The sequence below is a fragment of the Aegilops tauschii genome, chromosome 6 (assembly GCF_002575655.3).
Source record: "Aegilops tauschii subsp. strangulata cultivar AL8/78 chromosome 6, Aet v6.0, whole genome shotgun sequence".
Lineage (NCBI taxonomy): Eukaryota > Viridiplantae > Streptophyta > Magnoliopsida > Poales > Poaceae > Aegilops > Aegilops tauschii.
Window position 1 is genome coordinate 430,700,734 of NC_053040.3, and position 71,898 is coordinate 430,772,631.

General features: G+C 48.1%; 2 protein-coding genes, 1 long non-coding RNA gene and 1 pseudogene across 6 annotated transcripts; 2 read left to right on the top strand and 2 right to left on the bottom strand.

The window, feature by feature from the left end:
- Positions 1-13,935: 13,935 nt before the first annotated feature.
- Positions 13,936-18,013, top strand: LOC109732049 (uncharacterized). Of its 4 annotated transcripts, none has more exons than XM_020291237.4 (8): positions 13,936-14,206; positions 14,561-14,606; positions 14,817-14,904; positions 14,999-15,070; positions 15,470-15,503; positions 15,999-17,454; positions 17,549-17,624; positions 17,705-18,013. In XM_020291237.4, the coding sequence occupies exons 2-8, from the start codon at positions 14,588-14,590 to the stop codon at positions 17,748-17,750; spliced, it is 1,791 nt and encodes a 596-aa protein (XP_020146826.1). In that variant the 5' UTR covers positions 13,936-14,206; positions 14,561-14,587; the 3' UTR covers positions 17,751-18,013. The 4 variants fall into 4 exon arrangements, with proteins under 4 accessions (XP_020146826.1, XP_020146825.1, XP_020146827.1 ...); XM_020291236.4 differs by having other exon boundaries at positions 13,957-14,212; positions 14,784-14,904; XM_020291238.4 differs by having other exon boundaries at positions 13,957-14,212.
- A 1,484-nt stretch (positions 18,014-19,497) lies between these two features.
- LOC123494371 (uncharacterized) lies at positions 19,498-20,405 on the top strand. The gene is made up of 3 exons (XR_006665585.2): positions 19,498-19,760; positions 20,057-20,242; positions 20,314-20,405. It is a non-coding gene; the product is annotated as an uncharacterized lncRNA (long non-coding RNA).
- Positions 20,406-21,105: 700 nt separating this feature from the next.
- Positions 21,106-21,908, bottom strand: LOC109732051 (uncharacterized). Its single transcript, XM_040392828.3, has one exon. The coding sequence runs from the start codon at positions 21,653-21,655 to the stop codon at positions 21,341-21,343; it is 315 nt and encodes a 104-aa protein (XP_040248762.1). The 5' UTR covers positions 21,656-21,908; the 3' UTR covers positions 21,106-21,340.
- A 44,864-nt stretch (positions 21,909-66,772) lies between these two features.
- LOC141025413 (uncharacterized) overlaps positions 66,773-71,898 on the bottom strand; it is a 15,907-nt pseudogene continuing 10,781 nt past the window's right edge.

A 71,898-nucleotide genomic window follows, 5' to 3' on the forward strand; every position in this document is an offset into this window, starting at 1 on the left:
TGGAGGGGGGCACCGCACACGGCTAAGAGATCTCAAGGATCAATTGTTGTGTCTCTGGGGTGCCCCCCTGCCCCCGTATATAAAGGAGCAAGGGAGGAGGAGGCCGGCCCTAGGAGGGGGCGCACCAAGTGTGGAGTCCTACTAGGACTCCCTAGTCCTAGTAGGATTCCACCTCCCATAAGGAATAGGAAAAGAGGAAGGGAAAAAGAGAAGGAAGGAAGGGGGCGCCCCCCTTTCCCTAGTCCAATTCGGACCAGACCAAGGGGAGGGGTGCGGCCACCCTTGAGGCCCTTTTCCTTCTTTCCCGTATGGCCCAATAAGGCCCAATACGTATTCCCGTAACTCTCCGGTACTCCGAAAAATACCCGAATCACTCGGAACCTTTCCGAAGTCCGAATATAGTCGTCCAATATATTGATCTTTACGTCTCGACCATTTCGAGACTCCTCGTCATGTCCCCGATCTCATCCGGGACTCCGAACTCCTTCGGCACATCAACATCATAAACTCATAATAAAACTGTCATCGTAACTTTAAGCGTGCGGACCCTACGGGTTCGAGAACTATGTAGACATGACCGAGACACGTCTCCGGTAAATAACCAATAGCAGGACCTGGATGCCCATATTGGCTCCCACATATTCTACGAAGATCTTTATCGGTCAGACCGCATAACAACATACGTTGTTCCCTTTGTCACCGGTATGTTACTTGCCCGAGATTTGATCGTCGGTATCTCGATACCTAGTTCAATCTCGTTACCGGCAAGTCTCTTTACTCGTTCCGTAACACATCATCCCGCAACTAACTCATTAGTCACAATGCTTGCAAGGCTTATAGTGATGTGCATTACCGAGTGGGCCCAGAGATACCTCTCCGACAATTGGAGTGACAAATCCTAATCTCGAAATACGCCAACCCAACAAGTACCTTTGGAGACACCTGTAGACCACCTTTATAATCACCCATTTACGTTGTGACGTTTGGTAGCACACAAAGTGTTCCTCCGGTAAACGGGAGTTGCATAATCTCATAGTCATAGGAACATGTATAAGTCATGTAGAAAGCAGTAGCAACATACTAAACGATCGGGTGCTAAGCTAACGGAATGGGTCAAGTCAATCACGTCATTCTCCTAATGAGGTGATCCCGTTAATCAAATGACAACCCATGTCTATGGTTAGGAAACTTAACCATCTTTGATTAACGAGCTAGTCAAGTAGAGGCATACTAGTGACACTATGTTTGTCTATGTATTCACACATGTATTATGTTTCCGGTTAATACAATTCTAGCATGAATAATAAACATTTATCATGATATAAGGAAATAAATAATAACTTTATTATTGCCTCTAGGGCATATTTCCTTCAGTCTCCCACTTGCACTAGAGTCAATAATCTAGTTCACATCGCCATGTGATTTAACAGCAATAGTTCACATCACCATGTGATTAACACCCATAGTTCACATCGTCATGTGACCAACACCCAAAGGGTTTACTAGAGTCAGTAATCTAGTTCACATCGCTATGTGATTAACACCCAAAAAGTACTAAGGTGTGATCATGTTTTGCTTGTGAGATACTTTTAGTCAACGGGTCTGTCACATTCAGATCCGTAAGTATTTTGCAAATTTCTATGTCTACAATGCTCTGCACGGAGCTACTCTAGCTAATTGCTCCCACTTTCAATATGTATCTAGACCGAGACTTAGAGTCATCTAGATTTAGTGTCAAAACTTGCATCGACGTAACCCTTTACGACGAACCTTTTGTCACTTCCATAATCGAGAAACATATCCTTATTCCACTAAGGATAATTTTGACCGCTGTCCAGTGATCTACTCCTAGATCACTATTGTACTCCCTTTGCCAAAATCAGTGTAGGGTATACAATAGATCTGGTACACAGCATGGCATACTTTATAGAACCTATGGCCAAGGCATAGGGAATGACTTTCATTCTCGTTCTATCTTCTGCCGTGGTCGGGCTTTGAGTCTTACTCAATTTCATACCTTGTAACACAGGCAAGAACTCTTTCTTTGACTGTTGTATTTTGAACTACTTCAAAATCTTGTTAAGGTATGTACTCATTGAAAAAACTTATCAAGCGTCTTGATCTATCTCTATAGATCTTGATGCTCAATATGTAAGCAGCTTCACCGAGGTCTTTCTTTGAAAAACTCCTTTCAAACACTCCTTTATGCTTTGCAGAATAATTCTACATTATTTCCGATCAACAATATGTCATTCACATATACTTATCAGAAATGTTGTAGTGCTCCCACTCACTTTCTTGTAAATACAGGCTTCACCGCAAGTCTGTATAAAACTATATCCTTTGATCAACTTATCAAAGTGTATATTCCAACTCCGAGATGCTTGCACCAGTCCATTGATGGATCGCTGGAGCTTGCATATTTTGTTAGCACCTTTAGGATTGACAAAACCTTCTGGTTGCATCATATACAACTCTTCTTTAATAAATCCATTAAGGAATGCAGTTTTGTTTATCCCTTTGCCATATTTCATAAAATGCGGCAATTGCTAACATGATTCGGACAGACTTAAGCATAGATACGAGTGAGAAACTCTCATCGTAGTCAACATCTTGAACTTGTCGAAAACCTTTTGCGACAATTCTAGCTTTGTAGATAGTGACACTACTATCAGCGTCCGTCTTCCTCTTGAAGATCCATTTAATCTCAATGGCTCGCCGATCATTGGGCAAGTCAATCAAAGTCCATACTTTGTTCTCATATATGGATCTTATCTCAGATTTCATGGCCTCAAGCCATTTTGCGGAATCTAGGCTCACCATCGCTTCTTCATAGTTCGTAGGTTCGTCATGGTCTAGTAACATAACCTCCAGAACAGGATTACCGTACCACTCTGGTGCGGATCTTACTCTGGTTGACCTACGAGGTTCAGTAATAACTTGATCTAAAGTTCCATGATCATCATCTTTAACTTCCTCACTAATTGGTGTAGGAGTCACAGGAACAGATTTCTGTGATGAACTACTTTCCAATAAGGGAGCAGGTACAGTTACCTCATCAAGTTCTACTTTCCTCCCACTCACTTCTTTCGAGAGAAACTCCTTCTCTAGAAAGGATCCATTTTTAGCAACGAATGTCTTGCCTTCGGATCTGTGATAGAAGGTGTACCCAACTGTCTCCTTTGGGTATCCTATGAAGACACATTTCTCCGATTTGGGTTTGAGCTTTTTCACATAAGCATCGCAACCTCAAAATTTTAAGAAACGACAACTTTGGTTTCTTGCTAAACCTCAGTTCATAAGGCGTCGTCTCAATGGATTTTGATGGTGCCCTATTTAACGTGAATGCAGCTGTCTCTAATGCATAACCCCAAAACTATAGTGGTAAATCGGTAAGAAACATCATAGATTGCACTATATCCAATAAAGTACGGTTATGACGTTCGGACACACCATTACACCATGGTGTTCCAGGTGACGTGAGTAGTGAAACTATTTCACCTTGTTTTAACTGAAGGCCAAATTCGTAACTCAAATATTTTACCTCTGCGGTCATATCGTAAAAACTTTTATTTTCTTGTTACGATGATTCTCCACTTCACTCTGAAATTCTTTGAACTTTTCAAATGTTTCAGACTTTGTGTTTCATCAAGTAGATATACCCATATCTGCTCAAATCATCTATGAAGGTCAGAAAATAATGATACCTGCTACGAGCCTCAATATTCATCGGACCACATACATCTGTATGTATGATTTCCAACAAATCTGTTGCGCTCTCCATAGTTTCGGAGAACGGCGTTTTAGTCATCTTGCCCATGAGGCACGGATCGCAAGCATCAAGTGATTCATAATCAATTGATTCCAAAATCCCATCAGTATGGAGTTTCTTCATGCGCTTTACACCAATATGACCTAAACGGCAGTGCCACAAATAAGTTGCACTATCATTATTAACTTTGCATCTTTTGGCTTCAATATTATGAATATGTGTATCATTACGATCGAGATCCAACAAACCATTTTCGTTGGTGTGTATGACCATAAACGGTTTTTATTCATGTAAACAGAACAACAATTGTTCTCTAACTTAAATGAATAAATGTATTGCAATAAACATGATCAAATCATATTCATGCTCAACGCAAACACCAAATAACACTTATTTAGTTTCAACACTAATCCCGAAAGTACAGGGAGGCGATGATGATCATATCAATCTTGGAACTACTTCCAACACACATCGTCACCTCGCCTTTTACTAGTCTCTGTTTATTCTGCAACTCCCGTTTTCGAGTTACTACTCTTTAGCAACTGAACCAGTATCAATTACCGAGGGGTTGCTATAAACACTAGTAAAGTACACATCAATAATCTGTATATCAAATATACCTTTGTTCACTTTTACTAGTCTCTGTTTATTCCGCAACTCTCGTTTCAAGTTACTACTCTTAGCAACTGAACCAGTATCAATTACCGAGGGGTTGCTATAAACACTAGTAAAGTACACATCAATAATCTGTATATCAAATATACCTTTGTTCACTTTGCCATCCTTCTTATCCACCAAATAGTTGAGGTAGTTCCGCTTCTAGTGACCAGTCCCTTTGCAGTAGAAGCACTTAGTCTCAGGCTTAGGACCAGACTTAGGCTTCTTCACTTGAGCAACAACTTGCTTGCCGTTCTTCTTGAAGTTCCCCTTCTTCCCTTTGCCCTTTTCTTGAAACTAGTGGTCTCGTCAACCATCAACACTTGATGTTTTTCTTGATTTCTACCTTCGTCGATTTCAGCATCACGAAGAGCTCGGGAATTACTTTCGTCATCCCTTGCATACTATAGTTCATCACGAAGTTCTACTAACTTGGTGATGGTGACTAGAGAATTCTGTCAATCACTATTTTATCTGGAAGATTAACTCCCACTTGATTCAAGCGATTGTAGTACCCAGACAATCTGAGCACATGCTCACTAGTTGAGCGATTCTCCTCCATCTTTTAGCTATAGAACTTGTTGGAGACTTCATATCTCTCAACTCGGGTATTTGCTTGAAATATTAACTTCAACTCCTGGAACATCTCATATGGTCCATGACGTTCAAAACGTCTTTGAAGTCCCGATTCTAAGCCGTTAAGCATGGTGCACTAAACTATCAAGTAGTCATCATATTGAGCTAGCCAAACGTTCATAACATCTGCATCTGCTCCTGCAATAGGTCTGTCACCTAGCGGTGCATCAAGGACATAATTTTTCTGTGCAGCAATGAGGATAATCCTCAGATCACAGATCCAATCCGCATCTTTGCTACTAACATCTTTCAACATAATTTTCTCTAGGAACATATCAAAAAATAAAACAGGGAAGCAACAACGCGAGCTATTGATCTACAACATAATTTGCAAAATACTATCAGGACTAAGTTCATGATAAATTCAAGTTCAATTAATCATATTACTTAAGAACTCCCACTTAGATAGACATCCCTCTAATCCTCTAAGTGATCACGTGATCCATATCAACTAAACCATGTCCGATCATCACGTGAGATGGAGTAGTTTCAACGGTGAACATCACTATGTTGATCATATCTACTATATGATTCACGCTCGACCTTTCGGTCTCCGTGTTCCGAGGCCATATCTGTTATATGCTAGGCTCGTCAAGTTTAACCTGAGTATTCCGCGTGTGCAACTGTTTTGCACCCGTTGTATTTGAACGTAGAGCCTATCACACCCGATTAACACGTGGTGTCTCAGCACGAAGAACTTTTGCAACGGTGCATACTCAGGGAGAACACTTTTATCTTGAAATTTTAGTGAGAGATCATCTTATAATGCTACCGTCAATCAAAGCAAGATAAGATGCATAAAGGATTAACATCACATGCAATCAATATAAGTGATATGATATGGCCATCATCATCTTGTGCTTGTGATCTCCATCTCCGAAGCACCGTGCTTGTGATCTCCATCTCCGAAGCACCGTCATGATCACCATCGTCACCGGCTCGACACCTTGATCTCCATCGTAGTATCGTTGTCGTCTCGCCAACTTATTGCTTTTACGACTATCGCTACCGCTTAGTGATAAAGTAAAACTATTACATGGCGATTGCATCTCATACAATAAAGCGACAACCATATGGCTCCTGCCAGTTGCCGATAACTCGGTTACAAAACATGATCATCTCATACAACACATTATATCACATCATGTCTTGACCATATCACATCACAACATGCCCTGTAAAAACAAGTTAGACGTCCTCTACTTTGTTGTTGCATGTTTTACGTGGCTGCTACGGGCTTAGCAAGAACCGTTCTTACCTACGCATCAAAACCACAACGATAGTTTGTCAAGTTGGTGCTGTTTTAACCTTCGCAAGGACCGGGCGTAGCCACACTCAGTTCAACTAAAGTGAGAGAGACAGACACCCGCCAGTCACCTTTAAGCAACGAGTGCTCCGAACGGTGAAACCAGTCTCGCGTAAGCGTACGCGTAATGTCGGTCCGGGCCGCTTCATCTCACAATACCGCTGAACCAAAGTATGACATGCTGGTAAGCAGTATGACTTATATCGCCCACAACTCACTTGTGTTCTACTCGTGCATAGCATCAACGCATAAAACCAGGCTCGGATGCCACTGTTGGGGAACGTAGTAATTTCAAAAAAATTCCTACGCACACGCAAGATCATGGTGATGCATAGCAACGAGAGGGGAGAGTGTTGTCCACGTACCCTCGTAGACCGACAGCGGAAGCGTTATAACAACGCGGTTGATGTAGTCGTACGTCTTCACGATCCGACCGATCAAGTACCGAACGCATGGCACCTCCGAGTTCTACACACGTTCAGCTCGATGACGTCCCTCGAACTCCGATCCAGTCGAGTGTTGAGGGAGAGTTTCGTCAGCACGACGGCGTGGTGACGATGATGATGTTCCACCGGCGCAGGGCTTCGCCTAAGCTCCGCAACGGTATTATCGAGGTGTAATATGGTGGAGGGGAGCACCGCACACGGCTAAGAGATCTCAAGGATCAATTGTTGTGTCTCTGGGGTGCCCCCCTGCCCCCGTATATAAAGGAGCAAGGGAGGAGGAGGCCGGCCCTAGGAGGGGGCGCACCAAGTGTGGAGTCCTACTAGGACTCCCTAGTCCTAGTAGGATTCCACCTCCCATAAGGAATAGGAAAAGAGGAAGGGAAAAAGAGAAGGAAGGAAGGGGGCGCCCCCCCTTTCCCTAGTCCAATTCGGACCAGACCAAGGGGAGGGGTGCGGCCACCCTTGAGGCCCTTTTCCTTCTTTCCCGTATGGCCCAATAAGGCCCAATACGTATTCCCGTAACTCTCCGGTACTCCGAAAAATACCCGAATCACTCGGAACCTTTCCGAAGTCCGAATATAGTCGTCCAATATATTGATCTTTACGTCTCGACCATTTCGAGACTCCTCTTCATGTCCCCGATCTCATCCGGGACTCCGAACTCCTTCGGTACATCAACATACATAAACTCATAATAAAACTGTCATCGTAACTTTAAGCGTGCGGACCCTACGGGTTCGAGAACTATGTAGACATGACCGAGACACGTCTCCGGTCAATAACCAATAGCGGGACCTGGATGCCCATATTGGCTCCCACATATTCTACGAAGATCTTTATCTGTCAGACCGCATAACAACATACGTTGTTCCCTTTGTCACCGGTATGTTACTTGCCCGAGATTTGATCGTCGGTATCTCGATACCTAGTTCAATCTTGTTACCGGCAAGTCTCTTTACTCGTTCCGTAACACATCATCCCGCAACTAACTCATTAGTCACAATGCTTGCAAGGCTTATAGTGATGTGCATTACCGAGTGGGCCCAGAGATACCTCTCCGACAATTGGAGTGACAAATCCTAATCTCGAAATACGCCAACCCAACAAGTACCTTTGGAGACACCTGTAGAGCACCTTTATAATCACCCATTTACGTTGTGACGTTTGGTAGCACACAAAGTGTTCCTCCGGTAAACGGGAGTTGCATAATCTCATAGTCATAGGAACATGTATAAGTCATGTAGAAAGCAGTAGCAACATACTAAACGATCGGGTGCTAAGCTAACGGAATGGGTCAAGTCAATCACGTCATTCTCCTAATGAGGTGATCCCGTTAATCAAATGACAACCCATGTCTATGGTTAGGAAACTTAACCATCTTTGATTAACGAGCTAGTCAAGTAGAGGCATACTAGTGACACTATGTTTGTCTATGTATTCACACATGTATTATGTTTCCGGTTAATACAATTCTAGCATGAATAATAAACATTTATCATGATATAAGGAAATAAATAATAACTTTATTATTGCCTCTAGGGCATATTTCCTTCAATAGTCACCCCTTCCGAACCGGAAAGTAGCGTAGCGCGGGAAGATGTTCCTGTGGTGCCTACACCGACTGGGGAGGAAGTTAATGATGATGATCATGAAGCTTCGGATCAAGTTACTGCTGAACTTCGTAGGTCCACAAGGACACGTTCCGCACTAGAGTGGTACGGCAACCCTGTCCTGGAAATCATGTTGTTAGACAACGGTGAACCTTCGAACTATGAAGAAGCGATGGCGGGCCCGGATTCCGACAAATGGCTAGAAGCCATGAAATCCGAGATAGGATCCATGTATGAAAACGAAGTATGGACTTTGACTGACTTGCCCGTTGATCGGCGAGCCATAGAAAATAAATGGATCTTTAAGAAGAAGACAGACGCGGATGGTAACGTGACCATCTATAAGGCTCGACTTGTTGCTAAGGGTTATCGACAAGTTCAAGGGGTTGACTACGATGAGACTTTCTCACCCGTAGCGAAGCTGAAGTCCGTCCGAATCATGTTAGCAATTGCCGCATTCTATGATTATGAGATATGGCAAATGGACGTCAAAACGGCATTCCTTAATGGCTTTCTTAAGGAAGAATTGTATATGATGCAGCCGTAAGGTTTTGTCGATCCTAAGAATGCTAACAAGGTATGCAAGCTCCAGCGCTCCATCTATGGGCTGGTGCAAGCATCTCGGAGTTGGAACATTCGATTTGATGAGATGATCAAAGCGTTTGGGTTTACACAGACTTATGGAGAAGCCTGTGTTTACAAGAAAGTGAGTGGGAGCTCTGTAGCATTTCTCTTATTATATGTGGATGACATACTATTGATGGGAAATGATATAGAATTCTTGGAAAGTATAAAGGCCTATTTGAATAAGTGTTTTTCAGTGAAGGACCTTGGAGAAGCTGCTTATATATTAGGCATCAAGATCTATAGAGATAGATCAAGACGCCTCATTGGTCTTTCACAGAGTACGTACCTTGACAAGATGTTGAAGAAGTTCAATATGGATCAGTCCAAGAAGGGGTTCTTGCCTGTATTGCAAGGTGTGCAATTGAGCACGGCTCAATGCCCGACCACGGCAGAAGATAGAGAAAAGATGAGTGTCATCCCCTATGCCTCAGCCATAGGGTCTATTATGTATGCCATGCTGTGTGCCAGACCTGATGTAAACCTTGCCGTAAGTTTGGTAGGAAGGTACCAAAGTAATCCCGGCATGGAACACTGGACAGCGGTCAAGAATATCCTAAAGTACCTAAAGAGGACTAAGGATATGTTTCTCGTTTATGGAGGTGACGAAGAGCTCGTCGTAAAGGGTTATGTCGATGCTAGCTTCGACACAGATCTGGATGACTCGAAGTCACAAACCGGATACATGTATATTTTGAATGGAGGGGCAGTAAGCTGGTGCAGTTGCAAGCAAAGCGTCGTGGCAGGATCTACATGTGAAGCGGAATACATGGCAGCCTCAGAGGCAGCGCAAGAAGCAATCTGGATGAAGGAGTTCATTACCGACCTAGGGGTGATTCCCAATGCGTCGGGCCCGATGACTCTCTTCTGTGACAACACTGGAGCTATTGCCCTTGCCAAGGAGCCCAGGTTTCACAGGAAGACCAGGCATATCAAGCGTCGCTTCAACTCCATTCGTGAAAGTGTTCAAAATGGAGACATAGATATTTGTAAAGTACATACGGACCTGAATGTAGCAGATCCGTTGACTAAACCTCTCCCTAGAGCAAAACATGATCAACACCAGAACTCTATGGGTGTTCGATTCATCACAATGTAACTAGATTATTGACTCTAGTGCAAGTGGGAGACTGTTGGAAATATGCCCTAGAGGCAATAATAAATGGTTATTATTATATTTCCTTGTTCATGATAATTGTCTATTGTTCATGCTATAATTGTGTTATCCGGAAATCGTAATACATGTGTGAATACACAGACCACAACGTGTCCCTAGTAAGCCTCTAGTTGACTAGCTCGTTGATCAACAGATAGTCATGGTTTCCTGACTATGGACATTGGATGTCATTGATAACGGGATCACATCATTAGGAGAATGATGTGATGGACAAGACCCAATCCTAAGCATAGCACAAAAGATCGTGTAGTTCGTTTGCTAGAGCTTTTCCAATGTCAAGTATCATTTCCTTAGACCATGAGATCGTGCAACTCCCGGATACCGTAGGAGTGCTTTGGGTGTGCCAAACGTCACAACGTAACTGGGTGACTATAAAGGTACACTACGGGTATCTCCGAAAGTGTCTGTTGAGTTGGCACGGATCGAGACTGGGATTTGTCACTCCGTATGACGGAGAGGTATCTCTGGGCCCACTCGGTATTGCATCATCATAATGAGCTCAATGTGACTAAGGAGTTAGCCACGGGATCATGCATTACGGTACGAGTAAAGTGACTTGCCGGTAACGAGATTGAACAAGGTATTGGGATACCGACGATCGAATCTCGGGCAAGTAACGTACCGATTGACAAAGGGAATTGTATACGGGATTGATTGAATCCTCGACATCGTGGTTCATCCGATGAGATCATCGTGGAACATGTGGGAGCCAACATGGGTATCCAGATCCCGCTGTTGGTTATTGACCGGAGAGGCGTCTCGGTCATGTCTGCATGTCTCCCGAACCCGTAGGGTCTACACACTTAAGGTTCGGTGACGCTAGGGTTGTAGAGATATTAGTATGCGGAAACCCAAAAGTTGTTCGGAGTCCCGGATGAGATCCCGGACGTCACGAGGAGTTCCGGAATGGTTCGGAGGTGAAGAATTATATATAGGAAGTCCAGTTTCGGCCACCGGGAAAGTTTTGGGGGTTATCGGTATTGTACCGGGACCACCGGAAGGGTCCCGGGGGTCCATCGGGTGGGGCCACCTGTCCCGGAGGGCCCCATGGGCTGAAGTGGGAGGGGAAGCAGCCCCTAGTGGGCTGGGGCGCCCCCTTGGGCCTCCCCCTGCGCCTAGGGTTGGAAACCCTAGGGGTGGGGGGCGCCCCACTTGGCTTGGGGGGCAAGCCACCCCTCTTGGCCGCCGCCCCCCCTCAGATGGGATCTCCAGGGGGCCGGCGCCCCCCAGGGCCCCTATAAATAGTGGGGGGGGGGGAGGGAGGGCAGCACTACAACAGCCCTTGGCGCCTCCCTCTCCCCCTGCAACACCTCTCCCTCCCGCTTGCGCTTGGCGAAGCCCTGCCGGGATCCCCGTTACTTCCACCACCACGCCGTCGTGCTGCTGGATCTCCATCAGCCTCTCCTCCCCCCTTGCTGGATCAAGAAGGAGGAGACGTCGCTGCTCCGTACGTGTGTTGAACGCGGAGGTGCCGTCCGTTCGGCACTCAGTCATCGGTGATTTGGATCACGGCGAGTACGACTCCATCAACCCCGTTCACTTGAACGCTTCCGCTCGCGATCTACAAGGTATGTAGATGCACTCCTTTCCCCTCGTTGCTAGTATACTCCATAGATGGATCTTGGTGATGCGTAGAAAATTTTAAAATTCTGCTACGATCCCCAACACGGCGTTGCTGCTCGAGGGGAGCGGTGGTATGTCGGGGCGGCAGCCTCGGAAGGCGGTGCCGGTTGATTGCGCTGGGCGCGACGGAGCGGTGGATGTCGGGGCGGCGACCCCAAGAGAATCACTGTGGCGACCAGACTTCTGAGGCAACGATGATGAACTAGTGCATTCATATGCATATTCAGTACTTTATTTACTAGTGCATTCATATGCATATTCAGTACTTTATTAACTATTTGCAATGTGTTAAAAAAAACTACTACCCTTTGTAATGTTGCCCTCGCGTTGGTCAAATTCTAAATCCACCACTGCTCCTACGACATGTCTTCCCCATGTTCGGCAACCCGCTCCTCGTACTGCCGGGAGCCCCGAAGGTATATGCTTCACCGAGAGGGGAAGAATATCCTTCGTCTTCTCTTTGTTCGGCAGCGCCGCTCGTCGGAGTGGCACTGGAGGGATATGCTTTAGTTGGACGAGAAGGGTGGCCTCCGCTTCCATGAAGCACGAGCCCAAGATGGTTTTTGGGGCGCGCGGGGGGGGGGGGGGGATGACGACGGTGGCCTACGAGCGTGCCAGCGACGCGTCAACGATGGTCTACTTGGGACCCAAGTGGTGACGGCCTCCCATGTTCTACATTTCCTCGATGTTGGCGGCGGTCGCAGACGTTCTGCCCGCCGCCTCGTCGATCTCTACGAAGCTGGCTTTTTTCTCCGCTTGTAGGGTGCAGTTCCGCGTACGTTGAAGGCGGATGGCGCAGTCGCAAGCGTGGAGGAGCTGGCCTCGTCAACGGTAGCAACTCGCCCCTCCTCCGTGAGCTGGCTTGGAGCGACGAGTTGTTGCGGTACGCGCCGATTTGGAGCCTCACCCATGGTACTGACGACCTAGAGTGGCGAGGGAGGTGGAGCAGAGAATTGTCGGGCTCGTATCCGTCGGGCTCGGCAGGCCACCCAGCCGAGTTTTATGTCGGAGAACTCCTCTTCCTGTTCGTCGGATGCTATGGAGAGTTTGGAGAAAATGGTGCAAGGAGGAGACGGAGAGCGGAGGTGTGATGCGATTCTTCACCCGATGCCTGGCCTCATTTAAATAGCGGGCGGGCGCGAGGAGCGAACCGACGTTGTGTTTAATGCCGGTTGGCTAGCAAACGGACGTGTGGGCGAAGTAGTTTTCTCGGTACACGCGCGGGGGTAATGGAGGTATGCGGCGACGTGTAGCGGGTGGCGCTCTCTCGCCGACGCGCCGCTTCAATGCCAGCCTATCAGTGAGAGGTCGCGTCCGCTCTGGATCGACGTCTACATCGGCATTGTGGGCAGCTGGCGTTGGATGGGAAAGCAGGCAGGCGAGAGAGGAGGGTTTTGGGTGGGCCACGACGGTCAAAACGGGCATGACAACGGTGGATATCGTACGTTTCAATTAGAGTAAAAAACAGAAAGATCGTGAAGGCCCTCGCCGACACCGCGTCGTCCCAGGCGCCCCGCCGTCGACGCCGCGGGAGCCTCCTCCGCCACCGACGTTCCACACGGAGCCGCTGCAGCATCCATCGTAGCCCGTCGTCGCCGCCGCAGCCATCGCCTTCCAACGAATGTGCTTCTTCTTCTTGCGTTCCCAATCTCGAGGTGGATTGCAGCGGCGGTGCGGTGAAGGGGAGAGAGGCACCGGAGAGGAGGGAGGTCAGTCCACGCATCAACGGTCTTCCTCCCCACGCCGGACACGCCCGCGCCCACGCATCAAGTTTTGTTGCTGCTGATCCCACACCACGGTGCACACAAGGTGTTTGAAGTAATGTCCACCACGATTGCTTTTTGATTAACTAGTTCAGTTACTACAGACTGCATTCCTTAAAAACACAAAGAAATCTGTTTTTGTATTGAGTCGTTAACCTTTTTTGTATTGAAAAAAACTGATTATTATAAACTTAAAATCGCCTTGTTTTGCCAAATCAAGGGACCTACATGGCTACAGCTACGACTGCTCATGGTGATCTGAGGTCCTAAGCCGTCCGATGCGGAGTACGAACGCATCAGATCACTCCGTCAGCAGTCTTTGTAAAACAAAACGCAGAACATCGTCGGGCTCGTCTTTCTACTTGACGCCGCCGCCGCCGCTGCCGCTCCTCCGTCCTCCGCTACCGCCACTCTGCCATCTGCTTCCCTGCCGCTGCCGCCTCAAAATCCCTTCTCTTCCCCTCCCTATGCGGTCTCTGCCGCCGGCGGCTCTCTGCCTCGCTTCCCCGCCACCGCGGCCGACCTCGACCTAGGGCAACGGCGACGGAACACTTCGGCGGCTGCGGAGTTCGTCCTCTCTCGGCGTGACTAGGTGCAGGTTTGGCGCTCCAACATTACTGTACTTGATTTCTTGTTGATGAACTCTGTTAATCCATATGCAATTGTTATCTCTCTCCCTCCCAAAAAAGAAAAACTCTATATACAATTGCTGGAGTCGAAAGTAATTTGGTGACTAGGGTGGTACGTGCGCACAGCTCGCGCATGGCATCTGACCATCTGTCCACCTGGGTCAAAGTCGATTTGTGTTACAAGACCAAGGACAGCTTAGCAGGCCGCAGTCTCTCATTTTCCCCTCCTGATGTCTGAAATCATCTATTTTCGTTCGTAGTAACATCCTAAATTCCTTACCGAAAGCTTATGCCATGATTCTTACTGTGTTTTCCAGGCCGCATACAGAAGGTCAAGGACCCAGATGTTTTCTTCGCAGGAAGGTGATTTCATCTCATCTTCATTCTTCTGAAGCCACAACAGTACTACTCCACTTGCTATAGTGCCTACTGTGCAATACCTGAAACTTATTTCATACACCAATTTGTCACCCTTGGCTCACATAAACCTAGGGTATTGCAGTCTGATGTGGCTGAAAATACTCTTGTTATGTTATACAGCTGAAACTATTGTTCTGTGTGGTTTTTACCCAGAGGACGCGGCCGACTTCTCTTTCAAGGATGGTAACAGGCTGTGCTCTCTTTTTCTGCGGCAGCAAGGTCTCATCAAGAAAAAGCGAAGGTCTGTGCAGTGCTTGCTCTCCTCTTCTATATGTATGCCCCCACCGCCTCTTAACCGTACCTTACATATTTTTCTCATCTATCTATGCATGAAGATGGCTGGCCTCGCTGAATCCCGAATTAGGTGTCCCCTTCAAACTTAAGCGACCAAAGTTTCTGAAAGTCGTGTAAGTATTCTACTGTCTGTGCCAGTTATTTCCTTCTCTAAACCAGATGCAGTGCGGTATTACAACTGATATAGCTGCACGTTTCTCATTTGAAAACAATATCCACTGATTTAGTGAGTTACCTCCATGGCTCCATGTTTCAAGAGTTTGTGCCAAAAGCTTTGATAGAGCAAAACTCATTCTTCATGTATGCGCAAAAATGACCCATAGTCTGGCCCATGTTTCTCATCTGAAAACAACATCCACTGATTTAGCGAGTTACCTCAGCTCCATGTGGTCTTGGGTTGTAAAATATGGCAAACCTACCAGATTTCCATTTATCGTGTCTTCTCTACTTATAAGATTACTTTACCCATATCAATATTTTAGTAACACCCCACAAAAATTTCTGTTCTACAGCTACTTGGCTGAATCGGATGTCAGGACTGATGAAGTAAGTTATTCATACTCTAACAGAACCTACAGCTTACGGTTTTCAGTTTCAGTTTTTACTCCCCTTATTAATGTTGCTTGCGTAGCTACTTATTTATCCGTTAGGTTTATATAACAATGAATGACAGATAATTATATTTCTAGTACAATAATAAGAGAACATTTAGCAGTTTTAATATGTTGTGTGATCAAATATGTTGCTTCATATGAACTTACATCAAGATAACTACACTTGTGGAAGGATATACAACATGGTTCATTGGAAGGAGCGGATTGATTATAGTCTGAGATGAGATAACATCTAGGAAAAAGGGTCTAACTCATTGTTATTGCTTGATCGATAGTCCATACTTGCTAGCTCTATCAATTTCATAGTAATCACTTCTTTTTGGTGAATAATTTTATTTTGATCACTTGATTTGATCCTTGAGAGTAACATCCATGTAGCATAAACATGACAGTAACTGGGCATCTTATCGAGAAATGTCTATTCCAGGTGTCCAGCGAGAAAGTAAGATGCAACATCGAAGAAAGTTTTGGTTTGCAAAGCAAGTGTTACATTCATCATGTAGTTCTGGATGGTCTTGAGCTTTTTAAGTTGCAAAAACAGAAGGATGGCTCTCTCTGTCCAGAAAGCTTGAAGACCATGCACTGTACAATCAGCAAATTAAGCAATGGAGCACTTGAGTCAGTGGCTAATATTGTCGCCCACAATGGGATTAGTTTCAGGAAGATTAGGCCTACAATGATGAAAATCGTGAAGGACCACCTTCCAAAATACTTGGCTGAATTGGACAGTGAAAGTGGTATGCGATTGTCTGAAATTTTAACAAATCCATGCAGCTACCGTTCTAATTCTGTCCGTCTTAGAACACCTGTTTCACCAATGCTTCTGTCATCTATTGACCAAGCTTTAGCTGGGCTGGATGAAATTCCCCAGCAAGCTGCTATTGCAATCAATAGAAAGCTCTCAGGAAAATCATGCCCCCCAGAATTTCTGCATGTAGCTCGAACTTCCAGCAGAAGCCATCTTATTAATTTGATAAGGAAAAGATGTGGAAATATGATAGCAAAGCTGCAGGAAGGCAATGATCTACCAGAGAACTTTGCAAAAGCATTGTCAGTGATGAACCTATATCGGAAACTCACACTAAAGAGCATGGATATTTCACAGTCAGAGTTCTTTCCCTTTCCACGTGCGACTATATCATCGCAGCAAGATATCCTGAATGCTCTATGGTCACTTCCAAACGTCGATACTGATGATATGAAGTTGCTGCGTCGCATTATGGGCCAAGGTTCTCAAGTGAAGATGGCATCATTCAAAGCAGCTGTGAGGAGGTACTTGACAGAATGCTTGTTTGAGTGTGATGATGGTAATTTACCAGATTTGGCAGTACGTGCCATTGGTTTCTTAGCTCAAATGTCTCCTAAATGTCAACAAGCTATTCTCACAGATGAGAGAAAGGAAGTGGAAGTAGATGCTGTCTTGGATTTAAGCAGTTGCCTCAGATCTTTGGTACGTGGTGCCACTGAAGAAAACTCGAGCGATGACGAAGTTAGCTTAGAGAGTGACAGGTGCAGTGAAGATAATGATTTTGTACTCACCACGAGCAACTACTTTGATATTCGTTCTGAGCAGCACATGGATGAGGGCTGCTGTTCAAATTTCATGATCAATAGCACTGAAGATTCTGAGTACACTGCTGGTGCTGGACATTATGGAGACAGTGGTGCTGCTGGCAGTACGATGGATCCTAGTTCGGAGAAGGACAATGTGGAGATGACTAGATGCTCTGCAGAAGATCTCTCTGCATTATGTGATGACACTGCAAGTATTGCACATGAGCTTATTGGGCACATTCTTAAAAACATGTTGACTGAAGACGAGGGGATTGATGAACTTACCGGATGTTATCTTGGAGGCAGTTCTAATTCTCAAGATCCTCAAGGTACATTGTGAACCACCAGTAGAACTTTTCTATTTATTATTTCTCTTTTCAGTTTTCAATCCCTATGTTGGGTAATGATTTTTATTTGCCATAGATCCTGAAGCGGAGAACCAAAAAGGCGACATTGTGATGAATGCTGTCCAGAGTCTCTTACCTAATCTGCCGAAAAGGTCTGTCTACACTTTTCATTATCTCCCTCACCCCCTCCATTGTGCACGTAAACGGTCTAATAGTATGTTAATGTGTGCAGCTCCATCGACAAAGTTAGGAGCATACTAGATGGTGCTGAGCAGTGAGGATGGTCAATAGACATTTTTAGGTGTCGAACCTTGCATGGTGCTGTGAATTGGGATATTGAATGTGATGGACAATTTTACCTTATGAAGAGGGATGGGCATGTTTTGTTTTGCTGGGGGAAATGTGCATGCAGTGGACATTTTTTTGCCATATCACTGGAAAGCTAGCACATGTGCTTACATGGATCCTGTAATTAGCGATTTTTTGTGCACTCTGACATGGTTAAGACTGGTGATTTTTGAAATATACTAGCCTGTTGCAAGACTGGTGGTGTTTTTCATTTTGCACTGCTCTATTTCAAGTTTCAACTACTCCGAAAACTAGCACATATTCAAATCACATTATAGTCTGATCCACCATCAATTGTTGTCATTCTCCTTTCTGCTTTCATGAACTATACTTTCAAAAATTGTTTCCAGGATTACTGTGCAAAACATTTATTTAATTGGCATTTTAGTTCAAGAGAATTGTATTAGGATGAATAAAATGCACTGTGGGTAGAACGACTAGTTAGGTGGGTGCAATCAAGTATGGAAATTTACAATCATTCGTTTTGGTCATAAAAAATGTTTATTGGGCTCAATGTGGGGCAGTTAGGCTCCAGTTGTGCTAATGGTGCTTGGTCAGCCCCCGAGGGGCATCGGCTCCCAGTACCATGGACTTTTGCAGGGCTAATATTTCATTTGGTAGTATTTCTTTTGTATGGTATTGTTGTCAGGCATCCTGCCAAACATGTCAACATGTCCAGGTAACAAATATGAAGTTCAGGATGCTGTGTTGCTCGGTCTTAACCGTTACTCTGCAGACATGATGACTCAACCTATCATGGCTGTTGCTCTTCTGAAGCTCTCTTCACGGTTTCCATCTATCAGAGTAAGATGTCTTTCAACTTGACCTCATATTGTAGTTGCATAACTTTCTGCGAAGTACTAGCTCAAAGCTGCAACTGTTTTTAACAGTGAGCTAGTTGAATTTGTTCTTCCGGTTCTCCTGTATCCATAATGTTCCCTGTAAGTTCTGAATGCGCTGTGCGAAACCACTTTTACGAATTCTAAAATTTGTGCAATTCTATCATCTCTTGTTACAAATGAACTTTGGACTCGCAGGATCATTTAAATATGGAAATTTTCCTAACTTACTGAAGAAATATGTAATGATGTATTGATGTCTACACTCTGGTAATCATATAGTGATGTACCGATACCATTGTGTATGATTTGCTCTTCTTTTCGGCATCTCTGTTCAACTTAACTTCTCCACAAACTTATCACATCTTTTAGATCCTTGCAATGGTGCCTACTTGTAACCTCAAGATACATTAGCATATCATTTAAAGATTTAGTTCATGCCTGGTAAGGCTGGCTTTCTGGGCTTTGTGGCTTTGGGCCGTTCGATAGCATCGCGGATGGCTAGGATTGCATGTAAAAATTCTGAGGTGGCGGCTGTAATATTCTCAAGGGTGAGTTTTTCTGGTCATTTACCCGCAGTGCCATCCCACGTCCATGCATGTCGGCATTGATTCACCGATTCAGCCTCGCGCGCTCACCCTACGGCTCATCACCATCCTGAGGTCTATCAGTTCTATTGGCATGTGTAGGTTTGCGTCAGTATTATATAAGATTCATTGAACATTCTGTTTGCAAGAAACCTTTTTGTCCTCGTCTACTCACCTAGTTCCCAGCTGATATATGCTCGTGTCATGAGTGTTTGAAATTACTAATGCAGTGGTTGTCCACCTATTTATGTGGCGCTGTTTAATCTGATCCTCCAACATTCATCTTACCTGTGCTATTCTCCATGTGCAGCTTACTGCTTTGAATAATGAATTGCAAGCTATGCAGAGGGACAAGGAGATACTGAAGGCCAGTACCCGGTAGAAACACAGCAGAGGAGGAGGCAAGATGTTATTGAAGCACTCTTGTCCTTGCAGCCATGTCTTCCACCCACAACTTATCATCTTCTCAGTGAACTTCAGTTTCTGCTGAGGTCTATCAGTTCTATTGGCATGTGTAGGTTTGCGTCAGTATTATATACTCCCTCCGTTCCAAAATAAATGACCCAACTTTGTACTAACTTTAGTACAAAATTGGGTCATCTATTTTGGAACGGAGGGAGTAAGATTCATTGAACATTCTGTTTGCAAGAAACCTTTTTGTCCTCGTCTACTCACCTAGTTCCCAGCTGATATATGCTCGTGTCGTGAGTGTTTGAAATTACTATTGCAGTGGTTGTCCACCTATTTATGTGGTGCTGTTTAATCTGATCCTCCAACATTCATCTTACCTGTGCTATTCTCCATGTGCAGCTTACTGCTCTGAATAATGAATTGCAAGCTATGCAGAGGGACAAGGAGATACTGAAGGCCAGTACCCAGTAGAAACACAGCAGAGGAGGAGGCAAGATGTTATTGAAGCTCTCTTGTCCTTGCAGCCATGTCTTCCACCCACAACTTATCATCTTCTCAGTGAACTTCAGTTTCTGCTGCACTGATGTACGTAGTACTAATGGCCTGAAGTTTCTTGCATTTCTCATTCAAGGTTTAAGTCGCTATTCTTATTCAAGGAGAACAGAACTCTCGACGAAGCAAACAAAAGGCTGGTGAGTTTACTGGAGGAAGAGCAAAAACATCGGTCAAAGGGAAGCACTCCACAAAGGTAAAAAGGACGAGGTGCTTCCAAAATATTGCAATTCTACGGTTTCCTGCAAAAACATCCTTTTGTGTGTATGCCCATCCTAAGAAAATTGTTGTAACGTTGAGATTGCCGCAATACGTATCCTGTGATTATTCTGCTTCTTACCCTGATGATTTAAAGTCTTCATGCATTAAACTGACCTCCTATCCTCAAAATACCAAGTGTTCTTTTCCTTTCTTTTTATATGTTGAGACAAAATCGCACCAGGCCAATCTGCACTCCTAGCTAGCTTTTATGCAGATCTCTTGTGAATGAGTATATCTAAATAATTTTGCCATTTTGATACTTGAATTACTGCCTGTTACTAGTGATCTAAAAGATCTTATATTAGTTTACAGAGGGAGTACTTTCTAATCGTGGTCAGCTCACTAGTAGTATAATTTTATCGAGTTTGTTTGTTTGGTGTTAAAATTATCTAGCATTATGTTTATGAAGTGTACAAGAATTATCGAAATAACATGAACTCACGGAATTTCTTGAAAAAAAAAACATAAACTCACGCACATGGCGTTTGAATAATATTGGTACAGGATGAGTCAGTTTTAGAAGCCGAGCAGATTACATCTTCCGTATCCTTTGACTAATCGATCATATTCCACTAAACATTTTTCTCTTGTTGCAGCTGTTTATCCTTTCTTCATGGAAACTGATAACGCAACCATTTTTCTGAATCGTATGTATGCTTGAATTCATCCAAACACACATTATTGTACACACAAGGAACCAAGGATTACATACAAGAACACAAATACATGCATGTAAAACTACTTGAGCTTACACAGTAACCACAATTGTTTTTATCTCCCCACAGCTTTCTGGGGTCAGTGGAAGAAGGGCCCTTGTTCCTGCCATGAAGCAAACAGGAATGGCAGTACCTTCCAGATGAGATGAGATAATCAACGCCCGCGGCAGCCGAAGATGGCCTTGCAGCCGCGGCCGGTGTAGGGCTGCCCCCGGCCGGGGCAGGAGCCGTAGCACGCCGCCTTGTTCGCCTCCAGCCCTCCGTAGCCGATGGAAGTTGGGCTGTAAGCAAGCACCCTCCTCTGTGGGTACGCCGCCTCCTCCTCACGCTCCGTGAAGCCCACTTCGTCTTCCTCGACGGTACGCACCGGCATCGCCGCATGGGTGCCGGCGCCGGCGAGGACGCCGCCGCTCATGACCAGCGCCGCGGCGATGTAGGCCAAGAGGAGGAGCTGCGTCTGCGGCTTCATCGTCCCTGCTTCGAGTGGCGCTTGCAGTGTGGCCTCTGCTTCAGGTTCAAGTGGTGCTGGCGCACTGTGGCCGGCCTGTGGGGCGTGCCTACCTCTCAATAATTTGTTCTGCTGTTGCGTCTATTCCAGAGGGGAGGAGACGGAGGTGGTTGAGGGCACTCCAACAGCAACGCCATGCCTAACATTGCATGCACGTGATGCTAGGCGACACCATAGCGTCCATGTCCGGTCTCCAGTGTGTTTGTGATTGGGTTTTGTGGAGGCGAACGATGCTGGCTGCTTCACAACCACCCGGTTCATTTCAAACTTAATTTCAGCAGAAAATGTGGTTGACAGACACGTAAGACTGTTTAGATAGTTTTCATGCCTTGTTACTTCTGTCATGGCTGAGCCAAGTTATCCTAGTTATAACAATCATGCATAATAAAATTTAGAAAAAACTTAATTAGTTTCAATGAATAATCTGTTTATAAACCCACAATTCATCGGATCCCAACAAACACACCGCAGAAGATTACATCAGATAGAATTTCAAGAAGATTGAGGAGAACATGGTATTGAAGATCAAAGAGAGAAAAGAACTCATCTAGCTACTAGCTATGGACCCATAGGTCTGTGGTAAACTATTCACGCATCATCGGAAGGCAGCAAGGACGATGTAGAAGCTCTCCGTGATCGGTTCCCCCTCCGGTAGAGTACCGGAAAAGGCCTCCAGATGGGATCACGGAAGAACAGAAACTTGTGGTGGCGGAAAAATGTTTCAGGTGGCTCTCTGTTGATTTGGGGATATTTGTGAATTTATAGTCTTGGAATTAGGTCAAACGGAGTTAGGTGGGGCCCATGAGCTCAAGGGCGCGCCTTGTGAGCTTGTGACTCTTTCGTAGCTCTTCTGGCCTCCTCCCGAAGCATCTAGGGTCCCTTCCAGGCCAGAAAAAATCACCGTAAAGTTTCATCGTGTTTAGACTTCATTTGTTACTGATTTTCCGAAAAGCAAAAAACAAGCAAAAAACAGGAAGACACTGGGCACTGGGTTAATAGGGTTGTCTCAAAGAATGATATAAAATAGCATATAAATGCATATACGCATCCAAGATTGATAATATAATAGCATGAAATAATTAAAAATTATAGATACTTTGAAGACGTATCGGTGGACAACCTATATGACAAGCAATACAAGTAACAAGTGCAAGCAAGATTAAATAAGAGATATAAACTTGCACAAAGTAAAGGACCGAAATAACCGCAAGTGGAGACGAGGATGTGTTTACGAATTTCCTCCTTTGTGGGAGGTACGTCTCCGTTTGGAGGGGTGTGTAGGCTCGATGCTCCCCAAGCGTCCCAAGGACTCACCCTATTCTCCTCACGCCCTCGCACAATGCAAGGTGCCGTGAATCCACTAGCGGTGCCCTTGGAAGGCAGCAACCGGAACCTTTACAAACAAGGTTGGGGCTCTTTCCATAACTTAATTGGAGGATCCAGTACCACCATAGAGCTTCACCATGGAATGTGGCTCCGAGGTGACCTCTTTCTTCTAAGGTGCCCAAACACCCAAGAGTAATAAGTTCGACAAGTGAAAGTATGGGGTAATCAAATTTCCTTAGGTGGAAGTTGAAAGCACATTTGCTACCTTGGTGGTTTTGGTAATTAATGTGAACATACATATTGTTTGACTAATACTTTTACCTAGTATATTTCAGATAAGTTCAACAGCGGCATGGCAAGGACATGACCCTAGTAGAAAAAGGCCCATTTGTCCCGGTTCCAGAGGCCCATTTGTCCCGGTTCTGGAACCGGGACTAAAGGGTCGGGACTAAAGCCCATGACCTTTAGTCCCGGTTCGCTTACGAACCAGGACAGGTGGGGCTCCACGTGGCCGCTCCGGCGAGCCCAGGCAGGAGGGCCTTTGGTCCTGGTTGGTAACACCAACCGGGACCAAAAAGCATCCACGCGTCAGCAACTCAGGAGCTGGGGTTTTTGTTTTTTTTTGAAAGAGGGGGGGGGGGGTTTGGAGGGTTAATATTTAGGGGTTTCATATATTGTGTTAGCTAGCTAATAGAGAGAAGTGACCTCTCTTATCTCCGTGCTTGGTCGACGCTACGTACTATACGTATAGAGAGAACTCGCAACACGCTAGCTAGTAAGCAAATGAAGGAAACCATCAAGAACACAAGATCGTCATGAACATATACAGAGAGAAGTGATCGACCTCCTCCTTCGAGAGATTGGTCGAACAACAAGTTTTCGTATATCTATCCGACGCTACTAGCTACATATATACAATATAAGACCTCTTACAATCCCTAACATCTGAAGTCAAGTGCCACATGGTATTCTCCCTTCTCATTGATGACGTGGTCAAGAAAGAATCCCGCCAATTCCTCTTGAATTGCTTTTATGCGATCATGTGGTAGGAGTTCATCCCGCATCTGCTAGATCTAAATTGAAGAAGAGGGTCAATACATGTGTATGAATGAAACTCAACACAAATGATGATAATAAAATAAAATTGTGAATATTTTTGCTTACGCACTTCATATTGTTTTTCAGAGTAGCCCCGCTTATTAGAGGCCGTCGCGTTGTAGATGAACTCGCAAACGTAGTATCCATAGAAATCATTCCCGGCTTCCTGTCCCAAGCACTTTACGAGAAATAGAGGTCAATCAAACTGATAAGAAAGCATGCTAAATGGTATTGATGAAACTACCTAGAATCAATGGGAGATGCACGAAACTAGGTAGTAGTACTTACTTCGGGTGTTTAAATCGCAGCTCGGTCGGCAGTCCCGGAAAAATTGTGGTGAACTCTTTTCAAACCCTGCGAGACAAAGAAAATAATTACTTGATATCAGGAAATGAACAAAGTTGCCGATATGGTGCGATAATGATCGATTGAACTTACTTCTCGAGCATTCAAGTCATGTCCGCATACTCCTCGGGATCTTTTCGTCTGGAGTCTAAGACGGTTACTTCTCCCCGCTCAAGCTTAATCTCTAGGAGAATAAAGTGGAACCTGCGCACACATGCATAACTCATCAGTTACATTACTATAACCTCGAGTAATAAGGGAAACCGAATGTGCACAAGACAGTAACACTCACTTGAAGGTGTAAGGAAAGAGTATTTTATCTTTGCTTTGATTTTTGAGCAACGATTGTAGCAAGTTGTCCTCGGTTTTTGAGACATTGTGTTTAACCGTAAATTCATGTATGACATTTGGGTTAATGAACCCAATGTCATAGATTTGTGCTTTTCTCCATTCGACGATCTTCAATCTACATAATATTGTGAGGATAATTATATATACATGCAATGAAAGAGCTGAGCTATATATAGAGACTTAATTACAGAAAGTAGTACTTACATACAGTAGCAAGCCACGAGTGATTTGTCGAGGGCTTTTGATTGTAGAACTGGAAAAACTCGTCAAAATCAACAGTTATCAGATCTTGTCCAATGAAGTCGTGGTCATTTTTAATTCTCATCGTCAAAGCATCCTTCCCAGACTCGCTGCAGGTTTTCATGTACCATTGATGGAATCTTCGCATCATCGTTGTTAGAGGAGGACTTCCATCTTTTACGAGAGGCTTCCTGTACTGGTTTCTGAATTTGTCCACCTCCATTGTATCAAAATGTACATCGTCGCCCAGGTAATCACCAGGATTGGTACCGGGCACCATCCCCGGCAGATTTGCGACGATATAGCTAGACACCTTGAGCGGGGGGCATGATTGGTTCGCCTGTTCGCCGAGCTGGGGAATTTTTTCCCACTTCTTCGTTCTTCTAACCTTTTGTCACTTGAAGTAGTTCCTGACCGGCGCGCATCTTCCAATGTCTTTTTAAGACAACGGACATGGTTGTCATCCGGCGGAGGCGGTGGTGGTCGCTTCAGGGCATCGATAATGCGCTTCAATTTCACCGGATCTATCTTCTCCTCCGGAGGTGGATGTTTCATAGATCTTCGCATTTCAAAGAAGTCCCTCACTTGGGCTTCACAGATCTTCGCGTTTTCCTCCACGGTCATCTCGTATGGTAACTTATCTAGAGGCTTGAGAGATGGACCGTATCTGTATTGCCTCCCGCATCTGGATGTACTGCTAGACGCCGGAGTGGCGGCGTCTCTCTTCCGTTGCTGCTGACGAGTAGTAGAAGGAGGCGGAGTGCTCCGACGCGCCGGAGCAACCGGAGCGACGGCGTCTGTCTTTCGCCATTGCTGACGAGGCGGAGGAGGAGGCGGGCTGCTCGGACGCGCCGGAGTAGGCAGAGAAGGAGGCAGAGTGCCGTCCTCACGCGCCGGAGCAGCCGGAGAAGGAGGTGGAGTGCCCTAATCAGGAGCAGCAGGAGGAGGAAGAGTGCCCTGACTCGCCGGAGGAGGAGGCGTCCAGTTCGAAAGCTTGATGTGCTCCTTCCGCCATAGACATGGAGTCTTCAGAGCAAGATCCAGCTGAGTCTCCCCTTCACCTGTAGGGTGGTCAAGCTCGAGCTCCTCAAATCCCTCTGTTACTTCATCCACCATCACGACCGCATAGCCATGTGGAATCGGACGGAAGTGAAAAGTTCCGTCGGGTTGAGGAGGTGCAACAGAGCCGACAGCCGCCTTGACTTTGAGGTTCTGCCATTGCGTCATAAGCTGGCAATGTTGAGCCTCCGTGATAGCATCCACGGGGTAGCTAGGAGCCATGAAGTCAGGCCGCTGAACGAGCTCGGTGGAAGCCACACTGCTTCTCCACTGAGATGGCGGGGTAGCTTCTGGGGTAGCTCCGGCAGCTCGCTGGCTCTCAACTTGTTCCTCTAGCTTTTGTACTCTTGCATTCAACTTCTGCACTTCGCTGATCTCCAGTTTCCTCTTCCTCTCCTGGGTTTTTTTAACCGCCTGCGTCGGGAAACCCAACCTTCCACGCAAAGGAGCCTAGCGTGCCTCGTGTTCGTCCAGGGTGCTCAGGATTCCCGAGGGCCTCTGTCAACTCGTCGTTCTCTCTGTCGGGAACGAACGTCCCTTGCTGCGCTGCGGCGATGCACTTCTGAAGCTTCTTGACGGGTATTGCTAGTTGCTCGTCCGTCCAAACGCACTTCCCTGTTTCAGGGTCCAAGGTTCCCCCAACCCCGAAGAACCAAGTCCTTGAACGGTCTGGCCAGTTCAATGTCTCTGGTTCGACCCCTTTAGCAATCAGGTCATTCTCAGCTTTGTCCCACAATGGCGGGGCTTTGAGGTAGCCAGCTGACCCCGCGCGATGGTGATACAGCTTCTTTGCAGCATTTACCTTGTTTGTCTCTGACATCTTCTTACTCTTCTCCGATGTCTTGTAGGCCAAAAATGCGGGCCAGTGATCTCTTATCTTCTCAAATCGGCCGGTGAATTCTGGAGTCTTCCCTTTGTCGACATACGTTGATTTCAACTCATTCTTCCACCTCCTGAATAGATCTACCACCTTCTTAAGAGCATGAGCCTTGACCAGTGGCTCTATAACTGGCTTATTCGGGTCCTCCTCTGGCGGTAGGGTGAAATTTTCCTTCAACGAGGTCCAAAGATCATCTTTCTGTCTATCGTTGACATAAGGAACTTGAGGGTGTTTGTTCTTAGGCTTATTCCATTGCTGGATGCTGATCGGGATCATGTCCCTAACAATAGCCCCGCATTAAGCATAAAATGCTTCCTTGGTCCGCATGGGTTCAATCGGTTGGCCATTGTCCGAGATTGCTGTGATCGTGAACCTTTCATCCTGGCGCAACCTTTTCTTCGGGCCTCGTCTCGTTACCGACGTTTGGCTCGATTTGGAGGGCTATAAAAGAAGGAAGAAGAGTTAATATATGTACATACCAAAACAATTAATGCATCAATTAGCTAGTCAGCACGGGCTTAATTAATATATATATATACCTCGCCGGACTTTGCAACAGCTCCCTCCTTCGTTCGGTCACCAGAGCCATCATGGTCATGTCCTTCCTCCTCCATTGTTCGATCACCGGAGCCTGCTTCACCCTCTCCTTCCAGACCATCGGCGTCGTTGAGATACGACAAGACATCACCTCCGCCGAGGATTATGCCCCCCAACAACTGTTCTATTTCCAAGTCTCTTTGCTCCATAGTTTCTGCAAATATTTCAACATGGCAATTAATATACAAACATGAGAGATGGATATATTAGTGGCAAACGTAGACCTAGCTAGCTAATCACAACAAGGAATATTAATTAGTGGCCTCGACGCTTCTACAGTTTGGGGTGGCCTCGACAACGCTTCTAGGGTTTGGTGTGGCCTCGACGACAACGCTCTTTTAACTTGGTAAATTTGGGTGGCCTCGGCAACGCTTCTAGGGTTTGGGGTGGCCTCGATGCTTCTAGGGTTTGGGGTGGCCTCGGTAACGCTTCTTGGGTTTGGGCAGGACCGCCTCTCTCATGAATGTCCGACGTCCGGACTGACAAGGGATTTAACAAAATGGCGCCATTCTGGATGTATAGAAAATGGTCCCTATTTTTCCTGATCTCATCTACCCTTCTATATGTCACGTTGTCTAGTGTCAAAGGATTCAAGAAAACCATGGCTCCATCATTAGCCGGAAGTAACAGGCGCATGATGGTATGAAGCTCTCCAAAGTTATTTTGGAACGGAGTCTTGATAGGATAATTCGCTTTTTGGTACGAAGTTCAGCAAGAGCCTTTTGAATATCGCTATTTGGAAGGCCTTTGCTGAACTTCGTACCAAAAAGCAAATTATCCTATCAGGACTCCGTTCCAAAATAATTTTGGAGAGCTTCATACCATCATGCGCCTGTTACTTCCGGCTAATTATGAAACCATGGATTTCTTCAATACTTTGACACAAGAGAACGTGCACATATAGAAGTGTAGATGAGATAAGGAAAAATATGGATCAACTAAATTATGCACAACCATAATGGGGGCATTCTTGATAAATCTCTTATAAACTCGAGAGAGTTTGTCGGGTAGGGGCGGGAGGGGGTAGGAGATTGACAACGTTTTTTTTCTAGTGTTTGGGTGTCCTCGAGAGTTGGTCGAGCGAGAGGGGGTTGATCGACGTCCCCCTCTCGACCCCTCGGCGATCCTCGACCCTCGACCCCTCAGAGACCCTCGTCCCTCTACCCTAGTTGCTGACCCTCGACCGCTCGGTGATCCTCGACACCCTCGTTCCCTGTTGGGGATATAATTATTAGGTATGACCCGCCCAGGAGGGGCCGGGTTATACCAACGAAGACTCTCGAAGCCCAAGACCAAGCTTGAAGATGGCGGTTCAGTTAAGGGCCCAAAGCCCAAGGGCGATTCAAGGCCCGTAGTGATAAACCACCATAATGGTATGACTTGTATTATAAGGCAAGATTAACTAGTCACCGAGCCGGACACTGTTTATGAGCCGGCCGGGACTCTGTAGGCCGCCGGGCGTCAACCCATGTATATAAGGGGACGACCCAGCGGCGGCTTAGGGCAAGTAACATCAAATCGAGAGCTAGGTCAAGCGGATTCGCTCCCTGGTTATCGAGACATACATAATCCCACTCAAAACTGGATTGTAGGCTTTTACCTTCACCGCAAGGGGCCGAACCAGTATAAACCTCGTGTCCTTTGTCCCGATTAACCCCTTCTTGCTTCCTAGTTGCGATGGCTCCACGACTAAGTCCTTTCACTAGGACATCTGCCGTGACAATTCCACGACAGTTGGCGCCCACCGTGGGGCCAACGCACGGTGGATTTGAGTTCTTGAAGGGCAGCTTCGAAGGGCTCAAGGGATACGCTGTGGGCCAGATGACCAAGAGTCGTCGCGGCAAGCTCTACATCGACGACGCAGGCTGGGGCCCCAACGCCGGCTCAATCGAGTACGTGTACCGGGTCCCCTTCGGTGGAATTCACGTCTTCATCGGCCGGATCGGCGAGCCGGGCCCTGAGCCGGACTTCTGCACCGACATCGTCGAGACGGCTCAGCGTGCGAGACCCGCCCAGGCTCCGCCCGCCATGAAGCGTGCCTTCGTGGGATGCATCCATGGAGGGGAACTTCCTGAAGGATCCATGTCTGGCGGTGAGACGACCATCTATTCTGACGGCGAGTCGTCCATGGGAGAGATGGATTCATTGTATCAACTACAAGACGGCGGGCTTGGGGGCTGTTCCGATGGCAGCAGTATTCCGGACCCCTTTGAGCTGCCGAGCAGAGTAGGGATCTTCATGGCCGACACTCAACCAGGTCAAAACTCTACGGCTTCGGCAGCAATAACCTCCGGGTCAGCGGCAGCCGGGGCAGGAGGCCCTGTGCGCCCGCCGGCTCAGGTGCTGATTGATCTCACGGATAGACTAACAACCTTGTTAACCGCCACAGTTAATCCGGCGGATCAGGCTGAGCATGATGCAGAGGTGGTTCGGTTACGTGAGGAGATAGCACAAGCCAAGGAAAACTTAGCAGCTGAGGGCACCAGATTGGCTACGGAGTGGGCGGCTTTGGATGCTCGAGCCCAGCAGCTTCAATCAGAAGCGTTCCAGCTTACGATGGATCTAAACGCATCAAATGAGGTCATGAGGAGAAGGCACCAGAAGTCTCAAACCCGTCTGCGTTTGATTTACGATCCTAGAAATCTCTTCCGCACACCCGGTGCAGGTCCCAGTAATCCGCCAGAGGTAAATCCGGTTGCGACGCCCGGAGCTGGGGCGCCGGTTCAACCACGGGTAACGGAACCTCCCCGAGTGAACACTGCTCCACCTCAGTATGTGCCAACGCCACCGGATCATTATTCTAACCCGCTGGAGAACATGATCGCTGCGGTGGCGCGATTGGCGGCTCTCCCGGTGGAGGGCGACTCTCCGACGGCGGTTGAAACACGAAGGGTCAGAGTACTTCTTCAGACGGCTCTGGTACAGCAGGAAGCATACTCTTACAGTCGAGACATGATTCATTCGACCCCTCGTCCAAGCCGGAGCCCGAGTTACATCAGGCATATGGACTCTATGGCAGTTTCAAGCAACGTCCGGCGTCGTGATCAGCCGGGTGGGCGAGACCCGGCGCGAGATGGAGCCCCTAACTTGGCTAATCAGGATAGGGTACGCCAAGGGGCTGAGCGAGCGGCTCAGCAGGCGATGGAGCAGGCGGCTTAGCAGGCGGCTCACCAAACCTTCCCGGCTTATCCGACGACTTCTATTGAGGCAGGCGTGGCCACAAGAAGTGGCGGTGTTCCTTGTTTGGTGCCGGCTCTACGTAATGAACGTTTACCCAAGGATTTCAAGGGACCTCGGAAGGTGCCAAATTACACAGCTGACTTGCAGCCTGGGGCGTGGATTGAAAGCTATGAGATGGCCATGAAACTGTTAGAGGTCAGTGACGCAGCAATGGCCAAGTACTTCACTATGATGCTGGATGGAACAGCCCGCACTTGGTTAAAGGGGCTGCCACCTAATTCCATTGGGTCCTGGGCCGAGTTAAAGGCCCGGTTTATTCAGAACTTCAAGGACACATGCAAGCAGCCTATGCCAATTGTGGATTTGACTAATTGCAAGCAAGAGGAAGGTGAGTCTACGACCCATTGGGTGCGCCGGGTGAAGGAAATAATACATTCATCTGATAAGATGGATGCCGGCTCAGCAGTCTTAATGTTGGAGAAAAATTGCCATTTTGAACCTCTGAAACAGAAGCTGGGGCGGCTCAAGCGCGATTGCAATGACATGGGCCAGCTGATGGCGGCTCTAGTCAAATACGCCGACTCTGGTAGTACCAAGGATCCCGCGTCTGACGAAGAGAAGACAGGGAAGGGAAAGAAGAACGGCAGCGCTAAGGGTCTTCAGCATAACCCGGCGAATCAAGGAGGTAATAATAAACGAAAGGCTGACGGTAGCTCGGAGTTTGTGGCTAATACACAGGGTAATAATCAACGACGTAAGGGGAGGCCACCTCCTCGGTCTGGCGGGTCAGGTCCTACCCTTGAGCAGTTGCTAAATGAGTCCTGTCCAAGGCACGACATTCGGGAGAAGCCAGCTACTCATCTATGGAAAGACTGTACGATCATGAAGGCTTTCAAGAATTCTAACATGTTCGACGGCCATCACGGACCGGGAGGTGGTTCAGGTGGTGGCGGTTTTCATGGCCCGGGCGGCGGCTCAGGTGGTGGCGGCTTTCATGGCCAGGGCCCTCAAGGTAATCAAGGTAGTTATAATCAACAATCCGGCCAAGGAGGTCACCAACAGCAGCAATCCGGGTATCAGAGTAACCCGAAGCAGCTGAATAGTGGGCAGTATCATGTGTTTACCACCAGTTTATGCAAACGGGATCAGAAGCTTCATAAGAGGGCTGTAAACGCCGTTGAGCCGGCAGTCCCTCGTTATCTGAGATGGTCTGAGCAGCCTATTATATGGAGTAGGGAGGATCACCCTCCCCGGGTTGACAATCCGGGTCATTTGGCCTTAGTGGTGGCACCTCAAGTTGGCGGATACAAATTCACAAAGGTGCTCATGGATGGGGGCAGCAGCATCAACATCCTCTATTATGAGACCTTTCGTCGCATGGGATTGACTGATAAACAGCTTAAGACATCCAACACTGTTTTTCATGGAGTGGTGCCCGGTAAGTCGGCGTACCCAGTAGGTAAGATTGAGCTGGAAGTAGCCTTTAGCGATGAGCATGATTCCAGAGCTGAGAAGTTAACCTTTGAGGTAGTCAAAATCCGTAGCCCATACCACGCATTGTTTGGACAGCCGGCTTATGCAAAGTTCATGGCGCGACCGTGTTATGTTTACCTGCAGCTCAAAATGCCGGGTCATAAGGGCACCATCACAGTGCATGGGAGTCGAAAGATAGCCTTGGAATGTGAAGAAGGTGATGCTGCTTATGCTGAATCTGTTTGCGCAAGAGAGGAGTTGAAGTTCTACAAAGACAATGTTGACCCGGCAGACATGACGTCTTTGGCAAAGCCAACCACAGAACATGGGCCAGTGATGAAATTTAAGTCGGCTGATGAAACCAAGCTTGTTGATTTTGTTCCAGGCGATTCGTCTAAGCAGTTCAGCATCAGTGCCAATCTGGATCCCAAATAGGAAAGCGCGCTCATCGAGTTCATCCGTGAGAACCGGGACATCTTTGCATGGAAACCTTCTGACATGCCGGGTGTACCGAGAGAACTCGCTGAGCACACTCTTAATATTGATCCAAAATTTAAGCCAGTCAAGCAGTTTCTTTGGCGGTTTAATGAGGAGAGGCGTAAAGCTATTGGTGAGGAGGTGGCCCGGCTCTTGGCGGCCGGGTTTATTGTTGAAGTTTTTCACCCAGAGTGGTTGGCTAACCCAGTACTGGTGCTCAAAAAGAACGGTACCTGGCGTATGTGTGTGGATCACATGGACTTAAACAAGGCTTGTCCGGCCGATCCTTTTGCTCTTCCCCGTATTGATCAAATCATTGATGCTACGGCGGGTTGCGAGCGTTTAAGCTTTTTGGATGCTTACTCGGGATATCATCAGATCAAAATGGCAGTTAAGGACCAGGAGAAGACGGCTTTCATCACTCCGTTTGGAGCCTTCTGTTATGTGTCTATGCCTTTTGGGCTTAAGAGTGCCCAGGCGATTTATCAGCGATGTGTGCAGAACTGTCTCCACAATCAGATTGGGCGCAACGTTCATGCTTATGTGGATGACATTGTGGTGAAGTCCAGAGAGAAGGAGACCTTGATAGATGATCTGAAGGAAACCTTTGATAATCTCCGGGTCTACAAGATGATGCTTAACCCGACAAAGTGTGTTTTTGGAGTGCCAGCTGGCAAGCTTTTGGGTTTTCTGGTCTCTAACATGGGCATTGAGGCTAACCCGGAGAAGATTAAGGCAATCAACTCTTTGGCTAAGCCGGCATGTATCAATGATGTTCAGCGTCTGGCGGGCCGTATTGCTGCTTTAAGCCGGTTCATAAGCCGGTTAGGTGAGAAGGCCATACCACTGTACCAGATGATGAAGAAGACGGACAACTTCGTCTGGAGTGATGCTGCTAACGCTGCCTTTGAAGATTTGAAGAAGCAGTTATCTGAGCCGCCGGTCCTTGCTGCCCCTATTGATAAGGAGCCCTTATTGCTGTATGTGGCTGCTAACGCACGTGCCGTCAGCGCGACCATTGTGGTGGAGCGCAAGGAGGCTGGCAAGGAGCATCCGGTTCAACGACCGGTTTACTACATCAGTGAGGTGCTTATTGAGTCCAAGCAAAGGTATCCTCATTGGCAGAAACTTGTTTATGGGGTGTTCATGGCAAGCCGGAAGCTTAAGCAATACTTCCAGGGTCACCCCATCACTGTGGTCAGTTATGCTCCTTTGGGCGATATCATTCAAAACAGAGAAGCCACAGGACGAGTCGCCAAGTGGGCCATTGAACTTGGGCCTCATGGTATAAAGTATGTACCACACACTGCTATTAAATCTCAAGCACTGGTGGACTTCATCAACGATTGGACAGAGCTGCAGATGCCTGAAGAAAAGCCGGATAACACATATTGGACTATTCATTTTGATGGATCCAGGCAATTGGAAGGCTCGGGGGCTGGAGTTGTATTAGCTTCCCCTCGAGGTGACAAATTTTGTTATGTGCTCCGGTTGATGTTTCCCTGTACTAACAATGCAGCTGAGTATGAGGCTTTGCTCCATGGTCTTCGGATGGCTAAGGAGATGAACCTAAGTCGGGTAAGGTGCTTTGGTGACTAAGATTTGGTGGCTCAACAAGTATCAGGCAAGTGGGATTCCAAGGATCCGCTCATGGTGGCTTATCGCCGTGAAGTTGATGCAATTGCTGGACACTTCAAAGGTTACCAGGTGGAACACATTGATCACAGAAAGAACGAGGCAGCCGATGCTTTAAGCCGGCTGGGGTCTCGGCATAAGCCGGTGCCACCTAACACTTTCTTAGATGTTTTTCATAATCCTTCTGTCAAGTTGCCTACAGAGGAAGACTTGGCTGTTCCTGATCCGGAAGCACAACTGGTGGCAGCTCTTCATGTTATCCCAGATTGGACACTGCCATATTTGGCTTACATGACCTGGGGCGAATTGCCTGAGGACGAAACCTTGGCTAGGCAGATAACCCGGCGGTCTAAGTCAATGACGATTGTCAATGGGGAGTTACATCATCGCAGTGTTACTGGGGCGTTTCAACGTTGTGTTTCTCTTGAGGAGGGTCAGGAAATTCTTCGTGAGATTCATGAAGGTGATTGTGGCCATCATGCCGGGTCAAAATCCCTTGTGGCCAAGGCTTTTCGTCATGGATTTTATTGGCTGACGGCTCATGCTGATGCAGAAGATTTGGTCAGTAAATGTGACGGTTGTCAGAAGTTCTCACGACGGGCTCATGTGCCGGCTCAAGAATTGAGGATGATTCCAATTACTTGGCCGTTTGCAGTCTGGGGGCTTGATATGGTTGGGCCTTTCAAAAGGTCCAAAGATAAAAAGACACACCTTCTGGTGGCAGTTGATAAGTTCACGAAGTGGGTTGAGGCAGAGCCAGTCAGTAAGTGTGATGCAGCCACATCGGTTCAATTCATGAAGAAGGTGATCTTTCGTTTTGGTTTTCCACACAACATCATAACTGACAATGGTACTAATCTGTCCAAGGGTGCCATGGAAGAGTTCGGTCAACGTGAGGATATCCGGCTCGATGTTTCATCAGTGGCTCACCCTCAATCCAATGGTCAAGCTGAAAGAGCCAATCAAGAGATCTTGAAAGGCATAAAACCCCGACTCATGGTCCCTTTACAGCGGACGCCGGGTTGTTGGGTGGAGGAGTTGCCTTCTATGATCTGGAGCATCAATACTACACCTAACAGGTCTACGGGTTATACACCTTTCTTCATGGTTTACGGAGCAGAGGCGGTTCTACCGAGTGACATCCGTCATGACTCGCCCCGAGTGGCGGCTTATGTTGAAGCTGATAATGAACAAGCTCGTCAGGATGCACTTGACCTATTGGATGAGAAGCGTGACTTAGCAGCTGCCCGCTCGGTGATTTACCAGCAGGACCTGCGCCGTTATCACAACCGTCGGGTTAAGTCCAGAACCTTTCAAGAAGGTGACTTGGTGCTCCGGCTCATCCAGGATCAGTCCGATATGCACAAGCTATCCCCACCTTGGTAAGGACCCTTTGTGGTCAGCAAGAACCTGAACAACGGGTCATACTACCTTATCGATGTTCGAGAGCACAAAGACTCACGTAAGTCGGAGGAGGAGACCCGCTAGCCATGGAACATTGCTCATCTTCGGCCTTACTACACTTGAGCCACCGGCTCTCATGGTGTACATATTATGAAATGTATATATTATGATAGGTAATAAAGCAGGACCCCTGTCCTTTTCATCCTCAATGATCATATGTTCTTATTATTTTAAACATAAACAACCAGTTGGGGGCTGATCGTATTCGAATCCAGCTTAACTCTCTTGGTCTGGCTCATGATCGTATTCGAATCTAGCCGTTACGCCTCATGGTCACTAGGGGGCTTCCTGTTCAAACATAGGTCGTATTCGAACCAAAGATAACATAGCTGTCGATACCCTTTTGATCGGCACACTGCCAAACTCACTAGGGGGCTTCTTGATCGTATCTGAATCATAGCTCAACCCCTTTTGGGTCCGACGTTGATCGTATTTGAATTAGCGTTGTTAAAAAACTCTCAAGGTCATTTGGGGGCTTCCTGTTCAAACATAGGTCGTATTCGAACCAAAGAGAACATGGCTGTCGGTACCCTCTTGATCGGCGCAATGCCAAAGCCACTGGGGGCTACATGGTCGTATTCGAATTCTAACTTAACCCCTTTGGAACGGTTCACTGATCGTATTCGAATCAGAAGCCTCAAAATTTTGTTTATTTTGATGTTTTTTGCAAACAATTTCTTTTTGAGTTTTTGTCTTGAGACTTCTTTTTGATCCTATTGGAAGCATTTAATGAGTGGCTTCTATTTAACCCGGCTTGGCCTTAGTCAATAAGTCACCAGCATATAACAATAATCATATGTGTGGAAGTACCAGCTTCTACAAGATTGGGTTGTCACCCTTATTGTTTGGGTCACATAAACCGGCAGTATAAATCAAAGGATCACAGGTATGATATTATGGTTATATTTCAAAGCTATAAATGATAACCGGTTTATCTATGACTCTTTGCATATTCCGGGTTCTATGTAAGATATATGACCCGCCCTGCGGTAAACCGCCAAGGGTCTTGTGATTTATTTCTGTATGCAGGACGGTGTAAAAGTTTTCTTAAGCATAAGGAAAACAGATGATAAGCATAATGTGGATGAATATACGATGGCGGCTTAACAATATTGAGCACCAGACACGTGCACGAAGGCACGACAAAACCACGTTATGTCTACTCTATTACATGACTCCCCGAGTCCAAATGATTAACATTGTTTTTCAGCAAAGCATAAATATGAGCCGCCCGACGGATCAATTGTGTGGTTGGCCTGAAGCTTCCGGATCATCCCTTTCCGCTCCTCCATCCTGTTCCCTGTCCTGGAAGGTTGATGATGACCAGTCAATGCCATTCAAAGCTTCGAATTCAGCTTCATCATCAATTAATCCGGCCGGGTCAACTTCAGGGGCGAAGGTATGCTTACGAATTGGAGGGATCAGGCCGACCACTTCATAATGCGGCATTGGAATCCTCTGGTTTTCAGCGTCATAACCCGGATGATACTTGGTAAGATCCGTGTCATTAGCAATCAGGGTGGCCACAGGGCGTATTTCCTTAACACAAGTGGTGAAGTCCTCCTGTCCAAACGGTGTGCCGTCCTCTTTTAGGCTTGGATACCCGATGGCGATGTCCGCCGGGTCTAGCTCCGGTAGCCACGCCTTGGCCCGGCTTAATGTAGTTACGGCTCTGGCTCTCGCAGAAGATCGCCTTAGTTCATTAAACCGATGAGGTAGCACTGCAAGCCGCTTTAATACATCTGACAGGAGGGTGGGAACTTCATTTGACAGGGCCACTGCAGCTAAGGCACGCTGAGACCCGGTGTAGAGTTGCTCCACCAGCGTATAAACCGCCTTTAGCTTTATCAGCATGCTCTAGTTAAGATTTGAGCTCATGGGGCCTGCATTATAATGTCAGGTGAGTTGATGACAATTGATATGCTTCTTAGAAAGATTCACGTATCTAAACACTTGCAGAGTGACTTACCAAAGATTGCTGAGACCATCTGAGATATATGGCGTTTTAAACCGGATAATTCGGCGGTCGCTTCTGCAAGAGCCGCCTCTACCTTCTCAGCCCGGTTGATCAAGGCGATCTTTTCATCAGCCCAGGCCTTTTTCTCCACTCCAAAGCCCTTTTTCAGTTTTTCTTATCCAGATACACTGAACTCGAATTTGGAGTTGGCTTTCTGGGTCTCAATCTCCTGTGCTTCCAGGCGATTCTTCAAGTCAGATATTTCCGATTCAAATTGACTAGTGGTGGCCTGTACAAATACCGGGTCAAAAGGTCAGGATTATCATGCTGTAATATTAAGTCCCGAGTCTTTTGCAAGCAATAACACTTGGCACTTGGGGGCTAATGTGTGCTGAAGAATTTGTTTAAAGTGGCGGTTCATGACAGTAAGTCCCAATCACTTTGCAAGCAAGAGTATTTGGCACTTGGGGGCTAATGCATATTGCTGTTAAAGCCTTTTTTAAATAGTTTTTTCTGTGCAACCATATGAAGAACCGGTTCAATCATACTGATTAAACCGCCCCTTGGGGACTACGGAGTAAGCCGGAGTTCTTCTGTGTTTTAGTTCAACTATGTTACTAATATTGCTAAGTTTCTTTCTAAAGTCTACAACATATTCATCATAAGCAATAGACTTGGGGGCTGGCACGGTAAGGATAAATGAATATGGAGAAAAGGTTGTACCTCAAACTTCTGATACATTTGCTTCACCATACCAATTTCGGTGTCACGACTGTTGTGCACTTGGCTCATATAGCCAGAAAAGACTTCGCCAATGCTCATGTGAGTATAATCAGTGACGTCAAATTTAACTCGGCGGCATTCCAGAAGTTCCTCCTTGGCAGAACACTTGGCCAGCACGGTTGGTCTCCCCGGTTCAACAAAGCCGGTCTTGGTGATTTCGATATCAGCATCTTGAGGATCATCCGTCCTGGCAGGGCTAGGGACTTCCGGGTTTTCAGAACTGTCGACGGCTTGCTAGACAGGCGGGTCAGCAGTGGGTGTTGGTATATCATGAGCTGGCTCAGGCGGCGGCTCATGCATGGAGGTTTCAGGGGCGGCCGTTCCAAGTTCCAGCTCACTAAAGATCGGCTCTTCGGCCAGCTTGTTCTTCTTCGCCCTCTTGCTGGGCTTTGCTTGTCCACTTCATAAAATCAAAAGGTCAGTACAAGTGTAGCAAATTGAAGTGAATACAGGATAAGCAGGTTATCATTACCCTGGAGCGGTTTTAAAAGCCGGCAAATTGGACTGCATGGATTCGCCGGAGGAAGGTGAAGTTTCCTGATAATTTGAGTCAGAAGAATTGAGTGGTTGACGAGTGAGACCCGCCAAAGGATAAAAGGGATATAAGTTGGAGGTGACCTTGTTCCGACGCTTTCTTGGTGTATTGGGCAAGCCGGAGGAGAGTTCCGCATCTTTGCTGGTCCGGGTCTGCCTCCGGCTCTCATGAATCTGTCGCTTCAAAAGAAATTGAGGATCTTGGTAAGCTAAAGGATGTGAAAATCTTACTTTCCGGGTTACTCTTCGGACTTTCTGTCTTGGCAAAGGCTTGGAGTCGGAGGAAATGATAGTTACCTCTTCCACCGCTGCATGACTCGCTCCTGTATCCCCCTGAGGATAATCAGTGTCAATAAGATAGTTAAAAAATGAGCCTAGAGAATCAAGAGCAACCTCTAATTCAGAGGTTTCCTCTAGCCGAAGCATGTCTGAGGCGCTGGGTTTGTTTCCTTTCTTCCTGGCGGCGGCTCTCCTGGTGGCTTTCTTAGCTTTTCTGGCCTTCTTTGCAGCCTCATGATCATAGTTGGCTTTCCCAAACTCGTCAGTGGCCTGTGAATTTCAACAAGAGTTTTGAGTAAAGGTAAAACCTCAAAGGTGAGAGTATAAAATAAAAATGCTTAAGTTACTAGCTTACCGCTGGAGCCGGGTTAGCTTTGCAGAAAGGGCTCAAACCTACTTTGCCACAGTCTGCCAGGCTCTCATTCAGGAGTGATTTTGTCCTATCATCAATGACGTCATCAGGTAAATCGTCAGGGCTGTGCCACAGAGGATCATTCTTCTGGCCTGTGTAGTCGCACATCAAACCAGGACGGCGGCTCAATGGAATAACCCGCCAGGCAAGCCAAACCCGGACCAAATCAATGCCATTCAAGCCATTCCCCAGAAGAGCCTTGACTTTGCTCATGGTGGGGGCAAGTTTCTGGCGTTCAGCAGCTGACAGCCTATCTGGTAGAGGATGAGTAGACTCGAGGCGCAGGGCGCGGAAGCCGGGCAGAGGGTTTTCACCAGCCGGAGAAGTATCTTGACAATAGAACCATGTCTGGTTCCAGTCTTTGGGGTGACTCGGTGGATCGGCATACGAAAAAATGTAGTCTCTCCTTCGCTGGATTGAGATCCCACCAAGCTCCAAGCTAGGTCCGTTGGCACGTTCATTCTGACGGTTCAAATAAAATAATTCCCTGAAGAGCAACAAGTTGGGTTCTTCTCCAAGGTACACCTCACAGAACACTTGGAAATTGCAAATGTTAGATACGGAGTTGGGACCGATATCTTGAGGTCGGAGGTTGAAAAAGTGCAGGACATCTCTGAAAAACTTTGAGCCAGGTGGAGAAAAGCCCCGGTTCATGTGATCAGTAAAGACGATGACTTCCCCTCTTTGGGTGGAGGTTTTTCCTCTGTTGGATCAGGAGCACGATAGGACATGACTTCCTTCTTTGGCAGATAGCCAGTCTTCACAAAATCAGCAAGGGTGCTTTCGGTGATGATGGATTTAACCCAATTGCATGTAACGGGTGATTTGGGCGCTTTCGGCGGCATTATAAAGATGGAAGCCTATGACAAAATAAAAATTTCCGGTTCAAATTTAAGCCGGAGAGAAATACTTCAAATCATATTCAAGACGGCGGTTTATAAAATGGGCCTAATGGTATATGGCTAATTATGTCAGATTATTTAAGCCGCCATGAGCAGTTAAGTTATTTAAGCCGCCATGTGTGGTGGAAGTTAGCTATTGAGCATTTCAAATTAAAGCCGATGGTATGAGCCGCCATGGCTAGGTGGATCTATCAAGATACATGCATCGACTAAGTGGGCAAAAACAGGTTTCACAGATTGCAATTATTATTTTGGATCAACGGATGCTCAGAAAAGGAAAAATATTCCAGACCTAACAAACCAGTACAGAGGAGTTCATCAGTTCTAAAGAGGCCTTTGTATAAGAAAAGGGGATCTACTAGCGTCTGAAATGGATGCGAAACAACTACCGCGTGAGTTTAGTACTTCTTTTAGATCAAAAGAGGACGCAATGGAGAAACCATGGAGAATCCGTGATGAACAGTGAAGAACACAGAGGAACTCGCAAACCCTAATGCGGATCTGAGGTGCGGGAAGGCGAAGACTTACAGCTGCAGATCTACTGCGGAGGGTCGTCGCCGTTTTCTGGACTGATTCAGGTTGATGCAGCGGCCAAGGTCCACGAAGACGAGGTGCTCTGCGGCGGCGGCGGAGCTCGAGTGGCAGTAGGGTTGCGAAAGGAAGAAGACGAGGAAAGGGGAGAATGAGGAAAGACCTGGTCGTACCTATTTATAAGGGAAGACTAATAAGTGGGCGCGAAAAACGAGGAGGCCGAAAAAATGATTATCCAACTACAAGGACGCCTCGATTATCGGGATGGTCATTAAGAAAAGGATTTGTTGAGATACGTTGGGCGAAAACGTGCATTAATGGCAGATGACGTCATGGCGGGTCACCACAAATCCGAAGGATGACGTCATGGCGGGTTACAAAAATTTTATACAAGAGAAGAGCAGAAGGTTTTGCTTAAGTATTGAAGATTGACATGAACCAGTTCAAATCAATCTGGGGCCTAATGTTGGGGATATAATTATTAGGTATGACCCGCCCAGGAGGGGCCGGGTTATACCAACGAAGACTCTCGAAGCCCAAGACCAAGCTTGAAGATGGCGGTTCAGTTAAGGGCCCAAAGCCCAAGGGCGATTCAAGGCCCGTAGTGATAAACTGCCATAATGGTATGACTTGTATTATAAGTCAAGATTAACTAGTCACCGACTCGGACACTGTTTATGAGCCGGCCGGGACTCTGTAGGCCGCCGGGCGTCAACCCGTGTATATAAGGGGACGACCCAGCGGCGACTTAGGGCAAGTAACATCAAATCAAGAGCTAGGTCAAGCGGATTCGCTCCCTGGTTATCGAGACATACATAATCTCACTCAAAACTGGATCGTAGGCTTTTACCTTCACCGCAAGGGGCCGAACCAGTATAAACCTCGTGTCCTTTCTCCCGATTAACCCCTTCTTGCTTCCTAGTTGTGATGGCTCCACGACTAAGTCCTTTCACTAGGACATCTGCCGTGACAATTCCACGACATTCCCGATAGAAAATAAGAAGAGGAAGAAGAAGAAGAAAAAAGAGGAGAAAAGAAGGAATTCTGTTTTTTCTTCTTCTCCTCTTTTTTCTTCTTCTTCCTCTTCTTATTTTTTTGTCCTCTTCTTCCTCTCCTCTTCTTCTCCTTCTTCTCCTCCTTCTTCCTCTTCTTATTTTCCTTTTTCCTCTACTTCTTTTTCTTCTTCTTCCTTCTTCCTCTTTTCTTCTTTTTCCTTATTTTCCTTTTTCCTCTCCACTAACCTAAAATCTACTAACCTAAAATGCACTAACAACAACTAACCTAGAATGCACTATAAATCACTAACCTAAAATGCACTAACCTAAATCAACTAACTCAACATATGAAGAAGGAAATGTTATCGGGGAGGGGGTATATCGACGACGACATACATACATAGAAAAAATGTTATCGGAGAGGGGGTATATCGACCCCCCCTCATGTCGAAGTTATTGGGGAGGGGGTATATCGATAACAACATACATACATGTAAAAAAATGATATCCATCTATACATACATAGCCACATACATATATACATGGAAAAAATGCTATGAAAAAAATACATATATACTTGGTAAATATTCTATGAACAACATTTCTCATATATCAATGCATACATCCATGGATCATCATTGCTCATATATCCATAGCCATATATAAAAACTTTCTATGAACAAAATACTTTCTACGAACAAAAAAAACATTTTTTTTTACATATTTAGCATATTCTAAATTTTCCTAACTCTTTTACAACCAGAAAAATTACTCCAACTTCATGACAGTACCCACACTCCATTTCACCAAAAACCTTCTGATCCATAGTTCAAAATTTTCAAATTTCATTCAAATGAAATTTGAACCAGATTCAAATTCCTTGCTGAAAACCTATTCTAAACCACTCCAAAAATTTTGAAAATTTTCCATCGCCTTTGTCTTGCATCAGTACATCACCACAAAAAATTCAAAAATTTGAAAAATGCCCAAAGCCATCTAGCATTTCATCAAACACCTTCTATATGCACTGTTCATCACTGTAAAAAAATCAGAAAGTTCAGAAAAGTGGACAACGTTGCTGCTGCTCCACTCCTTCTCCTCTCCTTCACGGAGTTGCTATTGTGCTCTTCAATGCGTCGGGGCGGGCGGCGACCATGGAGCAGTAGCAGAGCAAGGGGCGCTCGGGGGCACGCGCGGAGACGGGGAGCAGGGGACCATGGGAAGGGGGGGCTCACTTGGAGGGGGCGGCGATGGCTGGAGTCCGGCGACTAGAACAGCGGGCTCGGGGCGGCACGCGGTGACGGGGACGGCGGGCTCGGGTAGGCACGCGGCGACGGGGACGAGGACGGCGGGCTCCGGGATACCGGCGACGAGGACGGCGGGCTCGGGAAGGCGACGATGCGGTCTGAAGGGCTTGGCGGCGACGATGATGAGGAGCAGCCTGGCGGCGTCGTTGGAGGAGAGGACGAGGAGATCGATCGAACTGAATGAAATTTTTTAAGTGTTTGCTTATATAGACGAAGCATTGGTCCCGGTTCGTGGCACCAACCGGGACCAAAGGTCCCTTTTCAGCAGCCCAAAGGGCGGGAAACAGGGACCTTTGGTCCGGTTGGTGGCACCAACCGGGACTAAAGGGGGGCATTGGTCCCGGTTGGTACCACGAACCGGTACCAATGCACCCCTTTCGTCCCGGTTGCTGCTATCAACCAGGACCACAGGCCTTGTGCTGCCCGCGACCAAACGTTTAGTCCAACCTCGCTAGTTGAGAGGGGCTCGGAGTGGTTTATAAGCCCCACTGCGGCTGCCCTCTCGAGCTCCTCTCAAATGCAGGCTTACGGGCCTAATCTCACACTACGCTGCCTGTGGGCCTACTCGGCCTTCTGCGGACCTGAATCCTGGCCCATGGTTGGGTTTCTAGTCGTATTCAGGCCGTGGTGGCCCAGTAGGTGGCATTTTTTTATTTTTTCCAGTTTTTTGTTTTCTTTTTTGCTTTATTTATTTTATTTTGTTTCTACTTACAGCAAAATACTTACTATTTTTCAGTGATTCTTTTTTGCTTTTAGGTAATAAAAATTATAAACTTTCTGTTAGTGCCATTAGTTTTCCAATTTGAATAGTTTAAATTTGAATTTTTTGAAATTTGTGTGAATCACTTGTTTGTGAATAACCGTACTATAAAAATAGATTTTTGAGTGATTCTTTTTCCTGCTATTTAATATTACTGTGTTTTACCATTACTTTCAATTTGGTAATTTTTAGGTTATTTGAAATGTCTGTTTTAATCAAAAACAGATTTTGTAATTTTAGTTTGCTATTAAAGTTTCAAACAAGAAAATTCTTTATGAAAATTCTTTTTGCTATTAATGTTTTGAACAAAAAATACTTCGATAATTTTAGTTGCATAAATTTTATATAATTTTAGTTTAAAAAATACTAGAGGTTTATAAAAGCTTTTTAGTTGATTCCTTTTGCTATTAGAGTTTCATTATAGTTTTCTAGTTCAATCTTTTTGCTATGAGAGTTTCACTAAAGTTTTCTAGTTCATTCTTTTAGTTCATTATTTTTGCTATTAGAGTTTCATAAAAGTTTTCTAGTTCATTCTTTTTTATATTAGTTCATTCTTTGGCTAAATGACCCTGAAATTGAAAAGCACTTCAAATGAACTCTGAAGAGGTTGAAAATTGGCATGGTATCATCATTTCACCCACATAGCATGTGCTAAAAAGTTGAGAGGGTTACGGCAAAAACTGGATGCACTTCGTGTACAAAATGGACAATCTCTTTTGAAGTATCAGGGTTTCGGCCGAAAACTCATCTGTTACAAAGGGATTTTGTTTTTTGAACTTATTTGAACTCCAGACTTTTTGTGTGTTCAAAATGAACCATTCAAAGCCACATCATCAATTTTCAACCCTTTCTGACTTCATCTGGTATTTTTCATGCATTTACTAATTTTTTAAGCTAAATGACCCTGAAATTGAAAAGCACTTCAAATGAATTCTGAAAAGGTTGAAAGTTGGCAGGGTATCATCATTTCACCCACATAGCATGTGCTAAAAAGTTGAGAGGGTTACGCCAAAAACTGGATGCACTTCGTGTACAAAATGGACAATCTCTTTCGAAGTATCAGGGTTTTGGACGAAAACTCATCTCTTACAAAGGAATTTCATTTTTTGAAGTTATTTGAACTCCAAACTTTTTGTGTGTTCAAAATGAACCATTCAAAGCCACATCATCAATTCAACCCTTTCTGACTTCATCTGGTATTTTTCATGCATTTACTGATTTTTGTAAGCTAAATGACACTAAAATTGAAAAGCACTACAAATGAACTCTAAAAAGGTTGAAAGTTGGCAGGGTATCGTCATTTCACCCACATAGCATGTGCTAAAAAGTTGAGAGGGTTATGGGAAACACTGGATGCACTTCGTGTACAAAACGGACAATCTCTTTCGAAGTATCAGTGTTTCATACAGAAACTCGTCTGTTACAAAAGGCATTTCATTTATTCACATGTAACTGCAGTGATATTCTAGATCAAAGGCATCATCATAATAGTTGTGGAGAGAAAGTCTTCACTTTTTTTTCGCTTGTGTCCTTTGCTTATTGCGCCGTAACCATGGATATTCTTCATCGTTTAACAGGGTGCTTAGGTCAGCCTTGACTTTCAAGGGAGGAATTTCATGAAACTTTCCATAATCTTCAGACATGCCTGTCTTGCCCTCCAATCCCACGATGTCTCTTTTTCCTGAAAGAACTATGTGGCGCTTTGGCTCATCGTATGATGTATTTGCTTCCTTATCTTTTCTTTTTCTCGGTTTGGTAGATATGTCCTTCACATAGAAAACCTGCGCCACATCATTGGCTAGGACGAATGGTTCGTCTGTGTACCCAAGATTGTTCAGATCAACTGTTGCCATTCCGTACTGTGGGTCTACCTGTACCCCGCCTCCTGACTGATTGAGGCATTTGCACTGAAACAAAGGGACTTTAAAATCATGTCCGTAGTCAAGTTCCCATATGTCCACTATGTAACCATAATATGTGTCCTTTCCCCTCTTGGTTGCTGCATCATAGAGGACATCGCTGTTTTGGTTGGTGCTCTTTTGATCTTGGGCGATCATGTAAATTGTATTCCCATTTATCTCGTACCCTTTGTAAGTCAATACAATTAAAGATGGTCCCCTGGCCAACGAGTATAGCTCATCAGAAACAGTGTTGTCACCCCTGAGACGTGTTTGCAACCAACTGCCAAAATTCCTGATGTGTTCACATGTAATCCAGTCGTCACACTGCTCCGGGTGTTTGGAGCGCAGAATGTTCTTGTGTTCATCGACATACGGGGTCACCAAGGTAGAGTTCTGGAGAATTGTGTAGTGTGCTTGAGACCAAGAATGCCCGTCCCTACATATTATTGAGTCCCCTCCTAGCGCGCCTTTTCCAGTCAGTCTCCCCTCATACCGCGATTGAGGGAGACCAATCTTCTTAAGGTCAGGAATGAAGTCAACACAAAACCCAATGAGATTCTCTGTTTGATGGCCCATGGAGATGCTTCCTTCTGGCCTAGCGCGGTTACGGACATATTTCTTTAGGACTCCCATGAACCTCTCAAAGGGGAACATATTGTGTTGGAATACAGGGCCCAGAACGACAATCTCGTCGACTAGATGAACTAGGACGTGTGTCATGATGTTGAAGAAGGATGGTGGGAACACCAACTCGAAACTAACAAGACATTATGCCACATCAGTACTTAACCTTGGTAGGATTTCTGGATCGATCACCTTCTGAGAGATTGCATTGAGGAATGAACATAGCTTCACAATGGCTAATCAAACGTTTTCCGGTAGAAGCCCCCTCAATGCAACTGGAAGCAGTTGCATCATAATCACATGGTAGTCATGAGACTTTAGGTTCTGGAACTTTTTCTCTGGCATATTTTTTATTCCATTTATATTCAACGAGAAGCCAGACGGGACCTTCATACTGAGCAGGCATTCAGAGAAGATTTCCTTCTCTTCTTTGGTAAGAGCGTAGCTAGCAGGACCTTCATACTGCTTTGGAGGTATGCCGTCTTTTTCATGCACACGTTGCTGGTCCTCCCGTGCCTCCGGTGTATCTTTTGTCTTCCCATACGCGCCCAACAAGCCTAGCAGGTTCACGCAAAGGTTCTTCGTCACGTGCATCACGTCGATTGAAGAGCGGACCTCTAGGTCTTTCCAGTAGGGTAGGTCCCAAAATATAGATTTCTTCTTCCACATGGGTGCGCGGCGTCATTCGGAACAGATAGTCCGCCGGGACCCTTTCCAAAGATTACCTATAAATCATTAACCATAGCAAGTATGTGATCACCGGTACGGATGCCGGGCTTCTTCCGGTGATCTGCCTCGCCTTTGAAATGCTTTCCTTTCTTTCGACATTGATGGTTGGTCGGAAGAAATTGACGATGCCCCAGGTACACATTCTTCTTGCATTTGTCCAGGTATATACTTTTGGTGTCATCTAAACAGTGCATGCATGCGTGGTATCCCTTGTTTGTCTGTCCTGAAAGGTTACTGAGAGCAGGCCAATCATTGATGGTTATAAACAGCAACGCATGTAGGTCAAATTCCTCCTGTTTGTGCTCATCCCACACACGTACACCATTTCCATTCCACAGCTATAAAAGTTCTTCAACGAATGGCCTTAGGTACACATCAATGTCGTCGCCGGGTTGCTTAGGGCCTTGGATGAGAACTGGCATCATAATGAACTTCCGCTTCATGCACAACTAAGGAGGAAGGTTATTGATACATAGAGTCACAGGCCAGGTGTTGTGATTGCTGCTCTGCTCCCCAAAAGGATTAATGCCATCCGCGCCTAAACCAAACCATACGTTCCTTGCGCACCAGCAAACTCCTCCCAATACTTTCTCTCGATTTTTCTCCACTGCGACCCGTCAGCGGGTGCTCTCAACTTCCCATCTTTCTTACTGTCCTCTCTGTGCGATCGCATCAACTTGGCATGCTCTTTGTTTCTGAACAGACGTTTCTGTCGGCGTCCTGGGAACGGGGGTCCCCAGACTTGCCTGCCTGCGGCCCACGGCATGGCTAAGCCAGCAGGCCGTACGGCTCATCTTCATCAACAAGGCATCCAAGACCCTCGCGAGGGGCCAAGCCTCGCGAGGCGGACGATGCAAGACCTCCTCAGGAGTGGCCTAGTCAGGCAGGCTCATGAGGAGCGGAGATATCAAGGCGGGGCGAACCTCACGAGGCTCCCATGACGTGAGCCATGACGATCGGCGCCAGGCGGGCGCCAGCGCGCACAGCGTCCTTGTTTCCTCTTTGGTGCTAAGGAGGCCAGCGCAGGCGAGGAGTACCGAGGCATCAGGCAAAGGTTGCTATATCGGTGCAACAAGACCAAGACCAGGAGGACGGCAAGGTGGAGGTCATCGTGGAGCCCAAGACGGCGTCACCACCAGAGCCTTTCGCAGGCGAACACCACTTTTGTCAGGATAGTTTGTACTAGCTGTCCCCCTTCAAATTTGCCCGCCGTTGTTGGCTCCCTTCCCGCTCAACATTTGGGAAGAGGACCAAGGCCTATATAAGTAGAGCTAGCCACCACAGTAGGGGGGGCAGTTCATCTAGCTCTCACCCGCTAAACCACCAAGCACAAGAGCACCTCACCCTCAGGAGGCTGTTCTTCTCTCTGTACTGTTCATCATCCGCCCAAGAGGCAATCCATCCACCACCACATTAGAGTAGGGTATTACACCACAATGGTGGCCCGAACCAGTATAAATCTCGTGTCTCTTTGTGTTGCGAGTTCGTCGAGTTCGTCCGCAAGATCTTAGCGAGCTAGGGCGTAGATCGGTAGGAGGGAAAGACTTCGTGCGCACCCCAGTGTTCGAACCTTAAGGGTTTGTCAGAACCCCACATCCGACATTTGGCGCGCCAGGTAGGGGTGCGCCGGAGCTCCTCCCCACCAACCTGCGCCTCGCGTCGCCGCACTTTGCCCCCATGGCAGGTGCCCCGCCATCCACCTCTGCGGCCGACACCAACAGCGGGGCGTCTGGGTACCGAGTCCTAGCCCCCGCCCTACGGCGAGTGCGGTGGCCGACCAAGTTCAAGCCAGATATGCCTCCGCGTTACGATGACGCGGCAGACCCGACGCCGTTCCTACTGGCGTACGAGGAGGCTGTCCTCGAAGCCGGAGGTGACGACAAGATCATGGCCAACTGGTTCCCCATGGCCCTCGCCGGCGAGCCGCGCGCCTGGCTGCTCAACCTCCCGGGATCCACGGTGGCCTCCTGGGAGGAACTCCGCGGCCTCTTCACCGCTCGCTATGCGGTGCCGGCGCACCACGCAGTCGCGGCCCTGCTGGGCGGCTCTCAAGCGCCACCTTCAGACCGCCACGTCCAGCCGTTCCTCCGTCAGATCGGGGCCACATCCAAGCGCCCGGGGGCTCCGCCGGGTTGGGCCGCGCCAGAGGCCGACCTCACCTTCGGGTAAGAAGACCACCCCGACTCCACCGCCGGCTCCGGAATGCTCCCGATGCTCTGCACGCCCACCATCTGCAACGTGGCCGTTACCAAGACCCTCATCGACGGCGGTGCTGGCCTCAACTTGCTCTCCGTAGAAGCCTTCAGCCTTCTTCACGTGCCGCCTGAGCGGCTCGACCTCAGCAAGCCCTTCTCGGGAGTGGGTGGTGGAGCTGCTCACTCTCTGGGGCAGATCCGCCTCCCTGTCACCTTCGGCACACGCGACAACTACCGCACCGAGCTGGTGGACTTCGACATCGCCCGCATTGGGCTCCTGTACAACGCCATCCTCGGGTACCCGGCTCTCGCCCAGTTCATGGCGGCGACTCACCCGACCTACAACCTCATGAAGATGCCAGGAAGCAAGGGCGTCCTCACCATCAAGGGGGACACTAAGGAGGCCGTGACGGCGCTCAGGCTCGCCTTCAAGACCGCGGCAGCAGCACAGCCCGCCGGCGCCGGTACCCCCGAGGCCAAGGAGGCCGCACCTACCAAGAAGAAGCAGCTATTCACCCAAGACAAGGCGGAAACCAAGCAAGTGTCGGTCAACGAGAACGGGTATTCAGGAGCCACCTTTACCGTAGGGGCCGGCCTCGACCCGGGACAAGAAGAAGCCTTGGTGAGGTTCTTGCGCGCGAACAAGGAGATATTCGCGTGGGAGCCTAATCAGCTGGTAGGGGTCCCGAGGGAGGTGATCCAGCATCATCTAAGGGTGTGCCCCAATATACGCCCTGTGAAGCAGCGAGCAAGACGACAGTCCATTGAAAAGCAAGCCTTCATCGTCCAAGAGACCCGCAAGCTGGAGGCGGCGGGTGCCATCCGAGAAGTTCGATATCCCATCGTAGTGCCGAAGAAAGGCGGAAAGGAACGGATGTGCGTCGACTTCACCAACCTCAACAAAGCCTGCCCCCAAGATCCATTCCCACTCCCACGCATCGACCAGATTGTCGACTCCACCGCCGAGTGTGACCTGCTGTGCTTCCTGGACGCATTCTCAGGGTATCATCAGATCAAGATGGCGGTGGAAGATGTGGAGAAGACATCCTTCCTGACACCATGTGGGGTGTACTGCTACACCCGCATGCCCTTTGGGCTGCGCAACGCGGGCGCGACCTTTCAGCGGTTGATGCACATCGCCCTAGGGCAGCAGCTCGGGAGAAACACAGAGGCCTACGTCGATGACATAGTGGTAAAGTCTCGCGAGGCGAGGACATTGATTCAAGACTTGGAGGAGACCTTCTAGAGCCTGCGCCAAGTGAACTTGAGGCTTAACCTGGAGAAGTGCGTGTTCGGTGTCCCCTCCGGCAAGCTGCTGGGTTTCCTCGTATCCCACAGAGGGATGGAGGCGAACCCAGAGAAGATCAAGGCCATCGAGGACATGAGCCCACCACCGACCCTCAAAGAGATGCAGAAGCTAGCAGGGCGGGTGACCGCGTTAGGGCGTTTCATCTCCAAACTGGGAGAGCGCGCCTTGCCCTTCTTCAAGCTCATGAAGAAGAAGGGCCCGTTCGAGTGGACCCCGGAGGCCGACCAGGCCTTCCGAGACCTCAAGAAATACCTCACCAGCCCCCAGTGATGGTGGCACCACGGCCTCTCGAGCCTCTGGTACTCTACCTTGCCGCCACCCCATACTCCGCCAGCGCGGCGCTGGTGGCGGTTCGGGAGGAGCCCAAGCCAAGGGCGCGCTGCGCCGAGCCGGAGCTGAAGTGGCGCAGGGTCAGGAAGGCGCAACAAAGGCATCAGCGGCGGAAGATCAAGCTCAGCAGGGCAACATCACAGAAGCTCCTGAGGATAGTCAGGTCGCAGGAACCCCTCCACCTTAGGATATGCCCCGATCTCAGCAGGGCCCGAGCCTCGATAGTGTGCCAGCCCTCATCAAGCACCCGGTGTACTTCGTCAGCACCGTACTGCGGGACGCGAGGGCGCGCTACCCCATGCCCCAGAAACTCCTGCTCGCACTCCTGGTGGCCTCATGAAAGCTGCGACACTACTTCCAGGGCTACCCCATCAAGGTCGTCTCAGCCTACCCGTTGGAGAGGGTACTCAGGAGCCCTAACTCAGCCGGAAGGGTCGCTGAGTGGAACATCAAGTTGCAAGCATTCCAGTTGGAGTTCAGCACTACCAGGGTCATCAAGGGGGCCGCGCTCGTTGACTTTGGGGCAGAATGGACGGATGCCCCGACACTTGAGGAAGGAGAAGACCGGTCCACCTCCCCAGGAAGCGAGGCTCCAGACGACTGGGTCATGTATTTCGATGGCACATTCGCGCACCAGGGCGCGGGGGCTGGAGCAGTGCTCATCTCACCCACTCAGGACAAGCTCTACTACGCCGTACAGCTCTGCTTTCAACACGGCGAGAAGGTCTCCAACAATATCGCAGAATACGAAGGCCTCATAGCTGGCCTGAAGGCTGCGGCGGCTCTAGGGGTGAAGCGCCTCACCGTCAGAGGCGACTCGCAACTCCTCGTCAACTTCTCCAACAAGGTGTACGAGCCGAAGGACGAGCATATGGAGGCCTACCTCGCGGAGGTGTGCAAGATGGAGAAGCAGTTCTCGGGCCTGGAGCTGCAGCACGTGCCCCGGGGCACCAACAAGGAAGCCGACGACATCGCCAGGAGAGCATCCAAGAGGCAGCCGTAGGAGCCCGGTGTCTTTGAGGAGCGGCTCTTCAAGCCATCAGCTACGCCACCTCTTTCAAGCATGACTCAGCCTCGGGAGGAGCTCCCACAGCCTCCGGCCACGGGAGCCCCAGCCTGTGGCCCGACCTCAGGAGCTCGGCTACTCTTGGCACTCGAGCCCCAAGAGGAATGCTGGACCAAGGAATTCAAGGAGTACCTGACGCACGGGACGCTGCCGGAGAAGGAAGAGGACGCGGAGCGCGTGGCCCGGCAAGCCACGACATACTGTATCCAAGACGGCGAATTATACAGGAAACGACCGAACGATGTCACGCTGCGCTGCATCTCCAGCGATCAATGAAGGGAGTTGCTGATCGACATACACGGCGGGGACTGCGGACACCACTCGTCGTCACGGACCCTCATCGGCAAGGTGTTCCGCAGTGGATTCTACTGGCCTACAGCACTCAACGACGCAGCCGAGCTGGTGAAGTCCTGCGAAGCTTGCCAATTCCACGCCCAGCAAATCCATCAGCCTGCTCAGGGCCTCCAAACCATCCCGCTCACATGGCTGTTCATGGTCTGGGGGCTGGACATCCTAGGCCCGTTCCCTCGGGCGCCAGGGGGCTACCGCTATCTCTACGTCGGCATCGACAAGTTCACGAAGTGGGCGGAAGTGGAAGCCGTCCGTACCATCCCAGCCGGCTCTGCTGTCAAGTTCATCAAGGGCCTCGTGAGCCGCTTCGGGGTCCCCAACCGCATCATCACAGATAACGGCTCGCAGTTTACTAGTAACCTTTTCAAAACCTACTGTGCTAACCTTGGAACGCAGATCTGCTACGCTTCGGTAGCGCACCCCAGGAGCAATGGCTAGGCCGAATGCGCCAGCGCGGAGGTCCTGAGGGGCCTCAAGACCAGGACCTTCAAGAAGAAGCTGGAGGCCTGCGGCAGGGGCTGGCACGATGAGCTCCAGTCCGTGCTGTGGTCCATCCGCACCACCGCCACCAAGCCAACGGGCGAGACTCCATTCTTCCTCGTCTACGGAGCTAAAGCGGTCCTCCCTCACGAGGTCAAGCATCGCTCCGCACGGGTCCTGGCGTTTGACGAAACGCAGCAGGACGCCACGCGGGGGATGGATCTCCTGCTGGGGGAGGAACACCGTCGCGAAGCTGCGTTAAGGGCGGCAAGGTACCAACAAGCGCTGCGGCGATACCACTGCCGCAACGTCCGCTCCAGGACGCTCGAGGTGGGCGACCTCGTCCCGCGGCGGGTCCTCTCCAGGGAAGGGCTGCATAAGCTTTCACCAATGTGGGAGGGCCCGTTCAAGGTCGTCCACATCTCCAGGCCTGGCGCCGTGCGCCTGGAGACACAGGACGGGGTACCTATCCAAAATGCCTGGAACATCCAGCACCTCCGGAAGTTCTGCCCATGAAGCAAGGCCCAGAGCCTGTGAAGAAAGGCCCAGAGCCTGTGAAGAAAGGCCCAGAGCCTGTGAAGAAGGCCCGGTGCCTGTGAAGAATCGCCGCCTGTGACACTCTCACGTAATAATGAGTTGGGGCTGTACACGCCCTGGAGTCTCAGGTGCGCCGGCCTCAGGCCCTAGGGCTCCCGCCCACGCCTAGTGGCAGCACTTAGCTCCGCGCTGGTGAGAAGACTTGAAGACTAGATTAGGTGCCGGACGCGGCTTTTCATTTGCTTTCCGTAGTTGGCTCGCTTTTCCTTAATCGAAGTTTGCTTTTGGTGTTTCTTGCTGATTTGATTCCCTCGCCTCTTACCGCATTTTCCGGCTCTGGTTTGCTCATGTTCTCTCTCTCGCGTACCTCGCGAGGGGGCTAGGCAGGTGCCCTCGCGAGCATTTTCCTCCTCTCTGCCTTCTCGCGAGCCACCCTCATTCGAGCCCAAAAGCTGGCGCACCTCTCCTAGTCCGTGCCCCTCGGGTACCGCGATACAAAGCGCCAGGTCAGGGCCAGGGTGGACGGCAAGTCTTTTAACGCACTTCCTAACGAGTTTGTGCGGTTCCTGAGCGAATGCATGCCACCAAGGCAAGATGGACACGAGGAAATAAGCGCCTCGTAAGGAAGAAGGCGACCTGAACGCACCAGGTTAAGTCATCTTTGCGCAAAATAACAACACGACACGGGAATAATGCGCACAGTGCAATAACCAAGGAACCACAGTTCGATACACGCCCCTCTGGGCCCATACTGGCTTCATCTTTTGATGCAGGAAAAAAGAGCAAAACAAAGCGGCGTTGCGGCGATCCGCGGAGGTAGGCCCCTAGCGACGCCCCGAGCCTAGCCAGACCCTTCCTCGCGCTTCATGGAGGCGCGGCGACCAGATGACCCGCTGCTGCCTTCAAAGCGAGCGCGGCAGCTGGTCGTAGCCACCACTGCTGGAGCTGTCGCCGGAGGAAGAGCCGCCGTAGCTGGAAGAGACACGGTCGCCGCCGAGGGCAGGCTCGCCTTCGTCCTCGCCGCGACCGTCACCAAGGCCGAGCACCTCCTCACCGTCGTTCGTCTCGGGGCAGCACCCGACGCGGCGACCATCTTCCCCAAACACCCTCACATAGAGGGTCGATCCACCATCGTACTTGAAGTGGAGGGTGCACCGCCTGCCCAGGCTGCGCACGCAGGCGAACGTCTGCCAGCCGCGGGCCAGGGCTATGTTGCCCGCGGCGGAAGTCTCGACCGCGACCCAAGAGGCCTTGCTGCAGCAACCATCCGCCTGCAACCAGAGCCCGCCTGGACCAGGGGCCGACAGTTCGTCGACGAAGGAGCGCGGAAGCTGGAGCCAGTTGCCGGCCGGGTTCTCCGACCAGACGACGAACTCCGGCGACACCTCCGCTGAATGGAAGCGCGGACGGGGAGGCCGCGCCACCATAGCACGCCTCCCCTCCTCAACTGGATCGCCATGGCTAGGACGACCCCCTCCGCATGCCACGGCGCCGCCTCGACAATGGGCCACGGTGGGGGACTCGGCGTGCTTGCGCGGACAGCCGCGCCCGCGCTTGGGCGCTGGGGAGCCGGGCCCCTCGTGAGGGGCCTTTCCTTTCTCGGCGGCGGAGAACTTCCTTCGTGGCGCCATTGGTGGCACTGCAAGCAATAGAGCGTGGAAGAAGAAACAAGCAAGCAAGGAAGAGATGGGCGACGGGGGCTCCGCCCCCTCCCCATATATAGCAAGAGAAGGCCAACCGGCGCCTCCCACGATCGCAGGTAATGATGGTTTTCCTTGCATGTCGCAGGGACTTGTCAAGTCGAGCAGTTGCCGAGGCAGCGTGGGGAAGCAGAGACGCCCACGTCCAATCAACCGCCACGCGTCAACCGAGGCCGCAGGCTTTTGGGGCCCGCGGTGCTTCGTACTTGACCCTTGGCTTCGCCGTGAAACCAAGCCTGAGCACACCTTGGGCCCGGGGGCTACTGTCGGCGTCCTGGGAATGGGGTCCCCAGACTTGCCTGCCTACGGCCCACGGCGTGGCTAAGCCAGCAGGCCGTACGACCCATCTTCATCAACAAGGCATCCAAGACCCTCGTGAGGCGGACGACGCAAGACCTCCTCAGGAGTGGCCTAGTCAGGCAGGCTCACGAGGAGCAGAGATATCAAGGCGGGGCGAACCTCACGAGGCTCCCGTGACGTGAGCCATAACGATTGGCGCCAGGCGGGCGCCAGCGCGCACATCGTCCTTGTTTCCTCTTTGGTGCTAAGGAGGCCAGCGTAGGCGAGGAGTACCGAGGCATCAGGAAAAGGTTGCTATATCGGTGCAACGAGACCAAGACCAGGAGGACGACAAGGCGGAGGTCATCATGGAGCCCAAGACGGCGTCACCACCAGAGCCTTTCGCAGGCGAAGACCACTTTTGTCAGGATAGCTTGTACTAGCTGTCCCCCTTCAAATTTGCCCGCCGTTGTTGGCTCCCTTCCCGCTCAACATTTGGGAAGAGGACCAGGGCCTATATAAGTAGAGCTAGCCACCACAGTAGGGGGGGGGGCAGTTCATCCAGCTCTCACCCGCTAAACCACCAAGCACAAGAACACCTCAACCTCAGGAGGCTGTTCTTCTCTCTGTACTGTTCATCATCCGCCCAAGAGGCAATCCATCCACCATCACACTGGAGTAGGGTATTACACCACAACGATGGCCCGAACCAGTATAAATCTCGTGTCTCTTTGTGTTGCGAGTTCGTCGAGTTCGTCCGTGAGATCTTAGCGAGCTAGGGCGTAGATCGGTAGGAGGGAAAGACTTCGTGCGCACCCCAGTGTTCGAACCTTAAGGGTTTGCCGGAACCCCACATCCGATAGTTTCAACCGTGGTATTATAGGAGCATACCACATCACCTTGGTAGGAACCCTCTTCCTGAGGTGCTCGCCGTCAATATCACCAGGGTCATCTCGTCTGATCTTATACCGCAATGCACCGCATACCGGGCATGCGTTCAAATCCTCGTACGCACCGCGGAGAGGATGCAGTCATTAGGGCATGCATGTATCTTCTGCACCTCCAATCCTAGAGGGCATACAACCTTCTTTGCTGCGTACGTATTGTCGGGCAATTCGTTATCCTTTGGAAGCTTCTTCTTCAATATTTTCAGTAGCTTCTCAAATCCTTTGTCAAGTACACCATTCTCTGCCTTCCACTGCAGCAATTCCAGTACGGTACCGAGCTTTGTGTTGCCATTTTCGCAATTGGGGTACAACCCTTTTTTGTGATCCTCTAACAAGCGATCAAACTTCAGCTTCTCCTTTTGACTTTCGCACTGTCTCTTTGCATCAACAATGACCCGGCGAAGATCATCATCGGGCACATCGTCTGGTTCCTCTTGATCTTCAGCTTCCCACGTTGCAGCATCACCGTATTCAGGGGGCACATAGTTGTCATCATCCTCTTCTTCTTCGCTGTCTTCCATCATAACCCCTCTTTCTCCGTGCTTGGTCCAAACATTATAGTGTGGCATGAAACCCTTATAAAGCAGGTGGGTGTGAAGGGTTTTCGAGTCAGAGTAAGACCTCGTATTCCCACAGCTAGGGCATGGACAGCGCATAAAACCATTCTGCTTGTTTGCCTCAGCCACTGCGAGAAAATTATGCACGCCCTCAATGTACTCGGAGGTGCGTCCGTTACCGTACATCAATTGCCGGTTCATATGCGTGCATTATATATAATTAAGTGTGTCAAAAACCATTACAGAACATCATGAATAGATAAGTGACCAAATTAATAGAAGTTCATCATCACATTAAAACCAAAGTACATACATAGTTCTTCAGAGCATCTAATTAAACCATACATTGAAACTATGTAAAACATTTGCAACAACAAATGCGATCATAATCGTAACCAAGGTAACAATTGATCCAACGGCATAATGATACCAAGCATCGGTATGAATGGCATATTTTATAATCTTTCTAATCTTCAAGCGCATTGCATCCATCTTGATCTTGTGATCATCGACGACATCCGCAACATGCAACTCCAATATCATCTTCTACTCCTCAATTTTTTAATTTTCCTTCAAGTAATCGTTTTCTTCTTCAACAAAAATTAACCTCTCGACAATAGGGTCAGTTGGAATTTTCGGTTCACATACCTCCTAGATAAAAAAATCTATGCCGCGTTGGTCGGCATAATTGTCATAAACAATACATGAACCAAATAGTTATAAAAGATAATATATACCACATCCAAATCATAGACAGGACAAGGGCCGATGGAGGCGGATACCAAAACCATCGCACTATATAATAACAAGCAATAATAAAAGTAAGAAAATTAGACAAGTATCTATCTAAATCATACAAGTAAGAACTTTTTTCCTTTAGGAAGAAGATAAGATCAAGAGGCTCACCACGGTGATGCCGGCGACGAGATCGGCGCGGGTGATCGACGGCGGTGAGGACGGGGACGGGATAGGATGGACCACCAAACCTAGACAAATCTCAAGGAAAATGGAGCTTGCACAAGGAGCTTCGAGAGGAGAAAGCTTAAGTATGGCTCGGGCATTTCATCGAACACCTCATGTGCATAGGAGGTGAGCTAGAGCACCACAAAGCTCTCCCCTCGCCGGCCAGAAAAATAGAGCAGTGGAGTGCTCTGCTCGCGGGCGAGGTATATATAGGCATCTCATTGGTCCTGGTTTGTGGATGGAACCGGGAATAAAGGTCCCCCTTTGGTCCCAGTTCCAGCCATGAACCGGGACCAATGGTTGTGGGCCAGGAGCGAGGCACATTGGTCCCGGTTCGTGTCTGGAACCGGGACCAAAGGGTCCAGACGAACCGGGACCAATGCCCCACGAGGCTCGGCCGCCCCCTGGCCTCACGAACAGGGACCGTTGCCCCCATGGGTCCCGGTTCGTGACTGAACCAGGACTAATGGGCTGGCCCGGCCTGGACCAAAGCCCTATTTTCTACTAGTGTGAGGATGTGGACCCCTTCAAAATGTCAAGAACAAAAATTGGCTACTCCAAGACTACATTTTTGGTTTAGTGATCCAAGATCACATTGAGTCCCTTAGGAAAGCCAATACTATTAAAACGGGATGAGGTATTGTTGATGAGGTTGTTGTTCAAGGGCTTAGTGATATTGCTCCAAATACCCTCAGCCATTTTCTCAAAACACATCTGTCCAAACCCTAATTCACTATCTCGGTCCCATCGAAAATATCCCACCAGGACCCACCGAGATGACCACTACCATTGCCATTGCCAAACCCTAGCAATTCGGTTTGACCGAAAAGGATCTCGATCCCACCGAGATGGCATTGCCAAGTTTCTGTGATGACATTGTTTCACTTCGGAATCACCGAGTTGAAACAATCAGAAATTCCGAGACTGGGTTCTGCCCTAGCCATTGCACTTTGGTCCCACTGAGTTGTTCCACTTCGGTCCCACCAAAAAGCCCAACATTCATATCTTTTACACTAATTGGTCTCACCAAGTTTTATATCCTGTCTCATCGATTTGAGTCAAAAGTGTGTAACGGTTGGATTTTGGGTGAAGGCTATTTATACCCCTCCACCCCCACTTACTCTCTAAGAGAGCCATCCAAAGAAAACACAACTTGCACCATTCGTTTTCTGAGAAAGAACCACCTACTCATGTGTTGAGATCAAGAGATTCCATTCCTGCCATTTGAACCTTGATTTCTAGCCTCTTCAGGTTGCTTTCCACTCCAATGCTTCTCCTACCCAAGCCAAATCTGTGAGAGAGATATTGAGTGTTGAGGAGACTATCATTTCGAGCACAAGAGCAAGGAGCTCAACACCAACACAACATATATATATTACCTTTTGGAGAATGGTGTCTCCTAGATTGGGTAGGTGTCACTTGGGAGCCTCCAAGATCATGTGGAGTTGAACCAAGGAGTGTAAGGGCATGAGATCGCCTACTTCATGAAGATCTACCTGAGTGAGGCAAGTCCTTCGTGGGCGTTGGCCATGATGGAATAGACAAGGTTGCTTCTTCGTGGACCTTTCGATGGTGGAGCCCTCCGTGGAGTCACGCAGCCGTTACCCTCCATGGGTTGAAGTCTCCATCAACGTCGATGTACGATAGCACCACCTATCAGAACCATGCCAACAATCTTCGTGTCCTCGTTGCATTTGATCTTCCAAGTCTACCCTTTACTTTCCATACAATTGCATGATTTACTATTTTCTTTGCTCTCTCTCTAGATATGCATGTGTAGAAAGTCTTGGTGTTATCTAACTAGTGCCAAAATCTGCCTAAGTTTCAAGAAAACTAAAAACTGCACCTTTGGTTGGTTAAGAGTCTATTCACCCCCTCTAGACCAATCTTCTCTGTCCTATAAATGGTATCAGTGTTTTGGTCTCCATTGCTTTGATTTTATCACCACTGGAGGAAGATGGATGAGTCAACTTTGGAGAGTCTTAGACGTAGAGTGCCCATTCTTGATGGAGAGTACTATAACTCTTGGAGAATTGAACAACTTGCTATCTTTGATGAATTTGACTTGAGTAAGTATGTTCAAAGTCCTTATGTGCCTCCTATTGATCCCTTTCATCCCACTCATGAAGAGAATATTGAGATGCTTCATAATCTTAGAACCATTGATCTTATCATGAGAGGCTTACCTAGAAATGTGATTATTTGCATACAAAACTTTGAATGTGCATATACCCTATGGAAGGACATCAAGATACGCTTTCCGAATTACTCATTAAAGAACCTCAATGAAATCGTTCATAAGTCCATTGCTTTCCATAAGATGAAGCCTAGTGATCCTAAGTTTGATGAATGTCAATTTGAGGTTTGTGATCTCATGCGTGCTAAAGGTGACGTTGGAACTATTAGCATCATTATCTCGAAAACTGTTAGAATTAAAAAACTTGCACATTGTCATGATCATAAATCTAATGAATTATTTTCCGTAGGTGACGATTGGTACGACTCCAACGTATCTATAATTTATGAAGTATTGATGCTGTTATTTTATCATTTTTGGGTGTTTTACAATCATTTTATGGCAACTTTATATCATTTTTGGGACTAACCTATTGACCCAGTGCCCAGTGCCAGTTGCTGTTTTTTGCTTGTTTTTTACATCGCAGGAAATCAATATCCAACGGAGTCCAAAAGCAACGAAACTTTACGAAGATTTTTTTTGGACCAGAAGGAACCCAATGGGCCAGAGCTGCACCTGGGGGGTGCCCCGAGGGGGGCACAACCCACCAGGGAGCGCCAGGGTCCCTGGCACGCCCTGGTGGGTTGTGCCCACCTCGGTGGCCTCCCGTACCCCCTCTTTGCACTATAAATTCCCAAATATTCCGAAACCCTTCGGGGTAGCCCTAGATCAGAAGTTCCGACGCCGCAAGGCTCTGTAGCCACCGAAAACCAATCTAGACCCCGTTCTGGCACCCTGCCGGAGGGGGGAATCATCTCCGGTGGCCATCTTCATCATCCCGGCGGCCACCACGATGAGGAGGGAGTAGTTCTCCCTCGGGGCTGAGGGTATGTACCAGTAGCTATGTGTTGTATCTCTCTCTCTCTCTCTCGTGTTCTTGAGATGGAACGATCTTGATGTAATGCGGGCTTTCTTGACATAGATGAATCATATGAGGTATTTCCCCTCTCTATCTTGTATTGAGTTTTCCCTTTGAAGTTGTCTTATCGGATTGAGTCTTTAAGGATTTGAGAGCACTTAATATGTGTTTTGCATGAGGATATCTGTAGTGACATTGGGATATCCAATTGAGTTACTTAACGTGTATTATTGTGATCAACTTGCGGGTTCCGTGACTTTAGGGCCTATGCAAAGGGGTTGGCACACGTTCTCATCTTGACTTTTCGATAGATACTTTGGGGCACTCCTTGGGAATCAAATAGATAAATCTGAAATTGTGTGATGCTTATCGTATAATCAAACCCACGGATATTCGCGGTGACATTGGGATATCTAGGTGACATTAGGGCTTTGGTAGATTTGCATCTTAAGGTTTTATTCTAAAAGAATAGCTTTGTGGTGGTTTCGTGCCCGACAACAATTTCTATATAACAAGTAATTTTGGAGTGAACTCTATGCCGCACTTGAGGGATTACATATGATTCAACTATGTCAACACTGTTGGGAGATCACACTAGTGAAAGTACGGATCCTAGGCCTTGTTTTCAAGCATTGCAATACCGTTTTTGTGCCCGTTTACTATTTGCTACCTTGCTGTTTTTATTTATTCAGATTATAAATATATATTTCTACCATCCATATTACACTTTTATCACCATCTCTTCGCCGAATTAGTGCACCTATACAATTTGCCATTGTATTGGGTGTGTTGGGGACACAAGAGATTTCTTATATTTGGTTGCAGGGTTGTTCGAGAGAGATCATCTTCATCCTACACCTCCCATGGATTGGTAAACCTTAGGTCATCCACTTGAGGGAAAATTGCTACTGTCCTACAAAACTCTGCGCTTGGAGGCCCAACACGAGTCTACAAGAATAAAGTTGCGTAGTAGACATCAATGATCACATACATGATGATGATGTTGCACTGGTGCGCGCCAGTTCTAAACAAACGGTTTTTAACCCCTTTCCGCGACGGCATCTGGAACCGTCGCCAAGTGAGTGTGGGCGATAGGGGGGTCCTTCCCACACGACCCAGAAACCGTCGGGTATATGCCCTCCTGGCACACACGTTCGGCAAAATGAGGTCGTGTGCGACCGGCGAGCACTCAAATATGGACATACGTACAGTAGAGCTAAAAAATACAATTATACGACGAAATTGTTTCTGGTCGCAAGTACATCCCACACAGTCAGTCCCCGCTATACGTTTTCATTCGTATGCACATCCCACACAGTCGCTCCAAGGAAAACGTTTCCGTTCACAGGTACATCACACACAATTTTTCCTGTTAAATCGTTTGCGTTATTGAATGTATCACACATGGTCCGTAGAAGAAACTTTGTGGCAAAGGCTGTCCATCACACACAGTTTTTATGTGGTAAACGTTTGCGCAAGGTGGCCTAACGCAAACAGTTTTCAAGAGAAAGTCATGTGTGATTGTTCATTGATCCAACACGGTTTATTCCTAGAAACTGTCTGCGTTGCCTGAGGTCATCGCCCACGGTATTTTTTTCAACAACTGTTTGCAATAGCAAAACACAATTAGCATGCTAATTCGCCATTAGTAGGCTAATTATCTAATTATGCATAATCCATTTATTAATCTAATTGACATTTCATATTAAGCACACAATATATTTCATTTCCATATTAAGGAAGAAGAATTTCATAATTGAAATACATCAGAGTACAACATGATATAGCTTCAGCACTCAGCGACCCCATTACACAACTGCGCCAGCAGCAAGTTCCACATGCAACATGTAGAATCTTTCGAAATTAGCATCATAGACGGTATATAGACAGATGTATCTCATCTGGAAAACTGCTGAAGTGGAAGGCGAATATTGAGCCTTCATTCATGTTGAAGGTCTTTGCAACTTTAAGCCAGTGCCTGTGGATGATTGACCGTCCGTCCTTCGTCCTCTTCAAGAACACTTCAATATTGAACCGTGGGTGTTGTATGAAAACCTTCCTCGCCTCCTGACCATAGAGGTGGTTTTAGAGGTAATCATCTGTGAACTGCTTTGGAAAGGCCTGAAAACAAGGATGTGCATAAATATCTTCTCTATATTGGAAATGGGGCAAAGGAATAAAAAAAGCGGTATAATAGTTAGTACCATCTTGTAGTGAACTGATGTCTTCTTCATTGTGCAGACAAAGATCTTGTTGTTTTTTGTCGCTAATTTCTTTATCCTAACAATCTTTCTGAGTTTCTTGATTTGATTGATATTCATGGACAACTCATTTCCCCATATGCAAAAAGGGTCGAACAGTGGGTCAAAACCTCTGACAGCAGGACCTACATGTGCAAGACCAAATTGTTAAAAACCAAATTATTAGAATGGTTCATGCAATTGCACAATAATGTGCTATTAGACAACGGACCATGCACGTGCTAACCTCGATTGTAAACCTGAGTGCTTTCCATTGTTTCCCTGCAACACATATAAGGTAGTTAGTCATCAGGTTAAGTAAGGGTTTGCATGCTATCAGTAAAATATGTTGATGAAAAATAAGCACATTGCAGATTCATCAGATTAATTGAAGCCACACGGAAAACCCATTTACCCAAACCAAGCATGATTAAGAACTAGGAAATATAACACTTGTATATGTTTCTCATGTATTAAGTGCAGCCAAATTCGATTTATTCCTCACATGCACAACAATACAAAATTCTACCCACGACGATTGGACATCACATTGCAGAATTGAACCAATCAGTTAACTAAACACCACAACAAATGAACCAAACATTAACTGAGCACCACATTGCACAATATAACATACTCCTAATAGAAGATCAGAGAGTTAACCAAACAGTTAACTACAGCCAATTGTAGCAATTGTATTTGTTTCTCATGTATTTACTACAGCCAAATTCAATTTATTCCTCACATGGTATACAATAACAGAATGCACCCACAATTTTGTAAAGATAAATTCGATTTATTTCTCACATGGAAGACAATACAAAATTGCAGCCTGAAGAATTGAACATCACATTTGCAGAATTGAACCAAATAGTTAACTGAAGACGACAACTAATTAACAAAACAGTTAATAAGTGAGCACCACACTGCACGACATATAGAACATATACACTAGAGCAACAGATTGCATGGTGAAATTAGATAGTGAAGGAAAGGCAGGAGCAGCACACGCAACGGGTAAACCGAGCATGCTTAACCGGCATAGCTAGCAATTGGCAAGGTTCTCCTTCAAGATCTGGGGGTCGGCACGAATGGCAGCCATCGTGACCTCATCCGCACGTGCGGCCGTGATTTGCTTCTCTGCGCGTGCCGGTGGTTGGGGCATGTGGGATGTGGAAGGAGGAGGAGGATGGGGGTCGGGTGTGGATTACCTGCCTGGATGGAGGAGGCCGAGCAGCGTGAAGGAGGGTCGCCGACGAGGAGGCGGCGGCGCTGCAAGCAAGGAGTGAAGGTTTCAACTTGGAAAGGAAGGCGTAAAGAGGGAAAATGTGGCTTTTGGTAAGGGGGAGGGGGCGGGGAGGTAGATATTTCTGCGGAAGCCGAAAATTTGGAATCGCTTTAGCCAAAAAACTGGCGCGCAAAGTGTCATCAAACACGCTCCCTTATTCAGAACTGTGTACGATATGTGGACATCACAAACGATTCAGATAGCTTAACCCGTGTGTGATGAGTTTGAACGTCAAAAGTTTTGGTTCGAATTTCCATGGTTACAGTGGGCATCCATGTTATTGCATAATTTGGGTACACAAAGGAGACTACAGCACACCCACACTTCTTAATCGAGCAAGTTCAGCAATTAAATAGAGCTAGCTGACCTAAAGATTACTCTAACAAATTAAAGACCGACGCTCTTAATTAAACAAAACAAAGAGTACTACTACGGCTGGTGCTCGCCGATCTCCTCCGCCGCCTCCATGTCCAGCTCGCGCCCGACGGTCTCCTGGGGAAGGGGCTCCATGGCATCCATCGCACCATACTCGGCAAGCATCTCGCCATCCGCGTCCGCCATCTCTTTGGAAAAGGTCGCCACGAGCTGGCCGTGGGCGGACGCGATCTGGGCTTGGACGGGCTCTGTCGTCGCAAGGTATGCGGCGGAGGAACGGACGGCTGCTCGACCGCTCTCGGCGATTGCCAGCTCTTCGGCCGTGGGTTGCCGACCGTTGTCGGAGAAGCTTCGTTCGATTTGTGCGGTGACCGCCAGGAGCTGGGTGTGGGCGGCCTCGACATGGCCATGGGTGGCCTCCATCAGGGCTAAGGCCGCCGTTGTGGAATGGAAAGCAGCTGTGCCGCTCTCGCCAGTTGCTATCCCTGAGGCAGATGTTGCTGCCACCACCTGAGAAGCAACAGCGGCCGTTTGGGCTTCCTTTGCCGCCCGGTCGCAAATTGCGGCCGCGCTCATGCACCTTGTTAGCACGCGCATGGCGGCTGCGGCCACGCTCTCGCCAGAGTGGGCCACCGAAGTTGCCTCACGACACGGGTCCACGTGCCCATCTTTCACCGGCGACGATTGAACAGTGAAATGATATTTGGGGAGCGAGCTAGTGTGCTTGAGACGCCGGCTGTGGACTGTAGCCGACGCACCTTCTCGCGTAAGCCATAGGCGTACTATACACCGACGGTGCTCCAAGATATTTTGTACTACATCTCACACGGTTGCTGATAATAAATTGTGTGCGATCTACTTGATTTTTCATCTTGATTTGAATTACATAATGGGGTCACAGCGGCAATGGACGGTGTTTGAATTGCTAGACCTTTTATCTGGAGTGAACATGCAACTATATGTGTGTCGTAAAAGAATTGGAATTATTCAGGGTTCGTTTGAACATTTTATACATTAAATTGGTTTTCTAGCCATTTCAGGTGAACAATTCAAATTTGAACTACATGCAGATGCTCCAGTGCATATAAATTCTTTAAAAAATCAAATCTTTGTCCTTGGGTGCATTCTTAGGTCCCATGCAAGAAATGGGAATGAATTTCAAACACCATGGCACCGTTGATTGCTGGCAAAACATTGAGATGCTTGGTTTTTAAATTCTAGTAAATCGAAAACTCGTCTGAAATTCATGAAACTTGGCATGCTATCATGGAGCGGCATCAACATGCCGTGGTACAAATTTTGTCCCATTTGGGGCAGGTCTGGGTATATGCTTCTCACAAACCGAAGCTTCTCACAACAAGCATGATGGTTTTCGGTAGGGAACGTCCCACCTTTGGGGACGAAACGGTATCCATTGCCTCTTATTGCTTTTTTTTGAACGGACCAGCTGATGGCTGGCATATATTGATATGATAGAAAAGAACTAGCGAAAGGCTAGACTAGCATGTTGATCCCTCAGGGAGGGTCCTAGAAAGGGTGCTCTAGGTGAACTGCTCCTGCTTGGCGCCATAACTCGAACGTCCTTCTTATGCTCGCCATGGTTTCAGTCATGTTTGCTATCTTTTGCCTGAAGGCGCACTCGTTTTGTAGATGCCAAATGCCTCCCAGCACCACAACGATCATTGTCTTGACTCCCTTCTTGTGCTCAGGCCTTGCACCATTTATGATCTCAGTTATAATCTCCACGGCTTTGCTCTTGTGTTGCCAGTTTGTGGGGTGCATGGAACTGCATCCGTTCCCTTGGGCAGTTCTTGTCCAGATTTCTGCTGAGAAAGGGCACTGCCAGAAAAGGTGTTGCGAGGTCTCCAGATTTCTAAGGCAAAGCTGGCAGAAGTACTCATTTGGCCAACCTCTTCTTTGGAGCCGGTCATTGCACCATAGTCTGTTCTTGAGTAGCAACCAGACCATAAATTTCAGCCGGGCCGGTGCCCAAACCTACCATGGCATCTTTTTGAAATTTGTCTTGATCATCCCTTGGAATTGGCAGTTGTAGGCCGAGCTGGTGGAAAAAGATCCCGAGGCCGTATGCTTCCATCTAGCTAATGGTGTCTTGCAGCTGGTCATTTAGGCTCAGGTTCTCGGAGATGAGCCATCTGTTCAGGCGGATCACCTCAGGCCATAGTTGTTGCGTGTTCCCGTGAGCCAGATCAGCAATCCAAGTGTCATTCAGTAGTGCAGCATGGATGGTCCTGTTCTTCCTTCTTGAGTGCTTGTGGAGCTCTGTGAACTCCATTTTCAGAGTTCTTGCGCCGGTCCAGGAGCTGTCCTAGAAGCTGGCCGTCTTCCCATCTCCCAGCGTCACCATTGTTGAGGCGTTGAACAGATCCTTGTCACCTTGATCGCATGGCAGCTGCATGCCCACCCAAGGCATGTTGGGTGTTACCCAGGAGAACCAGAGCCACCTGAGTCTGAGGGCACGGCTGAATCGGTGTAGGTTTGGAATGCCAAGTCCACCGTTGTCGATCGGAGTGCACACCACAGGCCAGTTTACTTTGCATTTCCCACCACTGACCTCTTCCTCTTGAGCCCATAGAAAACGTCTTCTGATCTTGTCCACCTCGGCTAGGAGCTTCTTTGGCACCTTCAAAACAATCAGTGCAAAAGTGGGGAGTGCACTGAGCACGCTTCTCAGGAGAACGCGCCTTACTGCTATGGACAAAAGTTGTCCCTTCCATCCTGCCAGGCGCACTCTGATTCAGTCCAGGATGAACTGCAGGTGCACTATGCACAGTCTAGAGATGGTGACAGGCAGCCCAAGATAACTCATGGGGAATTGGGTTTGTTGCCCACCGAAATTCTGAAGCACTTGCTGCAGATCGATGAGGTCGCACCTAATAGCAGTGACTGAAGATTTCAGCAGGTTCACTTTCAGACCTGAAGCTTGTCCGAACTCGTGGATGATATCCATCAGGGCGTCGATCTCCTCTTTCACCAGGTTAGCAAAGATGATGGCATCGTCTGCATATAGACTCACACACAGTGAGAGATCTCTGCCTGGCAGTGAGTCTAGCTGGCCTAGCTCCATGGCGCGCTAGAGGAGCCGATGCAGGGGTCTATGGCGATGATGAACAGGAGCGGGGACAGGGGATCACCCTGCCTGAGCCCTCGGTAGTGTAAAATTTTCTTGCCCACCGCGCCATTTAGCAGGAAAGAGGAGGTCAAAGACGCTAAAAGCATGGTGATCCAGTCTCGCCATCTCGCCAAGAAGCCTAGGGCTTGAAGGAGCTCGAGAAGATACTCCCAGGATACATTATCGAAAGCTTTTGCTATCTCAAGCTTGATCAGAAGCGTTGGTGTTTTTGTTCTGTGCAGAGACCTAACTGCATTTTGGACATAAAGGAAACTATCATGCGTGCTTTTCTTTGCCAGGAAAGCAGATTGCGCCGGTGAGATTATGGAGTCGATGAGGTTGGAGAGCCGCATGTAGAGGACTTTGGTGATTAGCTTAGCTACAGAGATTGGCCTGTAGTCTGAAACTGTTGCCGTGCCATCCTTTTTTGGGATCAAGACTACCAGGGCGGAGTTGAGTGTAGCAAGATTGTTGCCGGCAATGTAGTAGAACTGTTGGAAAACCTTCATGATGTTGTGCTTGATAGTTTGCCAACAACTACGGAAGAAAACTCCTATGAAGCCGTCCAGACCCAGGGCTTTTTCTACTGGCGAGGCCTTGATCGCCTCCCAAACCTCTGCTTCAGAGAATGGGTTGTCGAGGCCTCCTCCTCTTATTGCAGGCAGTTGTAGCTGGCTCCACTCGATGGCTCTAGTCCGGGCTCCTTTGGAGCCGAGGACGGAGTTGAAATGCTCGAAGATGACTGCCTCTTTGTCCTCGTGTGACATGGTGATCCCATTGCTTGTTTGCAGGCTGTAGATGAAGTTTTTCCTTCATCGCGATCGCATCTTTGCATGGAAGAACTTAGTTCCCGCATCGCCCAGCTTGAGCCAGGTTAGCCGGGAGGCTTGCCGCTTGCGCGCACGCTCGATCGCAGCGAGGCCGAGCAGTCGTTGCTTGAGGACTCGACGGAGATTGAACTCTGGTGTGGTGAGGTTGCGGGACTCCTGGGCTATGTCGAGGCGCAGAATAATCTCTGTTGTGGAATTGGAGCTTAGCATCACTAAAGAGGGAGGAGCTCCAGATCTTCAGGTCTCTTGCAGTACGCGCCGACTTGATCGATAGAGATTTGAAAGCGCAGTTGCTCTGCAGAGGTCTGTTCCAGGCATGATCAACTGTCTCGTGGAAGCGCGGGAACTGTGGCCAGAAACTTTCAAATTTGAATCTGGCGCGACGGCGGGGGGCAGCTGTGTCGGCTAGGAGCAGAGGGCAGTGGTCAGAGCACGCCGTGGATGCTGCCATCAGCATACTAGAGGGGAACAGATCTTCCCAGCTGCAGTTGCAGAAAAACTTGTCAATGCAGACGAGCGTTGGGTTCTCGCACTCGTTACTCCAGGTGAAGCGGCGGTTTTTGCACTTGATCTCTTTCAGGCCGGTGTTGTCGATTGCTCGTCTAAACATGCCCATGACCTTGCGGTTCAGGAGGTAATTGTTCTTGTCCCTTGCCTCGTAGATCAGGTTGAAATCTCCATTGATGAGCCAAGGATCAGTTGGTGGTGGAGCAGTTCTAGCTAATTCCACTAGGAATGCATTCTTCCTAGCGTCGTCTGCTGGGCCGTACACAGTGGTGAGCCAAAAGATTTTGGATTGCCGGAGTAGAGTCGCTTTTGTAGTGATCGCGAACTCGCCAATGGCGTGCGATGCAATGCTGACCAGCTCGCTATTCCAGAAGATAGCAGCTCCACCGCGAGAGCCGATCGCAGGGAGGACTACACATTCAGTCAGGGCAGCACCGTCGATCTCCCTGACGAGGTGTAACACCCCGCATGTAACTTGCCATATTTGTAACTCCGACTCTTGCCATTTCCGGCTATGTGATATGTTTTTCCCTCCGTTGTTGGGTTTTGTCTTTCGTTTTGTATTTTTTCATGTCATGCATTTTCATATCATGTCATCATGTGCATTGCATTCGCATACGTGTTCGTCTCATGCATCCGAGCATTTTCCCCGTTGTCCGTTTTCCAATCCGGCGCTCCTATCTCCTCCGGTGCACCCCTCTAGTTTTCTTTCGTGTGCGTGTGTCAAACTTTCCCGGAATGGACCGAGGCTTGTCATGTGGTCTTAATATACCACCCGGAGACTACCGGTCAAGTTTCGTTCCATTCGGAGGTCGTTTGGTACTCCAACGATTAACCGGGCCTCCGCTATGTCCATTTGAGTGTCCAGCAAAAAACCCCTCCAAAACCAGCCCAAAGCCCACCAAACTCTCTTCCATGCTCTAGGTCGTTCGATCACGATCGTGTGGGCGAAAACCGCACCTCATTTGGAGTCTCCTAGCTCCCTCTACCTATAAATGAGTGGGCATCCCGAAAAACGCATTTGCAGACGAAACCCTAACCCTCTCCTCGCGCCGCGCCGGACACGTCCGCCGCCGGCCGGACGCACCGGCCGCAGCCAATCGGCGCGCGCCACCTCACCCGCCTCTCTCTCCGCCGCCGCCGCCGGCCCGCGCGGCCCGCAACCGGCCCGCGGGGCCCGCCCGCCGCCGCCGCTGGCCCGAGCGCCTCGTCCCGCGCGCCGGCGCGCCGCCACCGACGGCCGTGCCCCGCCGCCATCTCCGCCACCGACGGCCGTGCCCCGCCGCCATCTCCGCCGCCGACGGCCGTGCCCCGCCGCCATCTCCGCCGCCGGCGCCGTGCCCCGCCGCCCGAGGCCCGCGCCTCCGGCCTCCCTCACCGCCGCCCCTCCGGCGACCCCCACCTCCGGCGACCCTCTCCTCCGCCGGCGCCCGCCTCCTCTTCCCTCCCGACTGGCGAGCGAGCCGAGCTCGAGGAGCCGGCCCGATCGGGATCTGGTACATCTCCCGTCCCCGTTGACTTTCCTAGCCTTCGATTTTTTTCCAAAGTCATAAAATTCCATCAGCATGTGCTCCTGTTCGAGATGTGATAACTTCGTGCATGTAGCTCCGATTCGCGCATGTAATATGTCAAATTGTTCGTCTCGTAATGCTATTCATTTTGTTCAATTGCACCATTTTCATTAGAGGTCATCTTGATGCCCAAATCTTCGTTGGAAGAGGGCTAGTTGTTGTTAATCTCTGGTTCTTATCAGAAGTTGGAGATTTGTCATTTTTGTATCATTTAATCTGTGCATCTTTTGAGCATGAGCTCTACATGTGTTTTGAAGTATGCTATGCCATCTTTCCAGTGGTATAGTCCATGTATTTTTGTGATCTCTGTGATGACTAGCACAAGCATGCAAAGTAGGCCCCGTAATATTTCTGATTTCAGAGACTTGGTGATTTCTCCAAGTCCTTGTCTGCTGTAATTTTGTTGCCATGTAAACTTGATGCTACAGAGAGATCCATGCATATTTTGGAGATGTTCAGTAAGGATGTTTTGTAGCTATAGTTGTAATTGATCCATTCCTGCAATTGTTTGCAATTTTAGAGTACCATAGCATGACTCAATCTTGCTCTACTTTTGCTATAAAATATTTCTGACAGATTCTTAACATGACATGCATTTTTGCCAAGCTTATTGTA

Bases quoted from the DNA above. Each gene is read 5' to 3' on its own strand.
- LOC109732051 (XM_040392828.3), bottom strand. From the start codon at position 21,655: ATGAAGCCGCAGACGCAGCTCCTCCTCTTGGCCTACATCGCCGCGGCG.
- LOC109732049 (XM_020291236.4), top strand. The intron at 14,905-14,998 runs GTCTGTGCAGTG...CTATGCATGAAG, and splicing joins CTCATCAAGAAAAAGCGAAG to ATGGCTGGCCTCGCTGAATC. The intron at 17,625-17,704 runs GTCTGTCTACAC...TAATGTGTGCAG, and splicing joins TTACCTAATCTGCCGAAAAG to CTCCATCGACAAAGTTAGGA.